Source organism: Giraffa tippelskirchi, chromosome Y (genome assembly GCF_054371585.1).
Source record: "Giraffa tippelskirchi isolate mGirTip1 chromosome Y, T2T-mGirTip1v1.2.pri, whole genome shotgun sequence".
Classification (NCBI taxonomy): Eukaryota; Metazoa; Chordata; class Mammalia; order Artiodactyla; family Giraffidae; genus Giraffa; species Giraffa tippelskirchi.
This window is the reverse complement of record NC_137290.1, coordinates 9,385,142-9,456,756: the sequence shown is the minus strand read 5'-3', so window position 1 is coordinate 9,456,756 and position 71,615 is coordinate 9,385,142. Positions and strand designations below refer to the sequence as shown.

Here is a 71,615-nt window from a genome sequence, read left to right as displayed (position 1 = left end):
TTCTTTCTTTTACCCTATTTTTATAGATCTTTAAACATATGACAATACTCCATTGAAGCGAAGGTGAAGTCACTCAATCATGTCTGACTCGTTCTGACCCCGTGGACTGTAGCCTACCAGGCTCCTCTGTCTGTGGGGGTTCTCCAGGCAAAAACAGTGGAGTGGATTGCTATTTCCTTCTCCAGGGGATCTTCCCAACCCAGGCAGACCTTTTACCCTCTGAGCCACCAGGGAAGCCCGATACTCTACTGATGTTGCATGCTTTTAAAGCACACCAGAAACAGGAAATTAAAAAGGAGTAGAAAAATATTGTTGCAATATCATTAAATATTTTTAAAAATTTTCTCTTCCAGTTTTGCTACCACTTATCAGAGGCTCGAAAATTTTACATCAGTTTTTTTTTTTTTTTTTTTTTTTTTTTTTTTATTTTATTTATTTATTTATTTTTTTATAAATTTATTTATTTTACTTGGGGGCTAATTACTTTACAATATTGTAATAGTTTTTGCCATACATTGACAAGAATCAGCCATGGGTTTACATGTGTTCCCCTTCCCGAACCCCCCACCCACCTCCCTCCCCCTCCCATCCCTCTGGATCATCCCTCTGCCCCGGCCCCGAGCCCTTGTCACATGCATCGAACATGGAATGGTGCTCTGTTTCACATATGACAATACAGTTTTTATTTTATATATTTATGATGCCTCTGTCATCATCTTTTATGTATTTGGAGTTATGAATTTTGTAAATGCTAAAATGAACATCTTAAAGATTTCAGTTAAACCATGGTTAAAAATGAAAAGGCAGTTTTATTTGAAAAAGTGGACCCCGGGTTTTATGACTCAGTGTAAATCAGAAAGTAAAACACAATTATATACTAAGAAAGAATCCAGTAATGAAATGTCTTTTAAGTAGATGTCTTTTTAATGATATCTTTGTAGTATCTAGATGGTTTGTAATGCTGACCACAGATTTCTTAGAAATGCTGTCCTCTCTCTAATGTTTTGCTCAGTTTTGCAATCTCTCTCTCAGCCAGAGATTCCTTGTGGCTAAATTAATACTGAGGAGGTACAGTTGACAGTTATTTTCTGTGGTAAGAATGTAAAATGAACCAGTTATGTAGTATGTTATTCGAGACCGGAAGGTTGTCACGGCTGAGCTGGGGTTGAAGGCAAGGGATCTAACCAAAGGGAAGACTTGAATACCAAGCCACACAGAGTTAAGCTTTTCCTTAGAAGGAAAAGAGAACAGGTTTCTGGAGCTGTGACTAAGCAGGTCAGTTGGGGAAAAGACTAAAGGCAACCGTAAGTGAAAGAGTTTGTCTTATATTGGAAATTTTGTTTAGGTTTATGTGTTTTATGTCAGAATCGCAGTTCTTGCCACAGTCAGATATCCTGGTGATTACTAGAGTGTCACGCCTGTGATCAGATTGAGTCACAAGCATTGGATTTAGTACCATCCTTCTCTCTTTGGGAGGCGAAAAGATTCTAACCTGCCATTAAGATGAGTGAGTTAATTTAAAACATTGAAAAAATAATAGCTTGCGTAACATGATGTTCTCATTGAGATCATAGAGATTCACTGAAAACACATAGGAATTGAGAAAACAATCTGGTTGTTGTTCTTAACTTTAGTTCAAAAGGAATAATTTTCTAAGTAGTGTAAGAAGATCCTTTAAGCATTATTACAAGAATTATTTTTTCTGTAGATCTGATGTTCTTTTCACTTACAGATCTGAATTGAATTCAGAAGTCTGAGGAACATGCTACAGTTTGAATTTTGGTCATCACCTGCCGAGAAGAATAAAATTCAGTATGAGTGTAGTTTAAAGCACACTGTGCCTTAAATAAACTATGGTTTATTTTCATTGTTTTATTTCTTTATTTTTTATTAAATTAGTTTCTTTATTATTTAACTTTACAATATTGTATTTGTTTTCCATACATTGACTTGAATCCACCGTGGGTGTACATGTGTTTTCCTTCCAGGACCCCCCTCTGACCTCCGTCCCCACCCCATCCCTCCGGGTCATCCTGGTGCACCAGTCCCGAGCACCCTGTATCATGCATCGAACCTGGACTGGTGATTCGTTTCACATATGATAATTTACATGCTTCAGTGTCATTCTCCCATATCATCCCACCCTCGCCCTCTCCCATAGAGTCCATAACACTGGTCTATACATCTGTTTCTCTTTTACTGTCTCTCATACAGGGTTATCTTTACCGATTTACTAAATTCCATATATATGTGTTAGTATACTGTATTGGTGTTTTTCTTTCTGGCTTACTTCATTCTGTATAATAGGCTCCAGTTTCATCCACCTCATTAGAACTGATTCGGATGTATTCTTTTTAATGGCTGAGTAATATTCCATTCTGTATACGTACTAGAGCTTCCTTATCCATTCGTCTGCTCAGGGGCATCTAGGTTGCTTCCATGTCCTGACTATTATAAACAGTGCTCCGATGAACATTGGGGTAGACGTGTCTCTTTCAATTCTGTGTATGCCCAGCAGTGGGCTTGCTGGGTCATATGGCAGTTCTATTTCCAGTGTTTTGAAGAATCTCCACACTGTTCTCCATAGTGGATGTACTAGTTTGCATTCCCACCAACAGTGTAAGAGGGTTCCCTTTTCTCCACACCCTCTCTAGCATTTATTGCTTGTAGACTTTGGAGAGCAGCCATTCTGATGGGTGTGAAGTGGTACCTCATTGTGGTTTTGATTTGCATTTCTCTGATACTGAGTGACGTTGAGCATCTTTCCATGTGTTTGTTAGCCATCTGTATGTCTTCTTTGGAGAAATGTCTGTTTAGTTCTTTGGCTCACTTTTTGACTGGGTCATTTATTTTTCTGGAATTGAGCTGCAGGAATTGCTTGGATATTTTTGAGATTAATTGTGTGTCCGTTGCTTCGTTTGCTATTCTTTTCTCCCATTCTGAAGGCTGTCTTTTCACCTTGCTTATAGTTTCCTTTGTGGTGCAAAAGCTTTTAATTTTAATTAGGCCCCACTTATTTTTGATTGTATTTCCAATATTCTGGGAGGTGGGTCATAGAGGATCCTACTGTGTTTTATGTGGGAGAGTGGTTTGCCTATATTTTCTTCTAGGAGTTTTAAGTTTCTGGTCTTATGTTTAGATCTTTAATCCACTTTGAGTTTATTTTTGTGTATGGTGTTAGAAAGTGTTCTAGTTTCATTCTTTTACAAGTGGCTGACCAGTTTTCCCAGCTCACTTGTTAAAGAGATTGTCTTTTCTCCATTGTATCTTCTTGCCTCCTTTGTCGAAGATAAGGTGTCCATAGGTGCGTGGATTTATCTCTGGGCTTTCTCTTTTGTTCCGTTGGTCTATGTTTCTGTCCTTTTGCCAGTACCATACTGTCTTGATGACTGTGGCTTTGTAGTAGAGCCTGAAGTCAGGCAGGTTGATTCCTCCATCTCCATTCTTCTTTCTCAACATTGCTTTGGCTATTCAAGGTTTTGGTATCATATTCCTTTTAAAAACAGATGAAGCTGAATTATTTTGAGTAAAATGTTAACACTTGCTTCTTTCAATGTAATGGAATTTTTAGGGGTAAAGACCTCAATATCTGCTGCCAAAACACTGGGGACAAAGAAAGAAGAGGAAAGATTCCTCTCCTGTTTTACCTCCAGTCAACGGATGTTTTGAATAAATTGCCTCACCATCATAAGCCCTCGTGTGAACTCATTTGTTTGCAGAGTCTTTCTATATATTCCACTTATCTAGAGGTTTTCTTGAGATTTTTGATAGAATATAAAGAAAGCAGAAGTATGCATTTGAAGTTAAGAAAAAGGGCTATTTTCTTACATATGATGCTCAAGTGTAGTTTTATTCTGTTTGGTAACATATACTCTTTTCATCATTTTGTGTTGCCACTGTATATAAAAAGGTCATTTCCAAAGTGAAGCCTTCAGAAGACAGGTTGGAGTCATAATGTTCAATTCATGTGATTAGAAGTTGCAGAAATTCTACACTAAGTAACACTCAATTTTATTAACATTGAATGTTTTGATCTGTTTGTGGAGAGTATTTTTACTCAGCATTTTAAATATTTCTCAAGTACAACCACCATTAAGAATAAAGTAAATAGATGAACCTTTACAGATAAAGTAGGTTATTTGTCCTTTCATTCTCAAAAGTCATATGCATTGTAACAATATAGTGCTGAATTTGCTGAGTAAAATAATCACATTGTATGCGTGAAAATCTCATTTCATAAGTAATTTCTATAAACTAATACTTTCATAAATTTGTCCCTTAGCTGTGATAAGGGAAAGGAAGGAACAGCCACTGAAAAATACAAGAAAGTGTTGCATTCAATATATTTTGGTCTTGCTTTGTGTCACTGGTGTATTTGTGTGTGTGTGTGGCGCATATTTTACTGCAAATTTAGACACTAATCTTGCTTTTTAACAGTGTGCTTTGAATGTATCCTCTGAATGAAATGAAATTCAGGGCTTGTTCAATGACCTCAATAAAATTTTACTCATGTGTAGTGAGAGACCATTCATCAAGTAATTTCTGAAACATATTCCTTTGGAGAATTTTTAGGGAATATACATTTAGCTGGTTTCTGTAATATAAAAAAGGGGAGTAAACATTTGGATGGTTTCATTTCACTTTGCTAGAGTTTTCTTTCCCAAGTTTGTACACTGAGTGTGTACATAGTTAAATCCGAGAAAAAAGTTCATGGATGTGTTTTTTGGTGCTTCATCTGTGGAGTTCCTGAGCACTTATATGCTGAACATATTTGAGATGGAGGACTAGTTTTAATAGTCTGAAGAAACAAACTTGAGAAGTTGACTTCATTGATAATCAAAACTTCCTGGTTATTTAGTCTTTTTACGTATCTTTCTTCAAGCCTTTGCCAAAAATACCAGAATCTGTGCACATGACATAGTGAAAAACTTCTCTGTGGATGTTCTCAAACAAACACGGGCTTGTCCAAAGATTTAATCTACACTTACATTGTGTTTGCTAGTTTTCATGGTCTGATTGTTTTACTCTTGTTTGTTTCTTGATTTCTGTTTTTATTTTCCTAAAAATTGTGTTCTGATACCCTAACCTCAGAAGATAATAGTATTTTGAAGCAGGCCCTCTAGGATGTCATTATGCCACTGCGGGGGAACCCTTAGGAAAGGAGTTTCTACCCTTATGAAGGAGACCTCAGAGGGTTTGCCCTGAGCAGAGGCAGCAAGAACTCAGCAGTTTGCAAATCAGAGGAGGCTTCACCAGAACCCTAACCCTACCAGCACACTGATCCTAGACTTCCCATGTCTGGAAGTGAAACTTTCTGTTGTTGAGAAGCCAGTTTGTAGTATTCTGATATAAGAACTTGAATGAAGGGAAACACTGGTGACAACACATTTTTTTCTCTCTGTTTAGTAACTGTGAGGCATAGTGTTTCATCTTGAGTTTCTTCTGTACAATTTTCCATGGAAGAATTATTTTGATACATCTCATGTAGAAATTGTATAGGTAAAATTTGTGGGGGGTGGTGCCTAGGAAATTTATTCAAAATTGGATGCCCCATGTTACTTGGTGCTTCAAAGAGCGTGATCTCTTTTGCTTCCTCTCCAGTCACTTGAAACATTCCGTAAGATGCCCCGGAAGGGAAAACAAAGTAATATTTTAATGGAAACTTGACAGGTCCATTTTGTAGGATTTTAGAGTGTGGGAACACAGTTCTTGGCAACATAATTTGACACTACCCTCCTTCAAATCAGACTTTGTTTCATAGGTTCAGAAGATATGCAGGACCATGAACTCCAACACTGCAATTTCAGAAAGCAAACTTTCATATTTTAAAATTATTTTAACTGTAAGATATTAAATTTACATCAACCAGAGTCAGTCACTGGTACACACATATTCCCGCGCCCTGAACCCTCCTCCCCAGCCTATTGCTCTGTGTTGTCCCAAGCACTGGCTGTGGGTGCCCTGCGTCATGCACTGGACTTGGAATGGCCATCTGATTTTGTACGGTAATGTACATGTTTCAATGCTGTTCTCTCAAATTGTCCCACCATTGCCCTCTCCCACAGAGTCCAAAAGTCTGTTCTTCCCATGTCTGTCTCTTTGGCTGCTCTGCATGAAGGATCCCCGTGACCATCTCTCTAAATTGCATACATATACATTACTATACAGCATTTGTATTTCTCTTTCTGACTTTACTTCACTCTGTAGAACAGGCTCCTGTTTCCACACATCATTAGAACTGACCCAAAGCATTCCTTTTCACAGCTGAGTAATGGTCCATTGTATATATATATACCACAACTTCCTTATCCATTCACCTGCAATGGATATCTAGCAATATTGCTTCCATGTCCTAGCTATCGTAAATAGTGCTGAGATGAATATTGGGGTGCACGTGTCTCTTTCAGTTCTACTTTCCTTGGGGTGTATGTAAGCAGTGGGATTGCTGGCTCATATGGCAGTTTTGTTTCCAGGTTTTTAAGAACTCATACGCTTTATTGTGGCTATACTTGTTTGCATTCCTACGAACAGTGTAAGACCCTTACCTTTTCACTCCCTCTCCAGAATTTCATGTTTGAGATGTTTGGGTGATGGTCATTGTGCCCAGTGTCAGATGCCACTTCATTGTGGTTTTGACTTTCATCTCTCTGAAAATGAGTGATGTTGAGCATCTTTTGTGTGTTCATTCAGTTCAGTTCAGTTCAGTCGCTCAGTCGTGTCCTACTTTTTGCAACCCCATGAATCACAGCACGTCAGGCCTCCCTGTTCATCACCAACTCCCGGAGTTTACCCAAACCCATGTCCATCGAGTCGGTGATGCCATCCAACCATCTCATCCTCTGTCATCCCTTTCTCCTCCTGCCCCCAATCCTTCCCAGCATCAGGGTCTTTTCCAATGAGTCAACTCTTCACATCAGGTGGCCAAAGTGTTGGAGTTTCAGCTTCAACATCAGTCCTTCCAATGAACACCCAGGACTGATCTCCTTTAGGATGGATTGATTGGATCTTCTTGCAGGCCAAGGGACTCTCAAGAGTCTTCTCCAACACCACAGTTCAGAAGCATCAATTCTTCAGCACTCAGGCTTCTTCCCCCTCCAACTCTCACATCCATATGTGACTACTGGAAAAACCATAGCCTTGACTAGATGGACATTTGCTGGCAAAATAATGTCTCTGCTTTTAAATATGCTGTCTCGGTTGGTCATAAATTTCCTTGCAAGGAGTAAGTGCCTTTTTTTTTTTATTAAGTATTTATTTATTTATTTATTTATTTTTTCTTATAAATTTATTTATTTTAGTTGGGGGCTAATTACTTTACAATATTGTAATAGTTTTTGCCATACATTGACATGAATCAGTCATGGGTTTACATGTAGTGCCTTTTAATTTCATGGCTGCAGGCACCATCTGCAGTGATTTTGGAACCCCAAAAAATAAAGTCTGACACTGTTTCCACTGTTTTCCCATCTATTTTCCATGAAGTGATGGGACCGGATGCCATGATCTTTGTTCTCTGAATGTTGAGCTTTAAGCCAACTTTTCCACTCTCCTCTTTCACTTTCATCAAGAAGCTCTTTAGTTCTTTTTCACATTCTGCCATAAGGGTGGTGTCATCTGCATATGTGAGGTTATTGATATTTCTCCCAGAAATCTGGATTCCAGCTTGTACTTCATCCAGTCTGGCATTTCTCAGGATGTACTCTTATTAGATCTTAGGGATACTAATTTTAAAGAGACAACATAATAAATTGTGCAAAGCATAAAATATACACATACAATAAGAGTTGTACACAGTACAATGGAATATTAGCCATTAAAAAGAATGAAATAATGCCATTTGCAGCAACATGAATGGACCTAGAGATTGTCATAGCGAGTGAAGTAAATCAGACAGAGAAGGAGAAATATCATATGGCATCCCTCATATGTGGAATCTAAAATGAAATCATATAAATGAAGTTACAACACAGGAAGACTCTCAGACTTACAGAGCAAACTTATGGTTTGTTCTTATGGATAAACTCACAGATAATGAACAAAGTCCTACTGTTAGCACAGGAAACGTTGCTCAGTGTTACCTGGCACCTTGGATGGGAGGGGAATTTGGGGGAGAATGGATAAATATATACATATGGCTGAGTCCCTTCACAGTTTACCTGAAAGTATCACAACATTTTTAACTGGCTATACCTCAATACAAACAAAAAGGTTTTTTTTTTTTTTTTTCAGTTGTATAAAGGTATGATGACTGAGTAAAATATTTGCATGGGAGCAAGAACCACGGAGGTAATGCCACGTTCAGGGGGATGATTTTCCTTTTTGTCTTAATAATATTTTCTTTCAGCAAACGAAAATCAAGATTCAAATGTGCATAAATTGCTTTTATATGATTACATATTGTGCCATCTTAATATGTATGAATATGTAATCCCTTTATCTACTCTTGCTGCTCTGATTTTAACATAAGGAGTTAGAAAACCATTTAAGACAATGTAACCTCCTACATATGCTCTCTTAAGAGGTGCTGCTAAGCACTGTTTACAATAGCCAGGACATGGAAGCAACCTAGATGTCCATCAGCAGATGAATGGATAAGGAAGCTGTGGTACATATACACAATGGAATATTACTCAGCCATTAAAAAAAATACATTTGAACCGGTTCTACTGAGATGGATGAAACTGGAGCCCATTATACAGAGTGAAGTAAGCCAGAAAGAAAAACAACAATACAGTATACTAATGCATATATATGGAATCTGAAAGATGGTAACGATAACCCTATATGCGGGACAGAATGAGAGACACAGATGCATGGAACAATTTTATGGACTCTGAGGGAGAAGGTGAGGGTGGGACGTTCTGGGAGAATGGCATTGAGACATGTGTATTGTCATATGTGAAACAGAGCACCATTCCATGTTCGATGCATGTGACAAGGGCTCGGGGCCGGGGCAGTGGGATGATCCAGAGGGATGGGAGGGGGAGGGAGGTGGGTGGGGGGTTCGGGAAGGGGAACACATGTAAACCCATGGCTGATTCTTGTCAATGTATGGCAAAAACTATTACAATATTGTAAAGTAATTAGCCCCCAAGTAAAATAAATAAATTTATAAAAAAAAAAAAAAGAGGTGCTGCTAATAAATCAAACATGAAGTTTTTAACTTTTTATTTTATATTGGAGTATAGCCAGTTAACAATGCCATGATAGTTTCAGGCGGACAACAAAGGGACTCAGCTACAGATACACGCATATCAATTCTTCCCCAAATTCCCCTCACATCCAGGCTGCCACTGAACACTGAGCAGAGTTCCCTGTGCTCCACAACAGGTCCTTGTTGGTTCTCCATTTTAAATACAGCCGTGTGTACATGTCTGTCCCATGCTCCCTAACCATCCCTTCCCTGCATCCTTCCCCTCAGCAACCATAAGCTGAACATACAGCTTTTTCACACTTGACTCTGTGTCACGCCCCTGGCAGGCACCCTGGACAAGACGCCCACACCTAAGAAAATATTTGTGAGTTACCTTCAGCCTAGAAAATATGAACAAGGGAGAAAAACAAGATCCAGAACAAGATATGAATTTCCAAGAAGTTGACGTGCACTTAAGGTATGTGTGTGACTTAGAGGTGGGAGTCTCCTGACCTCTGGATGTTTCATGTGGATTCTGAGAAAAATGTCTGCTTCTTTAATTAGATGGAAATGTACACAACAGAGAGCTTTGCATCAAGTCTGACATTTAGTGCATGACTCCCTGGGACCCTCCAAGCTGGGTTGTTGACCTATTTTTCCTCTGGACCCCAAGCTGTGTTAACTCCTCACTGACTTCTAATCCGGAATCAGCGATCCCTGTTGGGAACGTCCTTGTTGCTTCCCCCTTATCTCCATTCCTCCCTCAACCACTGTTATTTCTTACTTTTTGGGTACTGTTGTTGTTCGTCACCGAGTCACGTCCACTTCTTTGCTACCCCACGGATGCAGCACGCCAGGCTTCCCTCTCCTTCGCCATCTCCCAAAGTTTGCTCACACCCATGTCCATTGAGTCGGTGATGCCATCCAAACATCTCATCCTCTGCCACCTCCTTCTTCTCTTGCCGTCAGTCTTTCCCAGCCTCAGGTCTTTCCCAAGGAGTCCGCTCTTCACATCAGGTGGCCATAGTATTGGAGCTTCAGCTGCAATGTCAGTCCTTCCAATCAATATTCAGTGTTGATTTCCTTTAGGATTGACCGCTTTGATCTCCTTGCAGTCTAAGGGACTGTCAAGAGTCTTCTAACAAAATTGAAGCCAACAGATATAAACTGCCTGTATGGATCTCAGACACCACTTTAATCATTTGACATGTGATTGGGTTCAGGATACCTCACCCCAAAATATGGCACCTGGCATATTGAAGGTGAAGCAGTTTGAGAAAACAGCGGAAGGAAGAGGTTCACTCTCTTCCCCTTCCCCCTTCTTCCATGAAACAAGCCATAATCCCATCATGGGAGAGGTACCTTGCCTATAGCAGGAGGAAAGGAGCATTCTTATCTCCAAAGGGTGAGGAACACTTCCAAGAGGAAGCCTAACACACAGGCCTTGCTAAGTTTCTGCCAGCTTATTACACTCACCTCTTATTCCTTAACCGATCATATTCTTCCACAACTGTCCACACCTCATCAAACCTAGTTTGAAATACTCAGGTCTGTTTCTTTAGGTCTTCATTTCCTTAGGAAGGCTCCTGTGTCACTTAAAACATATTAAAATAAGTTGTAAGCTTGTCTCCAGTTAATGTGTCTTTGTTGATTCATTTTCAGACGCACCCAGCGACCCTCAGCACGTGGAAGAAAACATTATCCACCTCTACATATTTTAATCCTTACATTTAGTAACTTGCTGTCCTTTTAGTCTAGAAGGACAGACTGAGGCTCAGAGAGCTTGAATGACCTCCAAATTGCAGGTTTTCAGATACAATACATAGAAGGGCACTTCTGGGGAATCCCCCACACCAGGGGTTTGTGAGCTGCACGTGTATACCTAAAATGCCATCACCAAATCTCAGGTCATAGGTTTTCTCTTAAGTTCTCTTCCTGGAGTTTTCTAGTTTTGGTGTTGCATTTGGGTGTCTGATCCACTTTGAGTTAGTTTTTGTCACAGGTATAAGACCAGTGTCAAGAATATTAACCATTATGCCATCATCACCATAATCAACATCACAATGACTAAAATACTTGTTGCACCTTTCACTATACTTTCCCTACATATCTCGAGGCCCTGATAAATGTTCTTTAGTTAAACACAAATGGCTCCTCAACACAGGAAAACGTATTCTACCTTGCTCCTGAAAAATTTTTCGACCCTAGTTTTGGAAAAACTGAAAAAGCATCCTATAACACTGAGAATGCAGGTTTGCTCACACAGGCTGGTGTGGGTCTGATAGGCAAGCGTCTATGGAAGGCAGCTTTGAAATCTCTGTCAAAATGACACACACATGTGCACTGTGGCTCAACAATTCCACTGCAGGGGATTTTTCTTCCCAGAAGGTTTCACACAGCAGCAGAACTGCTGAAGCTCATAGTTTTGCACAGAATACTGGTAGCAAAGGGCTGAAAACAACTCAACCACCCAGTAGTCAGGGATGGGGTAAATAAATCAAGTCACAACAACAGTACAACAGAAGTCAAACAGCTGTTCAAAAACAGTAGGCAAATTCTCTTTGTACTGATATGAAAAGGTCTCTGAGATAGGAAAAAATGAAGGCATAGAACAATGGGTACAGTCTGCCACCTTTTGTATAAAAAAGGTAGGAAATGAGACTATGAGTATTTTTGCAAACTAAAAATGTTTCTACTCTATTTATACAAACATATAGTTACATATAATATGAATCTGTGTGACATCATGATATACTTGTTATAGTTGGTCAGTCGTGTCTGACTTTTTGAGACCCCATGGACTCGACAGTCCATGAAATTCTCCAGGTATGAATACTGGAGTGGATAGCTGTGCCCGTCTCCAAGGGGGCTTCCCTACCCAGGGATCGAACCCACGTCTGCCGGCGTTGAGGGTGGAATTTTCACCAGCTGAGCCACAAGGGAATCCCAAGAACATTGCAGTGGGTAGCCTATCCCTCCTGCAGTGGATCTTCCTGATCCAGGAATCCAACCAGACTCTCCGGCATCGCGGGCGGATTCTTTACCAACTGAGCTTCCAGGGAAGCCTTATATTGCTATCAAGGGAGTAATTATATTACTTAAGTACACATTTTAAGCTACAGTATGTACCACACTGTGTCACATTATAGGTTGTGTTACATCGTCACACTTCTTATTTAGAAAATATATTTTATATTTTAAACTATTTATATCTATTACAGGTAAATATCTACCGAATTTATAGTATAGATATGTATAATACGTATCAATGATAATGACATATATGTGTGTATAACGCACATATGTATATACGCATATATCTCTATTTTCATATATACAAAGACACTGTGGAAGGACACTGAAAACATGTTCACGCTTTCATAATTATTCACAGTTGCATAATTATTCAGTTTAATAATCATACGTATTCAAATAATTGCACCTGTCACCTGAGTGTTCCGTGGTTTTATAGCATGAGAATTTGGTCGGTGGCACACACAAAGTGAGAAGGCTTTTCACTGCATACTGTTTATTTTGAAACCGTTTTAAACCACGTGCTGACTACTGCCAAAACTCGTAAAGCATCTAAAGGAAGTAGTCCTCCGGCCTCTCCCAGCCCTCTCTAGGCCGCGTGGTCCTCGCTGGTCCCCCCAGCGGAACCGGCCAGAAGCGGCCTGCGTTTTCTGCGCGGCGCTTTCTGCACCGGCCGTCCCACAGGGCGCATGCGCAGACCGCTGGTAGCGCCTGCCTGGCGGGTTTGCGCTGCAAGAGCGAGGTGCAGAGGTTCCGTCAGGCGAGGGTGTCCGTCTGCGAGGTGAGCGCGCGGCGGCCAGGGCCCGAACGCGAGGGAGGGGCCCTGGGGGTGAGGGCCCGGCTCGCGGGCAAGGAGGCACGGGCGTCCTTTCAGGGACGCCGGGGCAGACGCTCCTCTTCGCGGGGAAGTCGACGGAAAGGGAGGCGCGAAGTAGCGGCCCTGAGAGGAAGGGGTGCGGGAGGCCGCGCGGGCCAAGTCAACTCTGAGGAGGACGCGGCGGCCTCCCTGTTGCTCACGCCCCGGCTTCCTGTCAATGCTTCCCCAGCCGGAAGGCCTTCCACCCGCCCTCCTCCTCCCCCGTCGCACCTTCCTCCCCGTCCCAGGACCCCACAGCCCCTCCTTTTTTAGGGCCTCTTCGCTCTCACCCCCAAGAACGCGTTCCTTGGTCCCTGAGGACACTCCCCGTCCTCCTCTCGGACCCCTGCCCTCCCCTTCGAGGACCCCCACGGGCCTTCTCCTTCAGACACACCTGTTGGCCTCCTCAAGGACTCCCGCCCTAGAAAACCCTCCTTCCCCCTCGAGGACCCCTCCCTTCCCTTAATCCCCCCCCCGTTTGGAGGGGCCCCCAGTTTACCCCTTCAGAGACCCCCTGCCTTCCCCTCAGAACAGCTTCCTTCCTCCATGAGGACCTCCACCCTCCCCTTCGACGATGCCCCTCAGCCCTCTTCTTCTAGGACCCCACTCTCGCTCTCCCCCACCAGAACCACCCTTCTTCGCCTTTGAAGACCCCCGTTCCTCTCCAGACCCCCTGGCCCCTCCCCCCAGCCTCCCCCACATTCAAACTCCCCTTTTTTCTTAGGACCCCTCCTCTCCCCTCAACACAGTGCCCTCAGCCTTGGCCCTGCCATTATCCCTCCCCTCTGTCCTGCTCCTGCCTCTCTCCGAGCTCCACCCCCTTTATGTCAGAGGCGCTCCTTCCTTCAGCTCCCCCTTTACCTCCTGTCCCACCTTCCTCTGTGTTTTCCCCCTGGCTCTGGCCCACCTCTCCTCTCCCAGCCCTTACCCTCCCTCAGCCTTCCTGTGGTCCCCCACTTCTGCCCTGGCCCTGGTCCCTCCTTCCTGCCCCTCTTGCCTCAGACCTCCTCCCTCCATCACACCTCTCCTCTCTATATCCTTTCGCTCAGTCCTGGCCCCCTTCCTCTCCTTAGTTCTGCCTCTCCTTTCTGCTCCTCTGCCTCAGTCCCACCCCTTCTCTCTGGGCGCCTACTCCCTGGACACCTCTCCTAGCCCAGACTGGTTCTTCCTCTTTACCTTGCCCCCCTCCTCCTCCTCTGGTCCAGCTCTGCATTCTGCCTGGCCTTGCTTTCCTCCTTTCCCCATTCCTCAGCACTTCTCTTTTGGTGGCTCCCTTCAGTCCCTGCTTCCTCCTCCCACAGCCTCAGCTCACCTGGAATCTCTTGGCCTCCACTCCCTTCTCCCAGCACTTATTCCCATTTCTCTGAACTTTCTTCCCTACTCTGAAATCAAGGAACCCACCACCACTCACGTTTTTTAGGGACTCTTTTGCTTTTTTCCCCCCAAGTGTTTAACATCAGCTGCTTTTATGCCTACTTTTCCCTCTCTGGGCGAGGAGAAGGGATTGTGACTCTTTGCTCTAGCTTGGGACCTGGCTAGCCTAGAGAAGCAGGTTGCCAGGATTTCACAGTCATTTCTGCTACTCCTTTGTCAGAATCTTATGCTGCAGCCTGTAGAGATGGAAATTCAGTGGGGGGTATCGTACATCCAAAAAAAGGAAGTAATAGCAAATTTTAAATTGATGGTAGGCGGATAAGTATTAAGAAAAAATCACAGTCTTCTCATACATTATCCCAGTCTAACTTCTAGCTAAAGAGTTAAAATGTTTAAATAAAAAATAAGAAAATAAATTTGCATTTTTAAGTGATCTCTGCCTTTTTGTTACAGGCTTGTTTGATTTCTTTATATTTTTTGCATAGGGATGCAGTCCTTTGTAGGATGAATGTATTGTAATGATCTTTCCTCATTTGTATTAACTCATTTTTAAAAGCATCTTCTTAGGTGGTTCATGAATTTGTTCAGTTCGTTGTGGTTTGGAGTTCAAGTCTCTTCCCTTCAGTGCCATTTCTGAGATTTTTCTAGCCCGTGTCTGTGCATCTTCTAGACCTGACGCTGTGACTGAGGCAAGAGCCGGTCTGTAGATATGCAAATCTGTGTGAATATTCATTTAGGCATTTGTGTGAAATGAGCTAACTTCCTTTGATTCGCATAACCTCTACTGTCCAGTTAAACTCTGCAAGCCATTTGTGAGTCTCTCTGTGTAGTTTCTGCAGATCCTAAGGTTTCTGACTCTCTTCTTCATCTGATAAAACTCAGCCCACCATCTTCCACAACAGTGTGCTTTGAAGCAGCCTGCCTTTTAGAGTATCTCCATCCTTTGAAGGGTCAAGCTGTAAAAATGCTCCATGTGAAAGAAGTTTTGGATATCTCGAGGAATACCCAGCTCGTTCATCTACGTGATCAAGAAGAAAATCGAGAAACCACCCCCATAAGAAACCCAGAGGCTCCAAGAGTTTCTCATCAAAACTTTAGGTCTTTTCAGCCCCTGTCGGTTACAGGACCTCACCAAGCTGTGAGCCAATTTCAGGAGCTCTGCTGGCGATGGCTGCAGCCAAAGAGCCGCACCACGGAGCAGATGATGGAGCAGCTGGTGCTGGAGCAGTTTCTGAACACGTTGCCAGGGGAGGTTCAGACATGAGCGAGGTCAAAGCAGCCCAAGAGCAGCAAGGAAGCAGGTGACCTGGTGGCAGAATTGATCCAAGCATGTGAGGAGGAAGGTGAGAGAGGGACTTTTTGAACTTTTGTTGTATGCCTGGCATGTAAGAGGGAGCTAAATAAAAACTTGTTCAATGAATGAATGAATGAATTTTGTAATCTCCAGTCTAATCTGCCTAATCCTATGTGAAATGAAAGAAACTTGAGATTTGGCTTTTGCTTTTCATGCTATTTTCGGAGAGTATGCCTTCTCTCTGCTCTGTTCCCCACCCTTCCACTTTTCATTTTGAGCCTAAACCTTAGTGTCAACACAAAACAATACACAGTCAAAAAAAAAAAAAAAAAGAGGGCATGCAGTGTGGGAGATAGGAGGCCCGAAATTTCAATTCTGTCAAAATTTGACTGGTGTCTTAGAAACTCAAAGTTACTCGATTGGAACTAAGGGCATCTCACTGGTGATAGAAGAACGCCATTCACTCCCGATAGCCCTTTGGATGATATTGATACTAAAACCAAAGCTTTGTTTGTGTGTGTGTATATATATATATACATATATACTTATATATGTGTGTGTATATATATATATATATATATATATATATATATATATATGTATATATAGACAAGGAGAGAAAGGCAAGGGAACAAGATGGGGATGTGGACCAGTGGGATGGGTTGATTACATTGAAAAATATAAAGAATTAAATTTGAAATAAACATGAGGGTCATGTATGGCTGAATGGTGATGTATCAAGGATTATGATTAGTCCAGTTTTGTGCACCTGCATTCATTAAAAGAATTTGGAAGAGGCTAAGAAAATTTGGAAATCCCAGCAGTGGCCACAGAACTGGAAGAGGTCAGTCTTTGTTCCAATCCCAAAGAAAGGCAATGCCAAAGAATGCTCAAACTAAGGCACAGTTGCACTCATCTCACATGCTAGTAAAGTAATGCTCAAGATTCTCCAAGCCAGGCTTCAGCAATACGTGAACCGTGAACTTCCAGATGTTCAAGTTGGTTTTAGAAAAAGCAGAGGAACCAGAGATCAAATTGCCAATATCCGCTGGATCATCAAAAAAGCAAGAGATTTCCATAAAAACCTCTATTTCTGCTTTATTGACTATGCCAAAGCTTTTGACTGTGTGGATCACAATAAAATGTGGAAAATTCTGAAAGAAATGGGAATACCAGACCATCTGACCTGTTTCTTGAGAAACCTGTATGCAGGTCAGGAAGCAACAGTTAGAACTGGACATGGAACTACAGACTGGTTTCCAAATAGGAAAAGGAGTACGTCAAGGCTGTATATTGTCACCCTGCTTATTTAACTTATATACAGAGTACATCATGAGAAACGCTGGGCTGGAAGAAACACAAGCTGGAATCAAGATTTCCGGGAGAAATATCAATAACCTCAGATATGCAGATGACACCACCCTTATGGCAGAAAGTGAAGAAGAATAAAGAGCCTCTTGATGAAGGTGAAAGGGGAGTGTGAAAAAGTTGGCTTAAAGCTCAACGTTCAGAAAAGCAGGATCATGGCATCTGGTCCCATCACTTCATGGGAAATAGATGGGGAAACAGTGGAAGCAGTGTCAGACTTTATTTTTTGGGCTCCGAAATCACTGCTGATGGTGACTGCAGCCATGAAATTAAAAGATGCTTACTCCTTGGAAGGAAGGTTATGGCCAACCTAGATAGCATATTTAAAAGCAGAGACATGACTTTGCCAACAAAAGTCCATCTAGTCAAGGCTATGGTTTTTCCAATGGTCATGTATGGATGTGAGAGTTGGACGGTGAAGAAAGCTGAGCGCCGAAGAATTGATGCTTTTGAACTGTGGTGTTGGAGAAGACTCCTGAGAGTCCCTTGGACTGCAAGGAGATCCAATCAATCCATCCTAAAAGAGATCAATCCTGGGTGTTCACTGGAAGGTCTGATGTTGAAGCTGAAACTCCAATACTTTGGCCACCACATGCGAAGGGTTGACTCATTGGAAAAGACCCTAATGTTGGGTAGGATTGGGGGCGGGAGGAGAAGGGGACGACAAAGGATGAGATGATTGGATGGCATCACCGACTCGACGGACATGGGTTTGGGTGGACTCCGGGAGTTGGTGATGGACAGAGAGGCCTGTTGTGCTGCGGTTCATGGGGTTGCAAAGAGCCGGACACGACTGAGTGACTGAACTGAATAGTAAACATGTTGGACACTTAAAATGTACTACATTGTAAATATTCTATAATAGTGTTTTACCTCTCTTAGTAGTTCTTGAGATAGGTATTACCCTCCTTCCACAGATGAGAAGACAGAGGCACAGGGAGATTGAATAACTTACCTGTGAACGTGTTCGTCGTTCAGTCGTGTCTGACTTTTTGACCCCATGGACTGTAGCCTGCCAGGCTCCTTGCCAGTGGAATTCTCCATGCAAAAAGACCGGAGTGGTTGTCATTTCTTTCTCCAAGGGATTACGTCTGAGCCACCAGGGAAGCCCAACTTGCCTGTGGTCCACAATTATTAAAATTAGTAATTGGCAGTAAGGATTCAGACCTCCGTCGCTGGCTCCAGAGTCTGTCATCTTATTAATCGTGGCTGTTAATACTGCCTCCATCGGACATAGGGCATATGGTCCCACAGAATTTTTAAACTTGGTCAAAGACACAGCCTTTGATGGAGCTGAAATTCAAGAGAGGGGAAAGAGCTTGCTAGGGTATGAGAAGAAACTATAGAATAGTGAAAGGTACTCTTGGAAAGAGACCACAAACAAGGAAGGACTTCAGGTTTCCTGAGGGAAGGTGGTGGTTGTCTTCTAGATCCCTGAGTGAAAAAGATGTAGTAATAAGAGTTGTCGTCTTTTTTTTTTTTTTTTTTTACTACCTGCTTTGTGCCCCACACACAGCAGGTGTTTAACCCTTATAGGTGCCTGTAGAATTAGAGAGATCTTTGTAATTTTCATGTTACAACTGAGAAACTGATGTTCTCTGGTGACTAAATAGATGGTGAAGCTAGGACCATTGATACAAATGTAGAGGGAAGGTTTACTTTATTTGGAAGGCACTGAAAATCCATGGAAGCATTTAGAGGTGGGAGGTAACCAAACCTCTTTTCTGGAATTGCCACAGTGAGCTGAGAAATGATTTTTTTGGTTTTTCTCTTGTCATAGGAAGTGCTGCTTCTGCCCATGGCAGGTGAGGGGTTGGCAGGCTACTCTCTGTGTCTGTGGGTGCTGCCAGACTGGACTCAACTCTGTGGTTATTCCTTCTCCCTTCTAGGTTTCTCTGCTCAGAACTGTGTCCTTGCAGAAGAGAGAAACACAAAACACCACCAAAAGAAGGACACAATGATGTCTGACAGGAAGCCATTTGTTAGATCTCAGGTGAGTCAGGTTTTCTTCTGACTTAGTTCTGCAGTGTGAGGAGCTCCCCTTTCTGATTTCTAGACCTCCTCTATCTAATTAAACATCCTCATTTCCTTAAAGTCTTTATGTAAACTTTACCTAACTGAGCCTTTCTTTCCCAGGCTTCTGTATCAGAATTTTCTTCTGACTCTTTGTATTTGATTTCCTGCTTTTTCTCACACTTATTGCCACCACCACATACCACATCTTTAATATTTTCTCTCTTTTCCTGTCTATTGAATTAATTTTTCATTGTTTATTGTTCCATTATCTCCCCACTTTTGACTTAGTCAAAGCAACCCTCATGTGATTTGTACTACTATTATGCTCCTTTTTATAGATGAAATAACTGTTGTGAATTTTTAAAAATTTGCTCCTTAATGTTCTTGTTAAATCATGTTTTGAAACCTAGAAGAAGCTAATGTGTTGCACTTGCTTTAGAAAAAAATTCATGGGTGAGGGGAAGGCGTTTGACAGTTAGGAAAAGAAAGTGTTTACAAATGCTCCTTGAGGAAGAGCTAAGGGGAAGAGGGGTGAGAAACATTGTTCCAGGTGATCTGTTCCTGAGAATAGCCCTCTTTCCCTACAGTGTCTGTGTCTAGGATCTCAAGTGAAGATGCCCTCAGAGATGACTGAGGTAATAAAAGAGAATTTGTAAGTGGGTGGATTGTGACAACATGGGGGGCATCTGCCCCATCTAAGGGGCAGCTATGTTTCAGCATCAGCTGATGGCGCCATGTGAGAATGTGGACCCTGATGCCTAGATCTTCTGATTTTTTAAAGTGAAGTCAAAAAATCCAGCTAATAATATGAATTATACTAATATTTTGGTGTTGGCAACTAACAAATTTTGAAGAAAGAATAAAGAACACATGTGAGCCAAATAAACCCCTTTATAAAAGCTGGGCAGTCAGTACATGCTCTCTAGTTCGTTGATCTGCATAATGTTTCCATGAAAACACAAAAGACGTATATTACTAAAATGGGTATCATGGTCTTCAGTAGTCTTCCAATACCTGCTTCTTACATTCACCTTTCTGTTACCAAGAATGTTGCATGTAATTGTAATTACTTAGTTTGTATTACTGGATTATTCTGAGGTTTGATTATGTGTGTGTTAGTCGCCCAGTGATCACGGCATCTGTTGCCATCACGTCATGGCAAATAGATGGGGAAAGAGTGGAAACCGTGGCTGACTTTATTTTTGGGGGCTCCCCAATCACTGCAGGTGGTGATTGCAGCCATGAAATTAAAAGACACTTACTCCTTGGAAGGAAGGTTATGACCAACCTAGACAGCGCATTGAAAAGCAGAGATGTTCCTTTGTCAACAAAGGTCCATCTAGTCAAGGCTATGGTTTTTCCAGGAGTCATGTATGATTGTGAGAGTTGATTGTAAAGAAAGCCAAGTGCCAAAGAATGGATGTTTTTGAACTGTGGTGTTGGAGAAGACTCGTGAGAGTCCCTTGGACTGCAGGGAGATCCTTCCAGTCCATCCTAAAGGAGATCAGTCCTGGGTGTTCACTGGGAGGACTGGTGTTGAGGCTGAAACCCCAGTCCTTTGGCCACCTGATGTAAAGAGGTGATGCACTGGAAAAGAACCTGTTTCTGGGAAAGATTGAGGGCAGGAGGAGAAGGGGATGACAGAGGATGAGATGGTTGGGTGGCACCACCAACTCCATGGACATGAGTTTGGGTAAACTCCGGGAGCTGGTGATGGACAGGGAGCCCTGGCGTGCTGCAGTTCATGGGGTCGTAAAGAGTCGGACACGACTGAGTGACTGATCTGAACTCCACTGAACTGAGTTGCTCAGTTGTGTCTGACTCATTGCAACCGCAGGGACTGTAGCCTGACAGTCTCCTATGTCCATGGAATTCTCTAGGTGAGTATACTAGAGTGGGTTGCCATTCCTTTTTCCATGGGATCTTCATGACTGAGGGATTGAACCTGGGTCTCCTGCATTGCAGGCAGATTCTTTACCATCTGAGCCACCAGGGGAGCCCCAATATCATCATACATTTATCTCTTCTACCATAAATGAGTGTTTGGGTCTTGTCTAGATTTTGGAGGTTATAAGACAGTACACATGAGCAGATACACCTAGGAAGAGGTATATTTCTGGACCCAAAAGTGGTTTACCAATTTACATTTCCCTGGTGGCTCAGACGATGAAGCATCTGCCTGCAACGCGGGAGACCTGGGTTCAATCCTTGGATCGAGAAGATCCCCTGGAGAAGGAAATGGCGACCCACTCCAGTACTCTTGTCTGGCAAATTCCATGGATGGGGGAGCCTGGTAGGCTGCAGTCCACGGGATCGCAAAGAGTCACACACAACTGAGCTCACACACAACTGAGCAACTTCACTTTTAGCATCTTTAAAGAGGTCTCAAAAGCCCACATTCTAAGATTTTCGTTGATGGCTCAGTCAGTAAACAATCTGCCTGCAGTGCAGGAGACGGAGGTTCAATCCTTGGTCAGAAAGATCCCCTGGAAAACAAATGGGAACCTGCTGTGTAGTATTCCTGCCTTGGAAATCCCATGGACAAAAGAGCTTGGCCACAGTGGATGGGTCTCAAAATTTTGAGTCAGGCACGACGGAGCAACTACACCACCACCACCACCAAGAGTCCCCCTTCTCGACAGTATTTGGTATTGTCCAACGTCTTAATTTTTGTCAGCTGAATGAGTATAAAGTCATACTTTGTCATTTTGAAATGCATTTTCTTATTATAAGATTGGCCATCTCTGCATATTTATGAGCTGTTTGTGTTTTGTGGATGAGTCACTGAGGCTTAACCTATCCACACTCACAGAGCTTGTAAGAGAGAACCAGAACGTAAACCCAACTGTCTCTTTTTCCTGGGATTGGGGTATACTGCTCAGCTTTTATTTGCATTTTTCTCTCTTTATTAAGGAACTTAAAAGGATCTTTCTCCTCCCACACAGATCTCTAGAAATTCGCAGCAGGAGCTGGCTTTGAAATATTCCCACTTCTCTCAAACTTCAAGACAAAAGAAAGATATGCTTATTTTTTCTCATTCTTTTCTATGTTTTAAATTATGAAACTATGATAACACATTTACAGGAGGCTTGGAGAGTTCAGAACAAAGTTACATATAGTTCCACTATGTGGTGGTTGGTGGTTTAGTCGCTAAGTCATGTTGAGTTCTTGTGACTGCATGGACTGTAGCCTGCAAGGTTCCTCTGTCCATGGGATTCTCCAGGCAAGTATACTGTAGTGGGTTGCCATTTCCTTCTCCAGGGGTCTTCCCGACCCAGGAATCAAACCCAAGTCCCCTGCATTGTAGCGAGATTCTTTACCAGCTGAGATATGAGGGAGCTATGGGGGAAGTTCTACTATAAATTACAATTATGTTTTAGTAGATAAATTACAATTTTCAGGTGGACTTTCAATATCAAACTCAAAAAATTAATGGAATGAATAAAGGTAGAAGTCTATAGTAGATCTGAAAAGCAGTATGAACCAATTGAACATAACTTCAGATTTATATAGTTTTCACACAACAAGAGAGGCCAAATTGTGTTCAAGTTCCCATGGACTATAAACTAGGAGACCCTGGAACATATCCTGGGACATAAAGTGCAAAAGTTTCATGGCCTGAAGGTATTGAAATCATATACAGTCTGTTCTCGTATCACTGTGGAATTATGTTAGAAGTTAATACCAAAAGATGTTGGAAAATAAGCCACATATTTTCAAGTGCAGTGTGACGTTTCCCAAGAGAGATCTTTGACTTAGCCATCGAAAGCCTCTATAAAGTTAGAAGACTGAAAGAAACAAGAGGGTGATTGCAGAGAAGAAAACATTTTAATGAGAAAGACTTAAAGGAAAGAAAGCCTAGTAGGTCCCTGAAACCTTTGGATTAGAGTCTTTCTGCTTGTCTGAATGTGTGCTTCATGGTCAGTCCCCTCTTATCAGATACCTTTCCCCCTCTTTGGGATAATTCCGGATTTCAATCATTTAGGAGTATATCTGGTATTTCAGGAATTGGTGACTTTCGAGGATGTGACTCTGGACTTCAGTCCAGAGGAATTACCCTACCTCAGTGCTTCTCAGAGGAAGCTCTACCGGGAGGTGATGCTGGAAAATTACAGGAACCTGGTCTCCCTCGGTAAGCTGTGATGACCAAAATTGTTTCCAGACACTGGCATATGTCCCTAGTGGCAGAATCTTTGGAAACAGGCTTTATTTTTCTTGTGTGTAAATTTGCACTTGCCTGTTATCTCAGAGCCTTTAGAAACAAGGCTGGGAGTTCCTGAGGGTACAGGACAGAATCCCCAAGTTATAAGTCTCCTTCTTCAACAGGGTACCAGTTCCCTAAACCTGACATTATCTCACAGCTGGAAGAGGAGTCACACGCTAGGGAGGAAGACGGGAGCGCAGTGACATGTCCCGGTGAGAACGGGATCCTGGAGAGAAAACCCTGCTCAGTGAGCAGGGGCTGGGAGCTGGTCCTCAGAGCCCACTCAGCTTAGGGAGAGGGCCGGTAGGTGCTTTCACCTTAGGGGCTCGTGTGGCCACGCCACATCATGCTCACTCAGTACTTCTTTTGTCTCCTCTCTGAAGCTCATCTCTTCCTCTCCTGCTCAGCTCCAGGGAGGCCAGTTTTCCTATCCTCTAATGTTCAAGCCCCTGCATTCATTTGTGCCTTTCCCCTGACAGCTAGAAATCAGAGGTCTTTCCACTGAGACAAGCGAAAACCTTGGTGTGATACCACTGCTCTTTCCAGCCCTCAGGGAGTTGACTTTATAAAGCACACATCAGGTTCTTACCACTCCCAAAAGAAAATCCAGACCTCTAGCAAAACATTTAAATCCGTCCCAGTCTGGCCCAAAAGTCACATCCACCTTCATCTCTCATAGATATTCCTAGTAGAACCCTATATTGTTGCTCCCCAGGACTGTGTAGTTTCATAGTCAGTGTCTGCTCAGAATAAGCTTGCCACCCATTTCACTGCTTGCTGAGCCCTAATGCCTTCCCCTGCCTGATCTTTTTCTGTTCCCAAATGAAATTCCCCAAACTCTCCTTTTGTACATTTATAGCCTGATTAGAGTCTCTATACAGACTTATGAACATCCAGGTGGATAACGCTTTGCTCAGAATCAGCATTTAGTAAATGTTGAATTGAATGGGTAAAACGAGAGATTGGGAGCCAAGAAAAGAGTTGAAATTCTCTTGCTTTGTTCTGAGTGAGAAGGTGTTGACCAGGGTACTCCAGTGTTTCCCCAATAGTCCTACAGAATTATAATAGGGGTTCTTTACCAGGAAAAAAAAAAAAAAAGGTGTTGCCTAACAAGATCATTCCGAGAAATGCTACGTCTTACATCTCCCCTCTTTGAGATCTGAGATGCTGGTTAAGGGATCTGAAGAGGCCTACAAGAGTGAAAGCTGACTTGCATCGTACGGTATCTCCCGGATTGACCTGACAATAGAATCCCTTTATGGCCACAGTTATATTAGTTCCTCCAAACCGCAGTGATGTACCAAGCATGGTCTGGAAGTTGCAGCCAAACCCCAGTCCCCCCTCTTTCTCTGGTTTCCTTCTCATTCTCTTGTCGGTGCCTCTGGCATCTTTGTCAATGTTCAGTCCTCCTAGATGGTCTTTTCTATCAAGCATGGTCTGGAACTTGCAGCCAAAACCCAGTCCCCCCTCTTTCTCTGTCCATAAGTGCATGGATTTATCCCTGGGATTGCTATTCCGTTCCATGGATCTATGTGTCTCTCTCTGTGCCAGTCCCATACTGTCTTGATGACTGTTGCTTTGTAGTATAGCCTGAAGTCAGGCAGGTTGATTCCTCCTATTCCATTCTTCTTTCTCAAGATTGGCTCTTCGAGGATTTTTGTATTTCCATCCAAATTGTGAAATTATTTGTTCTAGTTGTCTGAAAAATACTGCTGGTAGCTTGATAGGAATTGCATTGAATCTATAGCATCCTTAGGGTAATGTGCTCGTTTTCACTATATTGATTGTTCTGATCCATGATCACGGTATATTTGTCCATCTATTTGTGTGTTTGAATTCTTTCATCAGTGCTTTATAGATTTCTATATGTAGGTCTTTTGTCTCTTTAGGTAGATTGAGTATTGTTTTTTGTTTTTGTTTTTTATTTTATTTTATTTATTTATTTATTTTTTTTTTTTTTTTTTTTTTTTTAGCTTTGAAGGTTTTTTGTTAAGGTTCCATTTATATTTAGTTTTTTTTGTTTTTTTTTTAAATAAATTTATTTATTTTAGTTGGGGGCTAATTACTTTACAATATTGTAATAGTTTTTGCCATACATTGACATGAATCAGCCATGGGTTTACATGCGTTTATTTTTTAAATTTATCTATTTTAGTTGGGGGCTAATTACTTTACAGTATTGTAGTAGTTTTTGCCATACATTGACATGAATCAGCCATGGGTCTCCATGTGTTCCCCATCCTGAACCCCCCTCCCACCTCCCTCCCCATCCCATCCCTCTGGGTCATCCCGTTGCCCCAGTCCTGAGCATTTGTCTCATGCATCGAACATGGAATGGTGTTCTCTTTCACATATGATAATATACATGTTTCAATGCTATTCTCTCAGAACGTCCCACCCTCACCTTCTCCCTGGTTTAACAGGGAGTCCTTAGAGATCATAAATGGACTACTTTCATAAATTCAATATCTTTCAAGATTTTGAAATATCACCCATTGATGATGATTTGAGAGTATTGCAAAAAATAGTGGAAAAGCGCAGGCACCTGGGAATCATGTTTCATATGGGTCTATCTGAGCTCCACCTAGCTGTGTGACATAGGTGCACAACCTCACCTCTGTGCTTTATAGCCCTCATCTGTAAAATAAGGGTAATAATGATTCCTATCTCATTAGACTATTGTGAACATTTTTCAAACAATCCATTAAAACACAGAAGTGAGTAATACATGATAAATACTTGATTAATAGTAGTTATTATTACTGTTAATACTAAACAGGTAGATTGAGGTTTTTAAAGGCGTAAGCCACACTTCTTGCATGGCTCTGCAATAAAACATACTCTGCTTTAAACTCTAGTGTTTCGATATTGCTTGGCCCAAGGTTGTTGGGTACAGGGGTATTAGGTTACAGTAACACCTTATCTCTCAAGTCTATGGAGGTTAACAGACTCTCTTCAGAGAATGATTTCAAAACCACATACACTCATAAAAGTATGAGCAGTTTTTTCTTCTGTGTAAAGCAAGTTAACAGACACTGAGAGCTCTCCCAGTTACCAGGTGAATTTAGGACAAAGTGTGACAAAGGCTGTCATCAGGTCTTACTTGAGGACTACTTATTATTTTGGAAACTTTGTCATGAACTGATTTGCTAGGATATATAGACAGAGTATATCTTTTATCTTTTCCATCGTTTAGTAGTTTGCTTCTCATGTGTGTCACATTATGGTTTAATATGTGCATACATTTTCATATTATAAAATATAGGGAATTCCATTCTTGATTTGGAAAGTTTGTGGTGAGATATTCACAAGTGAAATGCAGAAAATTCCGTATTTCATTCAGGAAATCTACATGCGTGTATTCAGATGTGAAATACCGAGTTCCATGCTTCACGTAGAACACTTTTGCCCTCATGTCAAAATGTGATACAGACATGGAATTCTCTCTGTAGAGAGAGATTTATACGGAGATGCTAAGGCCAGCATCCTGCCAAGGGCCACGGCTCTCCATTGCCAGAGGAATTGAAGTCTGCCCATATATTGTACAGAGGCCCTTTCAAAGTGATTCTGTTCTCCAGTTTCTGGAGCCCATTATACAGAGTGAAGTAAGCCAGAAAGAAAAACACCAATACAGTATACTAGTGCATATATATGCAATTTGAAAGATTGTAATGATAACCCTATATGTGAGACAGAATAAGAGACACAGATGCATAGAACAGTCTTATGGACTCTGAGGGAGAAGGTGAGGGTGGGACGTTCTGGGACAATAGCATTGAAACATGTATATTATCATATGTGAAACAGAACACCATTCCATGTTCGATGCATGAGACAAATGCTCGGGGCTGGGGCAATGGGATGACCCAGAGGGATGGGATGGGGAGGGAGGTGGGAGGGGGGTTCAGGATGGTGAACACATGGAAACCCATGGCTGATTCATGTCAATGTATGGCAAAAACTACTACAATACTGTAAAGTAATTAGCCCCCAACTAAAATAAATAAATTTATTAAAAAAAAAAAAGAACCAGAAAAAAAGAAAAGCTTTAGAATAAAGTTCAGGGATATTTTAAGGACCCATTATTTACAAATGCTTCCCAGTTTTAAAGATTTCATAATTTTATTAGGAGGATGGTTGCAACTCAAATCTGCTATGTTAATAGGAATGTTTAGAGATGAGAATTTAGTTTTAGATGGCCTAACCTCATTTTATGCATTTAGTCTGCTCTGGCAATTGTTGAAGAACTTGGTGTAAGGATTTCTTTGTTAATATCCTTATCTCCTCTTAGAAAATGGAAGACAAATAATTTCTTATCGTGAGCGAGACTGAGATGATGTACCCAACTGGTTAAAACATTAAATCGTGCACTGTCTATTCAAGCAAGTGCAGCTGCATCTGCCACATATAGTCTCTTTCTGAAGAGCTATGGTTAAAATTCAAGTGCTAAGTGCAGCTTGTCCCCTCCATCTGAGACTTCCATGAAAAAAACAAAAAGATTTTCCTAACCAGGCCTCCACAGAAACATGAACAGCCATGAAGGAGGCAAGGAAATCTATCTATTAAATCTATGAATGTATCAGAAAGCAGGAGCAGTGAATAACTTACATTTTCTACTGCAGAAGCATCAAACAAATACATCTTTAAAGTGTAGATTTCTCAAGAAAGTGAAATTTAGAAAAATCTGGCATTATTCAACAAGGGAAGCTCTTTTTATAACTTAGAAAAATTATTTTTTATAAACACAAAACACTGATTTGAACTATCGAGAATCTGGGTGGAACACATACTCAAATTACCTCTGCCACTCTGCTGTTACTTCTGTGTGTTGCCCTTCTGTGGTCAGGGATTAACTAAGATCTTCACTTGGCTGAGTCCTGCATTGTTTAGTCTGAGGACTTTGTTTTTAAAAAATGAATACTATTTTTATAGCTTTTTCTTGAATTGTTTCTCAGGAAAGCCAAGAGACCCAGTGAAACACTGTATGTACGGTGACTGAAGGAGCCACATTTCATCAACACTCTTCTGTGTCCTGTGTTTTATTTACAGCTAACAGTTCAGCTAGTGAATACACAGAATACTGTCCAAATATTACTCAGCTTCATTCACTATCGGTGGTAAAGTGATCTACAGAAAACAAAGACCACGTCTCTTTTCTATAGAGAGAAACAGAATCTCTCTCCCATTCTTGTTTTCTTATACATCTCTCCACAGAATCATACTCTATAATCATAATCTATTATTAAGAACAGCAGCCTAGCAAGGTCAACTTCGTTAAAATAAAGTTTAAAAACTTACGAGTCACTGGGGAAAAAAAAAAAGTAAAAGTGGTTCTGTTCTCATCCAGCCTCCAGGTGAGAACACACCCCAGCCTACCCCATCAGCCCAGGCCTGTGGGACTGGGAAGGGCGAGAGGATCAACCCAAGACACCCTTTTAAGGAGTGATGTTTCAAACTGGCATACGCTGGATGTAGCAGGTGCTTATGCTACAGTGCCATCAGTCTCCCAAACCTTACAGAAAAGGGCAAGCTGTGCTCATGTGCCTGGTCATGTTGAGGATAGAATGGTTCTGCACTTGAGAGAGACAGAAAACCCTTTGTAGCTGGGTGTCCTAGGGGCTGTGCATAGCCCCTCTTCTGTGCCTGGGGATCTGGCCCACTCTTATTTCTCTGCTCCTTCGCATCCTCCCTGACTGCCCCCAGGTGCTTTTTTCCTGCCTCTCCTTTCTGCTGAGGGATCCACGTTTACACTTACAAGCCTGTTTACACTTCCAGCTTGCTCTGTCGCTGAGATCCCTGGGCTTTTTTCCATGGCGTCAGTGCTTCTGCTGCCCTGTGATCTTTATACCTTACACAAGCTCTTTCACGTTTTCAGTGTCCATTCTTCCACCCCCCAGCCAGACCAGTTCAGACAGCTCACACACACATTTGTGTCAGCGCATATGTGTGTGCATGCACACCCCCCCCCACACACACAAACAGTCCTGAAAAGAAACTTCACACATGCACAACTATTTGTTTACTTGTCCAGTATAATGGACTTTGCTAAGCACCCCTCTTTTTTTGGCCCGGTTATTTTTTTTTTCCACTCACTAGTTGATCAACTCAGCGTCCTCTTCTACTTCTATGATACATCCTAGAAGGTGAATGGGATTTGCTCATGAGGGGGACTGACATGCAAAGAGGTTGGCAGGGTTGGAAGTCCTCACTGTGGACGGTTGAGTGACGTGTGCCTGTGTTCTCTACTCCCATCGCATCGGACTAGTTCACAGCACCAATCACGTTGGCAAGATACCATTCCCTGGGCTTTCCTTCCAGAAACAACAAAGAAATAGCAAGGGGCTTTGAACTTGAAATTGATCATGCACCCCCTTTCCCCGGGCTATAGAAGGTCACTGAGGACAAGAATTCTTTAACAACTTCCTATTCACAGAAAGGCAAGCCCCAACTCCTACTGCCTGGGTGATGCTTCACTTAAAATCATGAAGAAATACTGCATGGGTAATGTCAGTTTAACGATCAAAGCAAGAAGTGGTAAAAGTCAACGTCCTTCATTTCTGCAGCAGCGTTTATAGAACACTTAACAAGTCAACCCCAAATCTTTTCTGACAGATGAAAAATTTTCTGACAGATGCATTCCTGCAACATCTTTGCCCTTTGTGATCCTAATTAATATTCTCACTTCAACGAGTGATAATCTTGCCCCACGGGCATTTCTGTAAGTGTGTGGGTATTGTTGTTTCCAAACGTGGGTCACTGTTAAGTATTCCTGCGGTAAAGCATTTCTTGCTGTTCACAAATATCGCGTAACTCTTTTAAAAAGTCACTATTCAAGGTGTTGGAAGCATTTGATCCAGGAATGAAAGAAAGGGTCGAATTCACACACAGTCTAACAAAGACACACAAATTTAAAACAAAAAAAGGGAATACAAGCAACACAATTCATGTATGTTGAATAGGGCCATGCAAGAACTGACACAGCTACGGCAGCAGAGCTGTGCATAATGGCACAGGCATGGGTGCCACATCAAAAAGACAGGAGGCATAGGCAGACCCACAGGAAGAAACATCAGCTCACCTTCATGGGCAAACACAACGGAGACACCCAATCTTCATTCTAAACAGAGGAAAACATGAACACATCCAGGGAACAGGAAACAAATGCAGCTCAGGGTGATTGAGCCAGAATGCTCTGGAAATCATCAGTAATCCGCCAAGTTTCCCATGCATTGATATTCAGTGGAAGAAAACCTTACACAACACGTCCAAGTGCGCAGTCAAATCTAATAGCACCTAGACCTTAGGGCCCAAGTGAAAGCCCGAAAGACACTGGGACACAAGTCATGGCAAGTTTCCAGAGAATGACCATCAAGTCAACCACACACAGTTCAGTTTCACTAACCGATCCATGACTATCTCTGCAGTCTTCACTCCAGGACAGGTTAGAGCTAAAGCCATCCCTGGTACTGAAGCACTGGTACTGAAGGCAGGAAGTATTAGGCATTGGGGGACCCTGTCCTTAACTTGTCTTGTCTTTAAGTTCTTTGCAATGCCTTACTAAAACTTCTGAATGTGGATAAATACCACGCAGCCCCTAGAATGAGGCCAGTCTAAGGTCCCCCAAACCATGCACCAATATGCCATCCCACACCCACTGCAGAGTTATTACAGCGTAATTTCTCCTTTGCTTTGTTTTGAACTGGCGCTGAGAAACACAGGTACCAGCCTGCCAGAGCCCCAAGGGTTCTTTGAAGTTTACAGAATAAGAAAGTAAGAAGACATGTTTCCAGTGTTTGCTGGGCTGCTTGTACAGAAAGCACCCAGAGAAGGCCAAGCCTTGCCTTCTGGAACTGTAGATGCTCCTCTGCAGAAGGGGCAAAGCGAGGGTGCAGATATTCAAATGCAAAAGTTGGCCCTGAGCAGGAGATCTCGTTCAGTGCACCTTGAAGGGGACATCCATAAACCCATGAACATTGATGTTCATCCTTTACCCTTTGCCCTCAAAAGAGATGCTGCTGTAGGGAGACAAGCTGTGGAGTGAGAACTCCATGTGGGACAGATCCATCACCCTCAGGCATGCCCACGTTGGAGCCATTGTATCTGGGGCAAGAGGACAACACGGGAGGACAAACGCTGAACTCTCCCTACTCCCTCTGTGCCAGTCTGTCCTTTGCCCGATCCAGAGGTGGACGTGATTCCGGAAAGCAGCCATCTACTTGGAAAGGGCCACCCTAAGTGCTGACCAGTCCCTCGGTGAGCTCCGTATGCCCCAGGTGTTCCCATTGGCCCTTGGCCCACAGAGTAGCGACAAAGCCCCAGAAGAAGGTCCCTTGTGGTTGAAAACAGTCTATGCTGAGCCATTCAGCAAGGAAGGGACACTATTACCAGAGGGTTCATGAGAAAACGTTTATTTGTACACCTAGGCCTGATAGAGAGCCTTGGGCACAGAGCTTAAGCCTTCCTGAGAAAAGGGATATTAACCACCGAGCCATCATGGGACACAGAGCGCATGGCTGGGTAGGCTGGACCTTGCCTGTTTAACATCCCCACTCCCCTGACTTCTGCCCCTGCAGACTTTGTACCTAAACTGAGTTCCTGGGAAAAAAAGAACAGAGTTCACATGAGCTCAAACAGATATGATGGGATCTATTTTTGTTTGTCTCTCTGTTTCCTGGCAATTGATCTTTTCCCCTGGTCACTTTTGCCAGAAACTAATATCCTTACTGCCTTCTCACCCCCTCCCTTTCTCCCTAGGCCACAGCCCCTCCATATACGTTACGCCCCCATCCCCTAAGATGTTACCTGGAACCCTAGCTCTGGGAAGCTGACTTTGAGCAAAGCTGAACTGTGCAGTCATACACACAAGGAGGCTATGTGGTTCATAGTGAGCTGAATGTTAAGGCTTTTTCCTTGTCCTGTACTCTTCAAGTATCTGATGATATCCAACAGGGACGATACCTGGGGCACCACCTTCCAACAAAATTGTGTCCCACTATTTTGATCTCTGGCCCTTGTTCACCAGACCCTTTCCATGAACATCCACATCTCCCTTGAAAAATTGACAGACCCACAGTTAATGGCCCCTCCGCTTCCTCCCCAACCCCCACCACACAGGAAGAACTGGGTCCCCTGACACAACCCCAACATATGACTTAACCCCCTCTACAACTCTCCATGGTCTGGTAATTCCCATGCGGTAAACTGAGAATCCTACACGGAGCTGAAGTATTTATCCTGAGGACCTGTCCAAACAATGCACAGACACATACAGTTGATGCTTTTTATTTATCCTTCGGAATTATTTCAGGTTTACTTGTGTCTCCCTCTCGATCCGTTTCACCACCAGACCGCTCTGCATTACTTTCCTGTCCGAGAGAACTAGCTGGCCATTGATCTTCATGTGAAGCACCTTCATAGGTTTCCTATTTTAGGTAAAGGGGGGCACTCCTTCATAAGTTTCTCAAGATCGGGGGGGTCCTTTCAAAACAGACACAGACACAGATATGTAAACCTATCCTCTCTGAACTACACTAAAGACAGCTTTAATCTTTCAAGTCAGTTCCCAGGAGGGAGAGTCTGTGAACTTTTACATTTCCTCTCTAAGCACATACTAAAAACCACGTACCCCAGTCTTCACCGTAGAACTATTTACAAGAGCTAGGACATGGAAGCAACCTGTATGTCCATCGGCAGATGAAGGGATAAGGAAGTTGGGGTACATATACACAATGGGATGTTACTCAGCCCTAAAAAGGAATACATCGAACTCAATTCTTATGAGTTGGAATGAACATGGAGCCTATTATACAGAGTGAAGTTAAGTCAGAAAGAGAAAAAACAAATACTGCATGTTAACACAAATATACAGAGTTTAGGACCATGTAGGTGGTACTGAACATCCAACATGCAGGACAGCAAATAAGACACAGACATATAAAGAACAGACTTTGGGCTCAGTGGTAGAACGTGAGGCTGGGTTAATTTGAGAAAATAGCCCTGAAACCTTTACATTACCTTATGCAAAATAGATGACCAGCACAAATTTGATGCATGAAGCAAGGCAAACAAAGTCATGTTGTGGGACAACCAAGAAAGACGGGTAGGGGAGGGCGGTGGGTGGTGGGTTCAGCATTTGGGGGGACACGTGTACACACGTGTATACGGGTGATTCGTGTTGGCCAATGTATGGCGGAAACCGCCATGGTTTTGTAAAGTAATCATCCTCCAGTTGAAATAAGTAAGTTAAAAGACTATTCTCCAGAATCCTGCACAGTGGTCAGTATTCTCAGAATGAGGGTGGCAGGTGAAAAAGATGCAGAAGAAAATAAAAACAAGTGTGATGATCAAAATGGAATCAAATGATGGTCAGTGGGGAACAGCCTAGCAGAAAGGAGACTCACAGACCTTTGTGGAAAGGGGACTTCAATAGTAGGTGGGCCCCAACTTAAGAGAAGCCTGAGGGTACACTTGTTGGCCATGGAATGGCAGTTCAGAGATGTGCAGCTGAGTCAGATATAAATTGGAGTGAGTTTGCCCTGACCAGCCCACTTCATCTACCTCAAGCTTCTCTACTTAGAACCCATTTTTCACTACAGTTCTCTACTCCTGCTGTCTCTTGCTGATTCCCTCATTCCCTGGTGGTACTCTGCATTCCACGGAGTCTCACTTTCTCCACAAGTGAAATAAATGACCCACGTTTCTGGAAAACATTTAATGCCAGTGCCCAGCCCCTGGGCTCCTCACCTCTCGTCCTCCCAGTACCTCTCGTGGGGGAGCCTTCCTCCTCATATAGTACCACACGGGATTGGGCCACAGATCCTTTATGATGATCTGCCAGGGCAATGAGCAAGGTCAGCACAGGGCTGGCCAGACCCTGAGCCCTCCCGTGCACCGCCAAGAACTCCAACATACATCACCAATTCTGGCCCAGTGGCCACGTGGGACCCTACCTCAGCAATCCGGTCAGATCCTGTGAAATTGTGGTCAAAGAACCAGTTGAAGAAGTTAACGCTGCTGTTGTGGTGCCTGCGGCTGTATGCCTTACGTTCAAATCCCTGGTTCCAGTGAATTGGGGTGGAATGAGATGTGCGGTATCCTGCAGGAAAAGGGAGTATGGGAGAAAGACCTAAGTCATTTTCCAATTCAACCTACACTTTTCTGCCCCCCACCCCATCCAAGGAGCTGCCTCTTACCGGTGACATTAATGAGATATTCCTTAACAATCACTTCATTCTGGAAATACCTATTCTTCCGGAAGAACAATGTGATCTTGCAGTGATGAGTGGGACGCCTGAGTTCCTCCACCTGCCAGGACAAAGTGTGGGGAGTGGGGTAGGGGTGGGTGGGTGTGAAACCTCTTTACAGAAGAGCTGTCCTTTCCTGTTTTCAGGGGTAAATCATGTCCTCTCCCCTCCCCAGTCACCATTCCTCCACAATTATCAGTGTCCCCTGCCTGACCTTCAAGTTGGTCATGAAGTGAAGCATGTCTTCATCTTGGTCAGCCATCATAGCTGACATCTGGGGATGGTTCATAAACTGCTGTAGGTCAAGGAGCCTCCAGATGCTAGAGGAAAAAAGTGCTGGAAGGACAAATCTAGCCTAAAGAGTAGAATGGCACTGCCTGACTTCAACTTGCTACGAGTTAACTCGTCACATTTCTGTTGACGCAGACTGTATGAAGGCATGACAAGCCCCAAGGCTGTGCCTATGAACGCACTACCATAAGAGGGTCTGTTCCTAACAGGAAAGGCCCTAAGCTCCATCTCAGCCTCCTAAAAGTTAGCTTACTTCTGGAAAACAAGCACTCCGAGGTACAAGCAGCATGAGCATTTGCACACCCCAACCTCATCCCCAAATTCACTCAGCTTTTCAGAGAAGACCTGGATCCCAGACAAGCCTTTTCTCTGAGGAGTCCCTGGTGCTAATGACAATTCTGATTGGGACCTCTGCAAGTAAAGCCCAAGTAGCAATTTGTGCTAACCAGAACAGCAAGGACAGCCCACCTAATATCAGCAACAGATACATAGAACGGTAACCAATATCCACGATCTGTAAACCGCTTCTGCAATAGCCCAGGTTTAAAAAAAAAAAAATCCACAAGCACCACACCAAGGATACAACTTTGACCCAGAAGCCACAAATTCCCTGGATGATGGCACTTCTGTGCTCTAGATGCAGCTTCCGCCTCTGGCAGTTCTTGTGTTTCAGGCGAGCGTGGGCCCTTTGGGCTTGCTTATTCACGGGTTCCAGCTCGGCTTGCAGGGCCTTGAGCGCCTCCAGTGCGGGCCGGTCACTCGGGGCTCCGGGGCTTATATATTCCTGGCCCTGCTTCTCCGAGGACACCTGCTCTTGCTCCTCGTAGGCCACCAGCTCCACCTCCTCCATGACGTCTAACGCCAGCAGCTGGAACTCCTGCCCGATTCCCGCCACCTCGCCCTCCTCCAGGGCCGCACCTTCCTCCGCCGCCTCCACCCAGAAGAGTGCGGCCTCCTCGCCTGCGGCCTGCATCGCCTCTGCCGCCCCCACCGGGCTGGTAGGCCCCAGGGTCCCTCCCTCCTGAAGACCCGGACTCACAACTAAGGCCCCGGATCCCGGGGTGCTGCCGCCTTCCTCTGGCCCCGTCTCACTCTCCATGGTGTTCTGGCCGTAGCCCAGAGCCGCGAAGAAGCTGCACGTGAGGGCACAGCGGGCGGCCGGCACAGCCCGCCCACCAGCCGCAGTCTACGTGGCACAACCAACTGGCTACTTGCCCACAGCCAATGAGCAGGGAAAGGGAGACAGTCATGCGCAGAGCTGTGTGCCACCACGCACGCACAATATGGCGGCGGGAAGGGGCTGAACTCTACCCCCTGACCTCTAGACCTCATCACAGAACCAATCAAATGGAGTCGAAAGGGCTTGGCTCACGGGACACGCCCCTTGGAATTCTGGGCACTCTCTCAGCACGTGACCCAGGGGCCCAACTTGGCTCAGCGCACAGTGCGCCGGTCCAGGCAAGCCGTTTGCCTGACCAACAGTGCACATGTGCCAGCCCAGCGACTGGGCGAGCCAGGCCAGCTGGAGGCGAAGGCAAGGAACTTGAACCTGACGCTGCAACCATCCTCAAGCTTGAAATTGCCTCTGGGGCAGCGGGCGACTCCGTGTGCTCAGGGATCCACACAGGTGAGACGGGGTTCCTGGGTACCTCAGGGACACAGGTGCTCACCTTAGATCTGAACTGCAAGCCACGGGCAGGGTGTGGGAGGCGGGCTTACCGCTGACCTCACCGAAGTTCACCGCCTGCAGAGTCCATCCCTAAACTTGTGCCTTAGGCTTGAGCAGTGTCAGGAATGCAGTCATCCTCTCCTCAGAGGATGAAGCAGCGCACTTTCCTCAGCTCGCTGTTCGGGCCCCACAACGCAGCCCCAAGCCAAACCACCCTGGAGCCCCTGGCTTGTGGTCTGTCAGCTCTTGGCCTTTCCCCCGGCCCACGGCTTAGAGCAGGCACCCCGGTGGCTAAGGATGTGCTCCTGCGGATGCACTTCCCAGAGCAGCAGAGCTCCTCCTAGAAGTGTTTCAAGGGGACCAAAGTGCTCCTCCTGACCATTGCTTACTCCCTTCCTCTCGGCTGCATAGCTAACATGGGCACACTCACGTTAAGTGCCTGGATAGATGCAACACTCACACTCTGCCTCCTAGGATGTCTGGTGTTTCACACTGAGCACCTGTCTTAGGCCACACACACACACACACACAAACAGGTGCCAAAAGCACACACGTGTACACACACACGTTTGATGCACAGGGACACAAATGCAAACAGGTGTTTCAGAGACTGAAGAACCAGTGGTTCACATGAAATGCAGAGATTTCCTTATTTCTCATAGGAAAATGTTCGTTCTGATCATCAGATGTGAAATATAGAGAAGCCCAACTTTCATGAAGGAGAATTAATGCCTAGATTTTGGTGCAGGTAATATAGAGAACTCCATATTCCATGGTGGACAGTCATTGTTTTATATATGAGAAATACAAGGAATGAAGTATTTCACGAAGAAACAGTGGTGCCCAGAATTTCATTTATGAAATAGAGAGAATTCCAATTCCATGTTGGTTCCCCATATCTTAATTACATACTTCATGTCAGTAAAATTTCATTGAGATTTTCACATAGGAAATGTGTACAATTTCAGAGTTCTGATGCAAGAAAGGATGTGCTCAACTTTTCATATCTGAAATATGTAGAATTCCCCATTCATGTAGGAAAAATGCACAGATATCCATAGGTAAAACAGACAAGATTCCAAATATGATGAAGAAACTTATACAAATAGATTTTCAAACATGAAGTACATATCTCCTATTTCACATAGAAAAATGTGCCCCCATGTTCTCACGTGTGAGATAGAGAAAATTACATATTTTATACAGAAAAATCATCTTTCAGGTTTTCATCTTCACGAAGCAGGGCATGCAAAGCAAGTGCTCTGGAAGAACCCAGAAAAATAGCGTAGGAAGGGATGGGAGAGGCTCCAGGATGGGCGGGACGTCTATATACTTATGGCTTATTAATGTTGACCCATGGAAGAAGCCATCACGATATTGTATGGTAATTAACCCCCAGTTAAAATTTAAGAAAAAGTTACAGTTTGAGAAAAGTGAAAGTACAAGGGGACTCGACTCGGCTCTGTAGTGACCTAACTGTGAAGGAAATCCAAAAATGACGGGATATATGTACAGCTAAAATGGATTCACTTGGACATACGTACAGCAGAAACTAAAGCAACATTGTAATGCGACTATAGCCCAATAATAATTGTTTCAATCATATTCATGTCAAGTATAATTCTAGCAGTGAATAAATAAATGGTAGCCTCATTTGCAATGTATGTCCAAGGGGACATTATTCTAAGTTAAATATTTCAGTTAGAGGAAGACGAAACCTTTTTCATCACATGACATTGTGAAGTTGAAATCCCTGCATTATAGAAACAGAGTAGACTGTGGTCCTCGGGCTACTGGAAATGGCCCGTGATGGTCCAGGTTATCAACTTTTAGTCACAGGTTGAATAAGCTCATCAAGGAAGATACTGTAATAGAGGCAGGATGGAAAACTGAGCTGCAGGCCTCAGCCCAAGACCTTTAGTGCAGTTAGAAACCCCAACACCACCAACAAAAAGCCTCTCAGCAGAGGGTAGTGAGAGATATATTACAGCCTTCCCACAGAGCCCTCTAGGCCCTCGGGCCTTGGGCTGGGGAATGAACTGTGGAGCTTGGGGACAGGCTGTGTCTTGTAGAGTCCCAGAGCCCTTGCTGGAGCCACTGACTGGCCTGGCCCAGGTTTCAAAGCAATGGCCAACGTGTTCCATCCCCACCTCCATGACCGAATGGTTGTGGCAATCTCCATGGGTCACAGTCTACAGGACCCAGCTTTCCATCTGGGTAGACTGAGGAGGCTGAGGGCCAGCTACATGCTGGGTACCTGGCTCGCTCATTGAAGGTGGCTGGGCAGTGTATGGGGGCCTTGGTAAGAGGAAGGCACAGAGAACTGAGAAATGCCTCTTCCGGCTGGGACTGAGCACTGCTGGAGGTAACAAGAGTGGGTGCTAGACGAATGCTCCACAACTAGGATAACCGGCCTGCACAGGGACCCCTCCCCCTCCCAACCAGGACCGTGGAGGGTGAAAGTCAAGCTTGGGACCTTTCCTTTCGGGAAACAGGGAATAGGGAATAATATTTGCTTCCCTCGAGGATTACAGGAACACAGTTAGCTGACCACCACCTCGCTTCAAGAGCACACGATCTGACAGCAAGAAGTTTGCAACAGCTAATCACACCCCTCCCTCACCTTTCTTATACGTAGCCTTTGCTGAACACTTTGAGGGAGTGTTTTTTTTTTTTTTTCTTTTTTCCATTGGCTTAGGCTTTTATTCTTTTTTCATGCAAGCATTTAAATTTATGAGCACTTCTAGACATGCATCTCATGAATTCTGATATGCTGTGTTTTTATTATCACTCTCTTAAAATATTTTCGAAGCTTTCTTTTTATTTTTTACCTCTTTTTAAAAATGGATGTCAATTGGAGGCTAATTACTTGACAGTATTGTGGTGGCTTTTGCCATATATTCACATGAAAGAGCCCTGGGTGTACATGCGTTTCACATCCTGACCCTCCCGCGTCCCTCCCCATCCCATCCCTCAGGGTCATTCATTCCAGTGCTCCAGCCCTGAGCACCCTGTCTCATGCATCGCACCTGGACTGGCGATCTATTTCACATACTATACATGTTTCCATGCTATTCTCTCAAATCATCCCACCCTCGCCTTTTTCCACAGAGTCCAGCAGTCTGTTGTTTACATCTGTGTCTCTTTTGCTGTCTCGCATATAGGGCCATCGTTATCATCTTTCTAAATTCCATATATGTGTGTTAATATCATGTATCGGTGTTTTATCTTTCTGGCTTACGTCGCTCTGTATAATAGACTCCAGTTTCATCCACCTCATTAGAGCTGATTCCAATGCATTCTTTTTAATGGCTGAGTAAAATTCCGTTGTGTGTATGGATCAGAGCTTTCTTCTCCATTCGTCTGCCGATGGACATCTAGGTTGCTTCCATGTGCTAGCTATTGTAAACACTGCTGCGATGAACACTGGGGTACACGAGTCTCTTTCGGCTCTGGTTTCCCCGGTGTATATGTCCAGCAGCAGGATTGCTGAGTCGTATGGCCGTTCTAGACCCAGTTTTTTAAGAAATCTTCAGGTTTCTTTGTCACTGGATGCTCTGGACCTTCGGGTGAGAAAGAAGCTGTAGTTGGGAGTCACCCAGGCTGTGTAACCAAAGCACTCCTGGCTGGTTCGCCCATTTGGCTAGGACATTGAGTGACGTGGATGAACTATGCAGTCCATATCCCTGTTGGGTTCTTCCAGGCAGCTGGTCTAGCTCCTCGATTTGTTATTTTCAATAAGGATTTACGGAGGACTTCCTATGGCCCCTGCACTGTGCATAGATTGCCCTGGAAGGTTGATACTGTTATCAAACCCATTGTCCGGAGGAAGAAACGGAGGCTCAGAGAGGTAGTCCACTCGTTCACAGTCACACAACTAATAGAAGCAGAGGAGCAGGATCTGAATTCACCTCCTTTGGGCTCCAGTATCCAAGCAAGTGTGGTCATGCTTGTCGTTCTTGTGTCCAACCTTTAGTTCCCAATTGCACCAGCCCTGAGATCCAGAAATTAAACCACACTTGGTTTTTAGGTTCTTTCCATTTGAGCCCTGGAGGAGGTGGATATAGTTCACTCCTGATCCTGCTGGGATGTTTGTGGCTCTTGGCCTTTTAAGATTTTCTCTTCCATGATCCCACTCATGGTAAGCATTGCTCTAGAATGAAGACAATACAGAGTCGATGGGGATTTCCTCTTTTCAAAATTGTAGGGTAACAGATTATTTACGTTCAGATGGATGATGCTCACTTCTGGGAGCAGGAAACATAAATAGGTTAAATGAAATTATTGTTAGAAATAGACTTTTGCCCATTTTTGCTTGTATATGTAGGAAACTCCTGCTGTTTTATCGTTTTTCCTTTTGCTTGAGACATGGAAATGTGTGCCTTTCCTCTGGACTCAGTTACAAGTAGAAAAACAGTAGAAGCACAATGGTGGTTGACTCTGCTTCAGGGCAGGAAGCCAGATGGGGGCTGGGCAGCTGGGTCACCTGGAGACAGTGCTCCCCCAACCGAAATGGGCCAGAAGTTCTCAGCCCCAGCCAGCCTTGCAGGCCTGTGACCCAGAATGGCCAGGTCTCCCGCCTTTTCCGGCAAGCCTAACATCTTAATTTCTGTGTGAAACTTCGGGATTTCTGAGTTGGCCAGCGTATTCTAAGTTAAAAGCAACAAATAACGAAAGATTGGAAAGCATTGGGTCAAACCATTGCTTCCTTAATAACACGTTTGCTCGCCCCATGTGGCTTGTGGGCTGTGAGTTTGCATCCGCTGCTTTAAGGCTTGGCTTACTTCTTTGAGTCCTGGACACAAAGAGTAAAAGACTTAATGCTTTGGGAATTTGTGGGAAGAGTCCTAGCGGTGACTCAAGAGCCCATGTCTCTGGTCTCGCCTCTCTGTCTTGGTTTTCTATGTGTCCCAGGACAAGGGATTTCTCAGGCCCTCTTTTTTTTTCCTAATCTGTAAAATGGAAGCAGAAGCTGGAATCAAGATTGCCGGGAGAAATATGAATAACTTCAGATATCCAGAACTAAAAAGCCTCTTGGTGAAAGTGAAAGAGGAGAGTGAAAATGCTGGCTTAAAGCTCAGCATTCAGAAAACTAAGTTCATGGCATCCGGTCACGTCACTTCATGGCAAATAGATGGGGAAACAGTGGCTGACTTTATTTTTCTGGGCTCCAAGGTCACTGGAGATGCTGATTGCAGCCATGTAATTAAAAGACGCTTACTCCTTGAAAGGAAAGTTATGACCAAGCTAGACAGCATATTAAAAAGCAGAGACATTACTTTGTCAACAAAGGTCCATCTAGTTGAGGCTACGGCTTTTCCAGTTGTCATGTGTGGATGTGAGAGTTGGACTGTACAGAAAGCTGAGCGCTGAAGAATTGATGGTTTTGAACTGTGGTGTTGGAGGAGACTCTTGAGAGTCCCTTGGGCTGTAAGGAGATCCAGCCAGTCCATCCTAAAGGAGATCAGTCCTGTGTGTTCATTGGAAGGACTGATGTTGTAGCTGAAACCCCAATCCTTTGGCCACCTGATGCGAAGAGCTGACTCATTAGAAAAGACCGTGATGTTGGGAGAGATTGAGGGCGGGAGGAGAAGGGGACAACAGAGGATGAGATGGTTGGATGGCATCACTGACTCAACAGAGATGAGTTTGAGTGGACTCCGGGAGATGGTGGTGGACAGGGAGGCCTGGCGTGCTGTCGTTCATGTGGTCACAAAGAGTTGGACACGACTGAGTGACTGAACTCAACTGAAATGAACTGAACTGAAAATGGATCAGTTTTAACAAATCCTGTGTAGCGTTCCCTTCCATCCCTCCCATTCTATGTGTCCCAGTTAGTTACCCATGCTGACAAGATTAGGCTCTGGATAAATTAGAAGTTCACATGGTTTGGTCCCATGTCATCTTTGAATGTCAGTAACTGAAACCCTCTCCAGGCAAGTTCCATTTATCACCTGTAGTCAGCTGCAACTTAAGTCTACTGCTAATCCCACCAGGCCAGTGTGATGCAACGTGGTTTTTTTTTTTTTATTTTAGCATTGAGCGTGTTAAATATTTGCGGTTTTCTGGTCCTGCTCTTTTTTTCTGTGAGTATGCGACATCTTGTTGTTGTTGTTGTTGTTGTTGTTTTAATTTAGGCATAAATGAAATCTCAGAAGATGTTTATATCGGGCCTGGCGATTCAAGGCATTCTGAGAAGTCAGATAGTAGTGGAAGTAACTCTATCGGTGATGAGGAGCAGAGGTCCAAGAATGAGCCAGAAGATGCTGAAGACAAAGAGGTGGCTCAGATGGTCAAAGAGCCATCTGCTATCAAAAAAAAAAAAAATGCCCAAAGTGCCAAATCCCGTGGAGATGGAAGAGGAGCTGAAAGCAGGTCACCAGTCTGTGAAAAAGTGGACTCAAGATCAGTCAAGGAGAAGATGAGCCCCAGCTTGAGAAGGACTTTTCAGACAAAGCAAAAAACCCTTTCCTCCTCCCACAAAGGATAAGCTGAAGGGAAAAGGTGAGACTGACTCCCCAAGAGTGCATTTGGGCCTGGATTCTGATTCAGAGAGCGGACTTGTCATAGATTTAGAAGAAGACCTTTCTCCGCTGGAGGGTCGAAACACTAGGAAGGAACCCAAAGAACCATCTCCCAAGCAGGAGGGTAAGTGACTGTACCAGTTTCTGGTTTCTTGATTTGGTTTTAGGATGTCACCTTGCCATTTGTAGTATCACACGTCATGTCGCCCTCAGACGTCATGAAGTGTGGCACAACCAAGCTCGGATTAGCTCCAAGTCCCCTAGCTAGTTACTGAGCAGGACAAGGACTTGAGCTGGCCCTGCCTACCATTTACCTCCTTGATACCCAATGTGGTTGATTTTGAGCACAGGAGAAGAAGTCTCTTAGAAAGTAATAGCTGCTTCTAGCAGTCAGGTCATTGTGAACCTAAGCAGTTTTGTTTCCAATATGTTCACTTACATGCCTCACATGGTTATCAATGTTAAAACATTGTACAGGGCTGATATTGATAAAAGCGTTCAGTTAAAGACCTTGATGAGTTTCTTCTCCCTTACCTCCCCTCACACTGCCCAGGCATTTCAAAATACATTTTCTCACTCGAGTATAAGACTTCCCGAGTGGGTGGCACCAGACTGCTGAGTTCTTCTTTAGGCCTGTAGAAGTTCAAGGGGCATTGTAGGATGCACACCTGAGCCCGTATTCTGCCATATTTGCATTTACCTGACATGGGCCCGAGGCTTCTCAACCTTGGCGCTATTAGCTTTTTATGCTGGATAATTCTTTGTCCTGTGTATTGAGGCATGTTTAGCAGTATCCCTGGTCTTTACCAACTGGATGTCAGTAGCATCTACCCAGCGGTGGCCTTCAAAAGTGTCTTGACAAAGCTAAATCTCCCCTAGTTGTGAACTGCTGCCTGAGTCTTAGCAGTTCCCCCGTTGCTGTTGTTAGGGACTAAACCAGCAGAGGCTTCTCTCAAACCTGCCACACGCCAGGCGTGTTGGCAGACACCACAGTGGAACATAGGAATGATTTGAAAGATATTCGGTCCATTGGCGAAGCAGTCAGCAAATTTCTCAGCTGGCTTGGCAGGTGTGTGTTGATATGCCCAAGAAAGATAAGAATTAATTAAGGCCCAGGAGAAACATGGCCTAAGGACAAATTGGATATTGTAGCCATAAAACCTCTTGTACTTTGTGAGTTACATACACGGATAGCCAGGCTTAATCATGTAGCTCAGTGGTCAAGAATCTGCCTGCCAATGCAGGGGTCGCAAATTTGATGCTCGTATCGGGAAGATCTCCTGGAGAAGGAAATGGAAACCTACTCCAGTAGTCTTGCCTGGAGACTTCATGGACAGAGGAATCTGGTGGGCTGTATAATCCATGGGGTCACAAAAGAGCTGTACGCGGCTTAGTGACAAAACAGACAACACACAGCTTCTGACAGGACCCATCTACAAGTTGTGTGTCCCCTGGGGTTTTCTTAGTCTTGCTGCTTAAAGCAGGAGGGGGGATGAGTTTTGAGCTTTTTTCCTCCGTGTTTGTATCATTGGGAACTGTTCCAGAACCTCAGTTCCTGCAGTTCATTGAAAGAGGATGGAATATCTCTCCGTGATACAGGGCAGGAAGAGAGAGAGCAGTTGGGTTAGTCAGGAAGGGTGGATCACCACCCCATTCCTTAAAATTCTGAATGGCATCTGAAACATCCAATTCTGTGTGGATTGGGGTTTGAGGGACCACTTCTGATGCTGTAGAAAGCAACAGGAGTAGCATTTATTCCATGAAGTTTGTGGAATTCTTGGGTCCCAGATGGCAGTGTTCCTATGAATGATACATTTATACTATTCTTCTCTTTCTGAAGTAGATTGTACATTTGGTTGTGGGTTTTTTCACTGCTTCCGGAAAGGATTTCAGATATACTGACAAAATGGATATCAAGACAGTGAGAAAGATGAAAATGTCAATGTATGGCAAAAACTACTACAATATTGTAAAGTAATTAGCCCCCAACTAAAATAAATAACTTTATTTGAAAAAAAAAGAAAGATGAAAATAGAATAGTGAGAGATCTGGAGAAACTTTGCATACAGAAATAACTATTTCGGCCTTCAGAATTAGCAAAGTCAGTCTTCCATTTTGGCCCCGAGCTTGCTGGCAGTCAGAGGGAAAAGGGAAAAACATATGAGTGCTTTCAAAGAGCTCATGTTTCCCCCATAAATAGAAAACACTCCAGTTGATCAAATGAAGCTGAGCTTTTCCTCTGACTGGTGTCTGAAGGAAGTTTCTCTAGGATCCTCTGAGTGTGGTGGGACGTTTATGCAAAGGGTGATTCTGAAACAGTAAGTCAGTTAGAGGAACTTCACAGAGGCTGAAATCCAGAGCCACCTGAGGATGATTTCGGTCTTGAAGAATCGACTTCATGTCAGACTCTGCAGTTGAGCATCTTTTCAAAGGTGTGCTTTCACTTACGAGTTTATTAAGTGACGGGTGTTTTGGAGAGTGCTTGGTGACCTCCAAGTGATCTTTAGTTAGGAGTGCAGCTTATACACAGAATCTGAATCCTCAGATCGAAAGGTGGCTTTTCTAGCTAGAGATCCCAGAGCAGAGGCTAAGGGAGCTCGCTTCAGGACCGTGACTCCACTTACCTGTGTCATATAAGTCATTTCCAGCCTTCTCTTCAAAAGTCCTGTTTTAATGTACAAGACAGCGACCTAAGTCTGATGTAAGTGGGCTAGTTGGGTGGGGTCACTTTTGCAATGTTGACCTTTAAGAAATTCACTTCTTTTTGAGGCTACAGGTGAGTATATACTCCCAAATTTTAGGACAAATGGAATTCTCCATGGCCTTTCCTCTCCCTCCCCACTGCCCCAGTAAACCATCCATATCCTTTAGAAATTAAAACGTTTTAGTTTCTAAGTGAAACCCCCCCAAGAGTGCGTCAAGCCCGGAAAGTTTTCGGATTGCATACTCCTGTTTTTTTTTTGTTGTTTGTTTGTTTGTTTTTTAATTTGGAGAAGAGTTCCAATGGGACTCTTTCAGGGCAGTAACCACTCTACAAAGCCAGCTGCTTGCTTTTGCAAGATGAGAGAGAGAAAGGACTTTTTTGTGGTTGCCCTTTGCCCAAAGAGGTATCAGACTAGCTAATCAACAAGGACAGGGTATTTTTTAATCACATGGCAGAAAAGAGAGGCGCTGAAGTTCCTTTTGCAGGTTAGAAGCCTTGCCTGTGGGATCTCTGCCTTTTAGAAGGGCCAAGCTCAAAGCCGTTTCTGCCCATGGAAGTGGAAGGGGCAGTGGCTGTGACCGATATCTGAAAGGTTGTCCTGGGCAAGGATGGGGTTTCCTCACTCTAGGTAGAGATCTTCTCCCAGCCCCACCCTGTGTTCTGACCCAGGACTTTGGCTGAATTCTTCCCCAGAGGAGCAAGAGGGCCACTCAGTTTTGTAACCACGAAGACACTCCCACCCCCAGGCAGAAAGGTCAGCCTGTCAGCACTGTTCTCCTTTCACACTCCTTGGTTTTCCCAGAGCCACAGTTAACTGAAAATTTCCCCTAAAATAATCAAGAACTCATGTCTTTTCTGGGTAACAGAAATCTAAAATGACAGGCATGGAGTTATGCAGCGGAAGCATGCTGAGCCCCTAAAAAAGGTGTTGTCATTAAGGGCTTCCTTGGTGGCTCAGATAGTAAAGAGTCTGCGTGCAATCTTGGAGGCCCAGGTTTCTTTCCCTGGGTCGGGAAGATCCCCTGGGGAAGGAAATGGCAACCCACTGCAGTATTCTTGCCTGGGAAATCCCATGGACAGAGTGGCCTGGTGGGCTACAGTCCATGAGGTAGCAGAAGAGTTGGACATGACTGAGCGACCTCACTTTGAGTCCTTATTTAACAGAGTCTGATGTCCAGGCACATCGTTTGAGATCAAGGATGCTGACTTGCATCCGTGTTTTTTGTGTGAACCCGAGGGAATCCTCTCTGGGGGTGCGTGTTCATCTCCCCAGTGCCTGGGGCCCCTGCAGTCGTAACGGACCCCGTCCCCTTACCTTTCCTTTCAGGAAATAGGGAATCGGGAATAATATTTGCTTCCCTCGAGGATTACAGGAACACAGTTAGCTGACCACCACCTTACCTCAAGAACACAAGATGGGACAGCAAGAAGTTTGCAACAGCTAATCACAACCCTTCCTCACCTTTCCTAAATGTAGTCTGTGCTGAAAGCTTTGAGGGAGTTCTGTTTTTGTTTTTGTTTTTTTCCATTGGTTTAGGCTTTTATTCTTTTTTAATACAAGCATTTAAAATTATGAGCACTTGTAGACATGCATCTCATGAATTCTGATATACTGTGTTTTTATTATCACTCTGTTAAAATATTTTCTAAGCTTGCTTTTTTACCTCTTTTTAAAAATTTGTATTAATTGGAGGCTAATTACTTTACAATATTGTGGTGGCTTTTGCCATATATTCACATGAAACAGCCCTGGGTGTACATGCATTCCCCATCCTGACCCTCCATCCCACCTCCCTCCCCTTCCCATCCCTCAGGGTCATTCATCCCAGTGCACCATCCTTGAGCACCCTGTCTCATGCATCGAACCTGGTCTGGCGATCTATTTCACATTATATACGTGTTTCAATGCTATTCTCTCAAATCATCCCACCTTCGCCTTTTTCTGCAGAGTCCAGCAGTCTGTTCTTTGCATCTGTGCCTCTTCTGCTGTCTCGCATATAGGGTCGTCGTTATCATCTTTCTAAAGTCCATATATATGCGTTAATGTGATGTATTTGTGTTTTATCTTTCTGGCTTGCTTTGCTCTGTGTAATAGGCTCCAGTTTCATCCACCTCATTAGAACTGATTCTAAGGCATTCTTTTTAATGGCTGAGTAATATTCCATTGGGTGTATGGATCACAGCTTTCTTCTCTGTTCATCTGCCGATGGACATCTAGGTTGCTTCCATGTGCTAGCTATTGTAAACAGTGCTGCGGTGAACATTGGGGTACACGAGTCCCTTTCAGTTATGGTTTCCTCAGTGTGTATGTCCAGCAGTGGGATTGCCGGGTCGTATGGCAGTTCTATTTCCAGTTTTTTAAGAAATCTTCACGTTGTTCAAGGAGAGATAAGAAAGCCTTCCTCAGCGATCAGTGCAAAGAAATAGAGGAAAACAACAGAATGGAAAAGACTAGAGATCTCTTCAAGAAAATTATAGGTACCAAGGGAACATTTCATGCAGAGACGGGCCCGATCAAGGACAGAAATGGTGTGGACCTAACAGAAGCAGAAGATAGTAAGAAGAGGTGGCAAGAATACACAGAAGAACTGTACAAAACAGATCTTCACGACCCAGATAATCACGATGGTGTGATCACTCACCCAGAGCCAGACATCCTGGAATGTGAAGTCAAGTGGGCCTTAGAAAGCATCACTACGAACAAAGCTAGTGGAGGTGATGGAATTCCAGTGGAGCTATTTCAAATCCTGAAAGATGATGCTGTGAAAGTGCTGCACTCGATATGCCAGCAAATCTGGAAAACTCAGCAGTGTCCACAGGACTGGAAAAGGTCAGTTTTCGTTCCAATGCCAAAGAAAGGCAATGCCAAAAAATGCTCAGACTACTGCACAGTTGCACTCATCTCACACGCTAGTAAAGTAATGCTCAAAATTCTCCAAGCCAGGCTTCAGCAATACGTGAACCGTGAACTTCCAGATGTTGAAGCTGGATTTAGAAAAGGCAGAGGAACTAGAGCTCAAATTGCCAACATCTGCTGGGTCATCGAAAAAGCAAGAGAGTTCGAGAAAAACACCTATCTGCTTTATTGAGTATGCCAAAGCCTTTGACTCTGTGGATTACAATAAACTGTGGAAAATTCTGAAAGAGATGGGAATACCAGACCATCTGACCTGTCTCTTGAGAAATTTGTATGCAGGTCAGGAAGCAACAGTTAGAACTGGACATGGTACCACAGACTGTTTCCAAATAGGAAAAGGAGTATGTCAAGGCTCTATATTGCCACCCTGCTTATTTAACTTACATGCAGCGTACATCATGAGAAATGCTGGGCTGGAAGAAATGCAAGCTGAAATCAAGATTGCCGGGAGAAATATCAATCACCTCAGATATGCAGATGGCACCACCCTTATGGCAGAAAGTGAAGAACTAAAGAGCCTCTTGATGAAAGTGAAAGAGGAGAGTGGAAAAGTTGGCTGAAATCTCAACGTTCATAAAACTAAGATCATGGCATCTGGTCCCATCACTTCATGGGAAATGGATGGGGCAACTGTGGAAACAGCATCAGACTGTATTTTTCTGGGCTCCAAAATCACTGCTGATGGTGCCTGCAGCCATGAAATTAAAAGACGCTTACTCCTTGGAAGGAAGGTTATGACCAACCTAGATAGCATATTTAAAAGCAGAGATAGAACAGTCTTATGGACTCTGAGGGAGAAGGTGAGGTTGGGACGTTCTGGGAGAATAGCATTGAGACATGTATATTATCATATGTGAAACAGAACACCATTCCAGGTTCAACGCATGAGGCAAATGCTCGAGGCTGGGGCAATGGGATGACCCAGAGGGGTGGGATGGGGAGGGAGGTGGGAGGGGGGTTCAGGATGGGGAACACGTGTAAACCCATGGCTGATTCATGTCAATGTATGGCAAACACCATTACAATATTGTAAAGTAATTAGCCCCCAAGTAAAATAAATAAATGTATTTAAAAAAAAAAAGCAGAGATACTACTTTGCCAACAAAGGTCCATCTAGACAAGGCTATGGTTTTTCCAGTGGTCATGTATGGATGTGAGAGTTGGACGGTGAAGAAAGCTGAGCACCGAAGAATTGATGCTTTTGAACTGTGGTGTTGGAGAAGACTCTCGAGAGTCCCTTGGACTGCAAGGAGATCCAACCAGTCCATCCTAAAGGAGATCAGTCCTGGGTGTTCATTGGAAGGACTGATGTTGAAGCTGAAACTTCAATACTTTGGCCACCTCATGCGAAGGGTTGATTCATTTGCAAAGACCCTGGTGCTGGGAAGGATTGGGGACAGGATGAGAAGGGGACAACAGAGGATGAAATGGTTGGATGGCATCACCGACTCGATGGACATGGGTTTGGGTAAACTCCGGGAGTTGGTGATGGACAGGGAAGCCTGGAGTGCTGCGATTCATGGGGTCGCAAAGAGACGGACACGACTGAGTGACTGAACTGAACTGAACTCCCGTTGTTCTCCATAGTGACTGTACAAGTTTGCATTCCCAACGACAGTGTAAGAGGGTTCGTTTTTCTCCGTACCCTCGCCAGCGTGTATTGTTTGTAGACTTTTGTATAGCAGCCATTCTGACCGGTGTGAGATCGTACCTGATTGTGGTTTTCATTTGCATTTCTCCAATAATGAGTGATGTTGAGCATCTTTCATGTGTTTGTTAGCCATCTGTATGTCTTCTTTGGAGAAATGTCTGCTTAGTTCTTTGGCCCATTTTTTGATCGGCTCGCTTATTTTTCTGGAATTGAGCTGCAGGCGTTGCTTGTGTATTTTTGAGATTAATTCTTTGTCAGTTGCTTTGCTTGCTATTAGTTTCTGCCATTCTGAAGGCAGGCTTTTCCCCTTGGTTCTAGTCCCCTTCGTTGTGCAAAAGCTTTTAAGTTTAATTAGGTCCCATTTGTTTACTCTGGGAGGGGGGTCATAGAGGATCGTGCTGTGATTTGTGTCAGAGAGTGTTTTGCCTATGTTTTTCTGTAGGAGTTTTATAGTTTGTGGTCTTACGTTTAGATCTTTAATCCATTTTGAGTTTTGTGTGTGTGTGTGTGTACCGTGTTAGAAAGTGTTCTAGTTTCATTCTTTTACAAGTGGTTGACCAGTTTTCCCAGCACCACTTCTGAAAGAGATTGTCTGGTCTTCATTGTATATTCTTGCCTCCTCTGTCAAAGATAAAGTGTCCATAGGTGCGTGGACTTATCTCTGTGCCAGTACCATACTGTCTTGATGACTGTTGCTTTGTAGAACAGCCTGGAGTCAGACAGGTTGATTCCTCCAGGTCCATTCTTCTTTCTCAAGATTGCTTTGGCTATTCGAGGTTTGTTTTTTTGTTTTTTGTTTTTTGTATTTCCATACAAATTGTGAACTTATTTGTTCTAGTTCTCTGAAAAATACCACTGGTAGCTTGATAGGTATTGCGTTGAATCTATAGATTGCTTTGGGTGGTATACTCCTTTTCACCATATTGATTCTTCTGATCCATGAACACAGTATATTTCGCCATCTATTTGTGTCCTGTTTGATTTCTTTCATCAGTGCTTTATACTTTTCCATATGTCGGTCTTTTGTTTCTGTAGGTAGATTGAGGTTTTTAAAGGCATATGCCACCCATCTCCATGCACGGCTCTGCAACAAAACATATCTCGGCTTTAAATTCTAATGTTTCGGTATTGCTTGGGCCAAGGATGTTGGGTACAGGGGTGTTAGGTTACAGTAACACCTTATCTCTCAAGTCTATGGAGGTTAACAGACTCTCTTGAGAGAATGCCTCATTTCAAAACCACATGCAGTCATAAAAATATGAGCAGTTTTTTCTTCTGTGTAAGGCACGTTAGCAGACATTGAGAGCTCCCGCAGTTACCGGGTGAATTTAGGACAAAGTGTGACAAAGTTTGTCATCTGGTCTTCCTTGAGGACTCCTTATTATTTTGAAAACGTTGTCATGAACTGATTTGCTAGGATACATATATAGAGTATATCTTTTATCTTTTCCATCGTTCAGCAATTTGCTTCTTATGTGTGTGTCATATTATGGTTTAATACTTACTCAAAAATAGAATGTTTTCCTTCCCTTGTGTCTTTGAGGAGAGGATTTCTAGATTGGTTATAAATTCTGAATTTTGTCTTCATCTGTATTACCCCTGGACAATCCGTTTTTCTTAACCAGTTGTTTTCTGTGTTGTGGAGACCTACTTCGTAGGTTGAACTCTGGGAGACAGATACGGCAGTACCAAGTGGAAAGAACAAAAATCCATATCATGGAATAAACTGTATTCTCTCAAAGTGTGTAAGTTGAAGCTCTAACTCTCTGTATTTTATATGTAGTCGTACTGCATAAATTATAATTTCTTTCTGACCCTTTCTGGAAATAGGGCCTCTATATAGGTGGTTGGGTTAATACGACTGGTACTGTATAAGAAAAGGAGATCAGTCACAAACAACACAGAGACATTACTATGTGAAGACAAAGGCAAACAATGGCCAGTCTCAATCCAAAAGAGACGCCGGAAGAAGACAAATCTGCTGACCCTTTGATTACTGACTCGATCCCCAGGAGTTTGAGAAAACATTTATTGAAGCTGCCTGGTGTGGGGCACTTTGTTATGGCAACCCTAGCAAACCAGTACCTGCACTTTCTCTTGAAAAGAAGTCAGTTCCAGAAGAGGTGTCCTTTTCTTACATGTGTTTTCAGGGAATGGAAAATGGCTAAGAACTCTCTTTCCCATCAACTGAAAATCCTTAAAGATTCCTAATGCTCCCTAAGAGCTTTCAGTGCCTCTTTAGAGACTCAGCTGGGCTAGAACGTATTCTTATTTCATGGGTCAAGTTGGCCTATGAAATATCAGAATGAGCATAATCCACAGGAGGTGGTAGAAGAAGATACGCACATCAGGAAGGCAGTCTGTCCTCGTGAAAAAGATACAGTCCTCTCCTTTTATCCTTCCCATACATCTCTTTCTAAATCCTAGGTGGCAAATGGTAGTGCCCAAGGCATTGTTGCCTGTCGCTTTAGTGAAATCACATTGTTGTGATGTCATGGTCACCATGCCTCCTTAAACCTCCCCTCACCAAGACAGTAGGCTTCAGCAGCCATGAGGCAGCCTAGAGGATCACTACTGCTACTGCTGCTAAGTCGCTTCAGTCGTGTCCGACTCTGTGTGACCCCATAGACCGCAGCCCACCAAACTCCGCCATCCCTGGGATTCCCCAGGCAAGAATACTGGAGTGGGTTGCCATTTCCTTCTCCAGTGCATGAAGGGGAAAAGTGAAAGTGAAGTTGCTCAGTCGTGTCCGACTCTCAGCGACCCCGTGGACTGTAGCCTACCAGGCTCCTCCGTCCGTGGGATTTTCCAGGCAAGAGTACTGGCACAAGGCCACCCAAACTGTTGGAGCCGCCTGGGCCTGTCCCCCACACAGTTGGCCAGGTGGGCTTGCTGGTGTCATCTTCTCCATGGCAGAGTCTATTGTCTGTGGCCGCCACTCTTCTCTCCAGTCCTCTGGATTCCTGGGACCCCCAAAGAGGTCACCATTCTAGCTTCCAAACTACATATCTGGAAAAAAAAAAAAAAAGCAAAAACAAAACAGGAATACAATCTAGTCCAGACTGAAGGGCCCCAACCCATGGAGAGGTGCATGGTCCTCAACCCCAACAAGGGCCTCTATGAGCAGCAAAACCACAGCTCCACACAAGCTCACCATTAACACCTGCAGCCATGCCAGGGGCATGTCCCCAGTATTGACAAAGAGTATAGACTTCAAGCCCTCTACCAGCTCGAGAAACTCTGCTAGCAAGACCTCTCCACCGTCCACCTTAGCCACGCCCGAAAGACTCTCTACTGCAGCACATCAGGCCCAAGGCATACTCAACTGAGAATAATTGGAGGTCACACTACAGGTAGAGTAGGCCTTGGAGAAGACGGACACTCAAAGTGAAGCCATATAGAAGCCTTTAGTGCCAGTTTTGGAGAGAAAATGCTGATCTCCCAGATGATCAGGTCAATAGGATTCAAATCACTACTAACACTCAGCCTAGCTAAAATGAAGTGCAGGTTCCCTCTATGGAACTTAATAAATTTCACTGCAGGCCTGTCTGCAACCTCTAATTTCCATTCCTCAAAGGTTTTCGGTCAGTCAGCAGGCAGCCCAAAATGTGGACGGTAAATGGGGACTCGTGGAAGACAGTGAGGACTGCAAGAACAGAGAATCTTTCCCAGGCCGAGGACAGAGAATGCTACAGGTTGGTGATATGATGGAGGGAGTTGGAAAGGAGAACGAAGGGGAGATCTGTGAGCTACAAGCTGGCTTTTTGAGGTGGTGGGAGCTGCTTCAGACATGCCTGCAGGCCTTGGGGACGTATTTCCAAATTTAATAAAGAAATGTGGTCGCTGGCCTCAGTGAGCTTTTACAATCTTAATGCCTCAGCATACTGCTGCTGCTAAGTCGCTTCAGTCGTGTCTGACTCTGTGCGACCCCACAGACGGCAGCCGACCAGGCTCCCCAGTCCCTGAGTCTCCAGGCAAGAGCACCGGAGTGGGTTGCCATTACCTTCTCCGATGAATGAAAGTGAAAAGTGAAAGGGAAGTCGCTCAGTCGTGCCCAACTCTTGGCGACCCCCACCATGCTCCGTCCATGGGATTTTCCAGGCAAGAGTACTGGAGTGGGTTGCCGTTGCCTACGCACTAGACTAGACTACATGCAGTGTCACCACTTAGAAATTCAGCAGATATTTGGGGGGTTGTGTGGAACTTGCTGGAGACTTGCTATATCAGACTTGTTCCAACACTTAGAATACTTAATAGAGCTGGAGCCAGGACTCAGCTATAGTGGACTGTTCTCGTAAGCATTATTCAGTTCAGTTCGGTTGAGTCACTCAGTCGTGTCCGACTCCTTGTGACCCCGTGGACACCAAGCTTCCTTATTCATCACCAGCTCCCCCCGGCTTGCTCAGACTCATGTGCGTTGAGTCAGTGATGCCATCCAACCATGTTATCCTCTCTCATCCCCTTCTCCTCCTGCCTTCAGGCTTTCCCAGGGTTAGCGTCTTTTCCAGTGAGCCAGTTCTTCGCATCAGGTAGCCAACAGTTGGAGCTTCAGCATCAGTCTTCCAATGAACATTCAGGACTGATTTTCTTTAGGACTGCCTGGCTGATCTTGCATTCCTGGGGACTCTCAAGAGTCTTCTCCAACACCACAGTTCAGAAACATCAATTCTTTGGCACTCAGCTTTCTTTATGGTCCGGTTCTCACGTCCGTCCATGACTATGTGAAAAGCCATAGCTTTGACTGGATGGGCCTTTGTCAGTAGTTTAATGTCTCTGTTTTTTAATATGCTGTCTAGCTGTGTTATAGGTTTTCTTCCAAGGAGCAAGGGTGTTTGAATCCCATGGCTGCATTCAGCATCTGGAGTGATGTTGGAGTTGAGGAAAGTAAAACGTGTCCGTGTTTCCACTGTTTACCTTTCTATTCACCCTGAAGTGATGAGACCGGTTGCCATGATCTTAGTGTTTTGAATGTTGAGTTCTAAGCCAGATTTTTCACTGCCCACTGTCACTCTCGTCAGGCCAGACTCTTCAGTTCCACCTCGCTTTCTGCCAAAGGGTAGTGTCATCTGCATATCTGAGGTTAGCGATATTTCTCCCGGCCATCTTGATTCCAGGTTGTGCTTCATCGAATCCGGCCTTTTGTATGATGTACTGTGCATATAACTTAAAAAATCAAAGTGGCACTATACAGACTTGACGTACTCCTTTCCCCCTATTCGGAACCAGTCCATTGTTCCACGCCCTATTCTAACTGTTGCTTCCTGAGCTGCATACAGATCTCTCAGGCGGCAGGTAAGGTGTTCTGGTATTAGCGTTTCCTTAAGAATTTTCCACAGCTTGGTGTGATTCACACAGGCCAAGGCTCTAGCGTACTCAGTGAAGCAGAAGTACGTGTTTTTCTGGAATTCTCGTGCTTTTTTGTGATCCATCGGATGTTGGCAATTTGCTCTCTGGTTCCTCTGCCTTTTCGAAGTCCCGCTTGAGCATCTGGAGGTTCTCGTTTCACTTACTGTTGAAGACTTGGAGACTTTGAGCCTTCCTTTGCCTGATGTGTGAGATGAGTGCAACTGTTGGTAGTCTGAACATTCTTTGACGTGGTGTTTCTTTGGGATAGGAATGAAAACTGGCCTTTTCCAGTACTGTGGCCACTGCTGAGTTTTCCAAATTTGCTGGCATATGGAGTACAGCACTCTCACAGCCTCATCATTTAGGATTTGAAATAGTTCAGCCGAAATTCCATCACCTGCACTAGCTTTGTTCATACTGGTGCTTCCTAAGGCCCAGTTGACTTGTCAGTCCAGGAAGTCTGGCTCCAGGTGAGTGAGCACACCATCGTGGTTATCTCGGTCATTGTCAGTAGTTCTTCTATGTATTCTTGCCACCTCTTCTTAGTATCTTCTGCTTCCGTTAGGTCCATACCATTTTTGTCCATGATTGTGCCCCTCTTTGCATGAAATATTCCCTTGGTATGTCTAATTTTCTTGAAGAGACCTCTAGTCTTCCTCAGTGTATTGTTTTCCTGTATTTCTTTGCACTGAATGCTTAAGAAGGCTATCTGCTGTCTCCTTGCCATGCTTTGGAACTCTGCATTCGGGTGGATACATCTTTCCTTTTCTCCAGTGCTTCTCACTTCCCTTCTTTGTTCAGCTATTTGAAAGGCCTTCTCAGACAACCTTTTGCCTCTTTGCAGTTCTTCTTGTGGATGGTTGTCATCACTGCCTCCTGGACAGCGTTACGAACTTAGTGACCTGGGGAGTTCATCTTCCAGCGTCCTATCTTTTGCCTTTTCATACTATTCATGAGGAGCCGGGAAAGGTCAGTTTTCATTCCAGTCCCAGAGAAAGGCAAGGCCAAAGAATGCTCAGACTACTGCACAATTGCACTCATCTCACACGCTAGAAGAGTAATGCTCAAAATTCTCCAAGTCAGGCTTCAGCAATAAGTGAACCGTGAACTTGCAGATGTTGAAGCTGGTTTTAGAAAAGTCAGAGGAGCCAGAGATCAAATTGCCAACATGCGTTGGATCATCGATAAAACAAGAGAGTTCGAGAAAAACACCTGTCTGCTTTGTTGAGTATGCCAAAGCCTTGGACTATGTGGATCACAAAGAACTGTGGAAAATTCTGAAAGAGATGGGTGTACCAGACCAGCCGACCTGCCTCTTGAGAAACCTGTATGCAGGTCAGGAAGCAGCTGTTAGAACTTGTCATGGAAAAACAGTCAAAGGCTTTGGCATAGTCAAGAAAGCAGAAATAGATGTTTTTCTTGACCTGTCTTGCTGTTTGGATGATACAACGGATGTTGGCAATTTGATCTCTGGTTCCTCTGCCTTTTCTAAAACCAGCTTCAACATCTGGAAGTTCATGGTTCACGTATTGCTGAAGCCTGGCTTGGAGAATTTTGAGCATTACTTTACTAGCGTGTGAGATGAGTGCAATTGTGCAGTAGTTTGAACTTTCTTTGGCATTGCCTTTCTTTGGGATTGGCGTGAAAACTGACTTTTTCCAGTCCTGTGGCCACTGCAGAGTTTTTCCGAATTTGCTGGCATATTGAGTGCAGCACTTTCACAGCATCATCTCCCAAGATTTGAAATAGCTCCACTGGAATTCCATCACCTCCACTACCTTTGTTCGTAGTGATGCTTCCTAAGGCCCACTTATTCCACCTTCCAGGATGTCTGGCTCTAGGTGAGTGATCACACCATTGTGATTATCTGGGTCGTGAAGATCTTTTTTGTACAGTTCTTCTGTGTATTCTTGCCACCTCTTCTTACTATCTTCTGCTTCTGTTAGGTCCCTACCATTTCTGTCCTTTATGGAGCCCATCTTTGCATGAAATGTTCCCTTGGTATCTCTAATTTTCTTGAAGAGGTCTCTAGCCTTTCCCATTCTGTTGTTTTCCTCCATGTCTTTGCATTGATCACTGAGGAAAGCTTTCTTATCTCTCCTTGCTATTCTTTGGAGCTCTGCATTCACATGGGTATATCTTTCCTTTTCTCCTTTGCTTTTGACTTCCCTTCTTTTCGCAGCTGTTTTTAAGGCCTCCTCAGACAGCCATTTTGTTGTTTTGCATTTCTTTCCATGGGGATGGTCTTCATCGCTGTCTCCTGTACAATGTCACGAACCTCCGTCCATAGTTCATCAGGCAGTCTGTCTGTCAGATCTAGTCCCTTAAATCTATTTCTCACTTCCACTGTATAGTTATAAGGGATTTGATTTAGGTCATACCTGAATGATTTCTCGTTTTCTCCATTGTCTTCAATTTCAGTCTGAATTTGGCAATAAGGAGTTCATGATCTGAGCCACAGTCAGCTCCCAGTCTGTGGATTAGATGAGCAATTGGATCAGATTAGCAGTTGCCAAACTCTAAGCTTTAACCTTTTCTGCCTCAGAGGATAGTGTATGCAATAGATAACGATTTCAGCTGTTGGAGCTGAATTATGGAATGAATGTGGGCCTGCAAGGTCTGTCTTCCATTTTTTTTTTCCTTTTCCTGCAAGCTTCGTAATCAAGACATCTCCCTGGAACCTCTCAACTCTTTCATATATAGATATTTTCAATACCAACCACTTGGCTATTTTGCTCCTTAGAAGCCTTCTTATTCGTACGTATCTAATTCTGTGCACATCACTTTGTAATAGGGCATGCAGTTTAGAGGTTGACCTTACTGCCCGGATTGGGCTTCTCTGGTAGCTCAGTTGGTACAGAATCCGCCTGCAATGCAGGAGACCCCGGTTCAATTCCTGGATGAGGAAGATCCGCTGGAGAAGGGATAGGTTACCCACACCAGTATTCCGGCCTAAAGGATTCCATGGGCGGCTGAGTCCGTGGAGTCGCAAAGACTCAGACACACCTGAGCAGCTTTCACTTTGACTTTAGAACCTGGATTACTAGTAGCAGCCATTAAAGGAACCATTCGATAGGATAATTGGACCCCGGACCTTGGACTTTGAGTATGGCGGCTAGTCAGTGGAATACATGCATGGTATTCTCATTGTACTTGATGTGCACGGCTCAGACAGTAAGATACCTGCCTGCAACGTGGGAGACCCAGGTTCAGTGCCTTTGTCAAGATCCGCTGACAAAGGAACTGTCTACCCATTCCGGTATTCTTGGCTGGAAAATTTCACGGACGGAGGAGCCTGGTGGGGTCCAGTCCATGGGGTCGCCAAGATCGGACACCATTGAGCAACTGACACTTTCCAACTCCTATAATATATGGGTGTGGGTTGCTTCATGGCAAATTTTAGTGGCCCAAGGGTCAGAGGTAACCTCGGATACAGGCATACAATAAGTAGGAAGACCAGTGGTAAAAACGAGAGGCAGTGTGGTCTGCTGGGAAGACCGCACCAGACTATACCTATTATAGTGCACCACTCAGGTCCCTTTCACTAGGCACCCCTCAACTCCATAAATCCTGGCCACTAATCTTTGTGAAAGGTTCCCTGTTCTGGAAAATTGCCTTTGGTCACATGAAAGCCTCCTCATCCAAGAGGTGAAAATCCCACATCTATGGGTGAAATTTTGACTGAGTGACATGGAAGCAAATGCCTTAATACAAAGTGAGATAAAGCCTGGTGCAACTTGGTCTCTGCTTGACCTTAGATTTTGTTTTCCCTCTGCTATATCTTGCTTCCCTCATTCCATTTCTCCTGGAAAACCCTCACCATTGAGTCCTGTGAGTAGCAAACATGGGCTCTGCTTTTAGGGAATCTGATGGAAAACATTCCCACCACAGAATAGCAACTACCACTCGCCAAGAAAAGGAAAGGGAAAAATATTCATACTCTAGCCTCAGTTTCTCTTAAGGTAAAATGCCACTCTCTGCTGCTATTTGCTATCCTTTGTGCAGACCTCTGAGATTACATTGTTTGCTGTTTCGTTTTGTTTTTTTTTTCTTTTTTTTTTCCTTTTTGATGTTCCTTGGCCACATAAGTCATGGAAAGGTATGCTTTTCTTAGAAGCTGATGATGTTTTTTTTAGCTGATCTTTGGATGGACACCCAAAGTTGGTGGTTTTAACTTGTAAACAATATACTTCATGTTTTCAAGGGCTAGGATCTTAATAATCTGTCTTCAAGTCCAGAGTTTATTAAGATTTGTAAGTTTAAACATGTTTCTTATTGATTCCATTATTTAGGTTGAATGTTTCAAATACAGACCTCTACCCCAGAAGAGAATCAAATAAAATCACAAGTGAAATAGACTTGGGAGATGATCGTCTATTCCAGTTAGAGAAGACAATCTATCAAAGTGCATTGAGCAGGTCAATCTAAAATAGTAATCTAATAACAATCTGTAAAGTCAGAAAACTCTGCACGAGGAACTTAAAATAAGATTTCGTAGGCATGAGGTGGCCAAAGTATTGGAGTTTCAGCTTCAACATCAGTCCTACACCACCACCACCAAGAGTCCCCCTTCTCGACAGTATTTGGTATTGTCCAACGTCTTAATTTTTGACAGTTGAATGAGTATAAAGTCATACTTTGTCATTTTGAAATGCATTTTCTTATTATAAGATTGGCCATCTCTGCATATTTATGAGCTGTTTGTGTTTTGTGGATGAGTCACTGAGGCTTAACCTATCCACACTCACAGAGCTTGTAAGAGAGAACCAGAACGTAAACCCAACTGTCTCTTTTTCCTGGGATTGGGGTATACTGCTCAGCTTTTATTTGCATTTTTCTCTCTTTATTAAGGAACTTAAAAGGATCTTTCTCCTCCCACACAGATCTCTAGAAATTCGCAGCAGGAGCTGTCTTAGAAATATTCCCACTTCTCTCAGACTTCAAGACAAAAGAAAGGTATACTTATTTATTCTCTTTCTTTTTTATGTTTTAAATTATGAAACTATGATAACACATTTACAGGAGGCTTGGAGAGTTCAGAACAAAGTTACATATAGTTCCACTATGTGGTGGTTGGTGGTTTAGTCGCTAAGTCAAGTCCAGTTCTTGTGACTGCATGGACTGTAGCCTGCCAGGCTCCTCTATCCATGGGATTCTCCAGGCAAGAATACTGGAGTGGGTTGCCATTTCCTTCTCCAGGGGTCTTCCCGACCCAGGAATCAAACCCAAGTCCCCTGCATTGCAGGGAGATTCTTTACCAACTGAGCTATGAGGGAGCTATGGGGGAAGTTCTACTATAAATTAGAATTATTTTTAAGTAGATAAATTACAATTTTTAGGTGGACTTCCAATATCAAACTCAAAAAATTAATGGAATGAATAAAGGTAGAAGTCTATAGTAGATCTGAAAAGCAGTATGAACCAATTGGACATAACTTCAGATTTATATAGTTTTCACACAACAAGAGAATCCAAATTGTGTTCAAGTTCCCATAGACTATAAACTAGGAGACCCTGGAACATATCCAGGAACATAAAGTGCAAAAGTTTCATGGCCTGAAGGTATTGAAATCATATACACTCTGTTCTCCTATCACTGTGGAATTATGATAGAAGTTAATAGCAAAAGATATTGGAAAATAACCCACATATTTTCAAGTGCAGTGTGACGTTTCCCAAGAGAGATCTTTGACTTAGCCATTGAAAGCCTCTATAAAGTTAGAAGACTGAAAGAAACAAGAGGGTGATTGCAGAGAAGAAAACATTTTAATGAGAAGGACTTAAAGGAAAGAAACCCTTGTAGGTCCCTGAAACCTTTGGATTAGAGTCTTTCTGCTTGTCTGAAGGTGTGCTTCATGGTCAGTCCCCTCTTATCAGATACCTTTCCCCCTCTTTGGGATAATTCCGGATTTCAATCATTTAGGAGTATATCTGGTATTTCAGGAATTGGTGACTTTCGAGGATGTGGCTGTGGACTTCAGTCCAGAGGAATTACCCTAACCTCAGTGCTTCTCAGAGGAAGCTCTACCGGAAGGTGATGCTGGAAAATTACAGGAACCTGGTCTCCCTCGGTAAGCCATGATGACCAAAATTGTTTCCAGACATTGGCATATGTCCCTAGTGGCAGAATCTTTGGAAACAGGCTTTATTTTTCTTGTGTGTAAATTTGCACTTGCCTGTTATCTCAGAGCCTTTAGAAACCAGGCTGGGAGTTCCTGAGGGTACAGGACAGAACCCCCAAGTTATAAGTCTCCTTCTTCAACAGGGTACCAGTTCCCTAAACCTGACATTATCTCACAGCTGGAAGAGGAGGGGTCACATGCTAGGGAGGAAGACGGGAGTGCAGTGACATGTCAAGGTGAGCCGTGAGACCGGGATCTTGGGGAGACAACCCTGGTCAGTGAGCAGGGGCTGGGAGCTGGTCCTCAGAGCCCACTCAGCTTAGGCAGAGGGCCGGTAGGTGCTTTCACCTTAGGGGCTCGTGTGGTCACGCCACATCATGCTCACTCAGTACTTCTTTTATCTCCTCTCTGAAGCTCATCTCTTCCTCTCCTGCTCAGCTCCAGGGAGGCCAGTTTCCGTATCCTCTAATGTTCAAGCCCCTGCATTCATTTGTGCCTTTCCCCTGACAGCTAGAAATCAGAGGTCTTTCCTCTGTCACTGAGACAAGCAAAAACCTTGGTGTGATACCACTGCTCTTTCCAGCCCTCAGGGAGTTGACGTTACAAAGCACACATCAGGTTCTTACCACTCCCAAAAGAAAATCCAGACTTCTAGCAAAACATTTAAATCTGTCCCAGTCTGGTCCAAAAGTCACATCCAGCTTCATCTCTCATAGATACTCCTAGTAGAACCCTATATTGCTGCTCCCCAGGACTGTGTACTTCCATAGTCAGTGTCTGCTCAGAATAAGATTGCCGCCCATTTCACTGCTTGCTGAGCCCTAATGCCTTCCCCTGCCTGATCTTTTTCTGTTCCCAGATGAAATTCCCCAAACTCTCCTTTTGTACATTTATAGCCTGATTATAGAGTCTCTATACAGAGAGACTGTTCAGTCCAATGAACACCCAGGACTGATGTCCTTTAGGATGGAGTGGTTGGATCTTCTTGCAGGCCAAGGGACTCTCAAGAGTCTTTTCCAACAGCACAGTTCAGAAGCATCAATTCTTCAGCACTCAGGTTTCTTCCCCCTGCAACTCTCGCATCCATATGTGACTACTGGAAAAACCATAGCCTTGACTAGATGGACCTTTGCTGGCAAAATAATGTCTCTGCTTTTAAATATGCTGTCTCGGTTGGTCGTAAATTTCCTTGCAAGGAGTAAGTGCCTTTTAATTTCATGGTTGCAGGCACCATCTGCAGTGATTTTGGAACCCCCCAAAATAACGTCTGACACTGTTTCCACTGTTTCCCCATCTATTTCCCATGAAGTGATGGGACTGGATGCCATGATCTTTGTTTTCTGAATGTTGAGCTTTAAGCCAACTTTTCCACTCTCCTCTTTCACTTTCATCAAGAAGCTCTTTAGTTCTTTTTCACATTCTGCCATAAGGGTGGTGTCATCTGCATATGTGAGGTTATTGATATTTCTCCCAGAAATCTGGATTCCAGCTTGTATTTCATCCAGCCCGGCATTTCTCAGGATGTACTCTTATTAGATCTTAGGGATACTAATTTAAAAGAGAAAACATAATAAATTGTGCAAAGCATAAAATATACACATACAATAAGAGTTGTACACAGTACAATGGAATATTAGCCATTAAAAAGAATGAAATAATGCCATTTGCAGCAACATGGATGGACCTAGAGATTGTCATAACGAGTGAAGTAAATCAGACAGAGAAGGAGAAATATCATATGGCATCCCTCATATGTGGAATCTAAAATGAAATATAAATGAAGTTACACCACAGAAAGTCTCTCAGACTTAGAGAACAAACTTATGGTTTGTTCTTATGGATAAACTTATGGATAACCAACAAAGTCCTACTGTATAGCACAGGAAACGTTGCTCAATGTTCCCTGGCAGCCTGGATGGGAGGGGAATTTGGGGGAGAATGGATAAATATATACATATGGCTGAGTCCCTTCACTGTTTACCTGAAACTATCACAACATTGTTAACTGGCTATACCTCAATACAAACAAAAAGTTGTTTGTTTTTTTTTTAAGTTGTATAAAGGTATGATGACTGAGTAAAATATTTGCATGGGAGCAAGAACCACGGGGGTAATACCATGTTCAGGGGGATGATTTTCCTTTTTATCTTAATAATATTTTCTTTCAGCAAACGAAAATCAAGATTCAAATGTGCATAAATTGCTTTTATATGATTACATATTGTGACATCTTAATATGTATGAATATATAATCCCTTTATCTACTCTCGCTGCTCGGATTTTAACATAAGGAGATAGAAAACCACTTAAGACAATGTAACCTCCTACTTATGATCTCTTAAGAGGTGCTGCTAATAAATTGAACATGAAGTTTTTAACTTTTTATTTTCTATAGCCAGTTAACAATGCCGTGATAGTTTCAGGCAGACAGCAAAGGGACTCAGCCACAGATACACACGTGTCCGTTCTCCCCCAAACTCCCCTCACATCCAGGCTGCCACTGAACACTGAGCAGAGTTCCCTGTGCTCCACAACAGGTCCTTGTTGGTTCTCTGTTTTAAATACAGCCATGTGTACATGTCTGTCCCACGCTCCCTAACCATCCCTTCCCTGCATCCTTCCCCTCAACAACCATATGTTGAACATACAGCTTTTACACACTTGACTTCGTGTGGTGCCCCTGGCAGGCACCCTGGACAAGACACCCACACATAAGAAAATATTCGTGAGTAACCTTCAGCCTAGAAAATAAGAACAAGGGAGAAAAACAAGATCCAGAAAAAGATATGAATTTCCAAGAAGTTGACGTGCACTTAAGGTATGTGTGTGACTTAGAGGTGGGAGTCTCCTGACCTCTGGATGTTTCATGTGGATTCTGAGAAAAATGTCTGCTTCTTTAATTAGATGGAAATGTACACAACAGAGAGCTTTGCATCAAGTCTGACATTTAGTGCATGACTCCCTGGGACCCTCCAAGCTGGGTTGTTGACCTATTTTTCCTCTGGACCCCAAGCTGTGTTAACTCCTCACTGACTTCTAATCCGGAATCAGCGATCCCTGTTGGGAACGTCCTTGTTGCTTCCCCCTTATCTCCATTCCTCCCTCAACCACTGTTATTTCTTACTTTTTGGGTTGCTGTTGTTGTTCGTCACCGAGTCACGTCCACTTCTTTGCTATCCCACGGATGCAGCACGCCAGGCTTCCCTCTCCTTCGCCATCTCCCAAAGTTTGCTCACACCCACGTCCATTGAGTCGGTGATGCCATCCAAACATCTCATCCTCTGCCACCTCCTTCTTCTCTTGCCTTCAGTCTTTCCCAGCCTCAGGTCTTTCCCAAGGAGTCCGCTCTTCACATCAGGTGGCCATAGTATTGGAGCTTCAGCTGGAATGTCAGTCCTTCCAATCAATATTCAGAGTTGATTTCCTTTAGGATTGACTGCTTTGATCTCCTTGCAGTCTAAGGGACTGTCAAGAGTCGTCTAATAAAATTGAAGCCAACAGATATAAACTGCCTGTATGGATCTCAGACACCACTTTAATCATTTGACATGTGATTGGGTTCAGGATACCTCACCCCAAAATATGGCACCTGGCATATTGAAGGTGAAGCAGTTTGAGAAAACAGTGGAAGGAAGAGGTTCACTCTCTTCCCCTTCCCCCTTCTTCCATGAAACAAGCCATAATCCCATCATGGGAGAGGTACCCTGCCTATAGCAGGAGGAAAGGAGCATTCTTATCTCCAAAGGGTGAGGAACACTTCCAAGAGGAAGCCTAACACACAGGCCTTGCTAAGTTTCTGCCAGCTTATTACACTCACCTCTTATTCCTTAACCGATCATATTCTTCCACAACTGTCCCCACCTCATCAAACCTAGTTTGAAATACTCAGGTCTGTTTCTTTAGGTCTTCATTTCCTTAGGAAGGCTCCTGCGTCACTTAAAACATATTAAAATAAGTTGTAAGCTTGTCTCCAGTTAATGTGTCTTTGTTGATTCATTTTCAGACGCACCCAGCGACCCTCAGCACGTGGAAGAAAACATTATCCACCTCTACATATTTTAATCCTTACATTTAGTAACTTGCTGTCCTTTTAGTCTAGAAGGACAGACTGAGGCTCAGAGAGCTTGAATGACCTCCAAATTGCAGGTTTTCAGATACAATACATAGAAGGGCACTTCTGGGGAATCCCCCACACCAGGGGTTTGTGAGCTGCACGTGTATACCTAAAATGCCATCACCAAATCTCAGGTCATAGGTTTTCTCTTAAGTTCTCTTCCTGGAGTTTTCTAGTTTTGGTGTTGCATTTGGGTGTCTGATCCACTTTGAGTTAGTTTTTGTCACAGGTATAAGACCAGTGTCAAGAATATTAACCATTATGCCATCATCACCATAATCAACATCACAATGACTAAAATACTTATTGCACCTTTCACTATACTTTCCCTACGTATCTCGAGGCCCTGATAAATGTTCTTTAGTTAAATACAAATGGCTCCTCAACACAGGAAAACATATTCTACCTTGCTCCTGAAAAATTTCTCGACCCTAGTTTTGGAAAACCTGAAAAAGCATCCTATAACACTGAGAATGCAGGTTTGCTCACACAGGCTGGTGGGGGTCTGATAGGCAAGCGTCTATGGAAGGCAGCTTAGAAATCTCTGTCAAAATGACACACACATGTGCACTGTGGCTCAACAATTCCACTGCAGGGGATTTATCTTCCCAGAAGGTTTACACAGCAGCAGAACTGCTGAAGCTCATAGTTTTGCACAGAATACTGGTAGCAAAGGGCTGAAAACAACTCAGCCACCCAGTAGTCAGGGATGGGGTAAATAAATCAAGTCACAACAACAGTACAACAGAATTCAAACAGCTGTTCAGAAACAGTAGGCAAATTCTCTTTGTACTGATATGAAAAGGTCTCTGAGATAGGAAAAAATGAAGGCATAGAACAATGGGTACAGTCTGCCACCTTTTGTATAAAAAAGGTAGGAAACGAGACTATGAGTATTTTTGCAAACTAAAAATGTTTCTACTCTATTTGTACAGACATATAGTTACATATAATATGAATCTGCGTGGCATCATGATATACTTGTTATAGTTGGTCAGTCGTGTCTGACTCTTTGAGACCCCATGGACTCGACAGTCCATGAAATTCTCCAGGTATGAATACTGGAGTGGATAGGTGTTCCCGTCTCCAGGGGAGCTTCCCTACCCAGGGATCGAACCCAGGTCTGCCTGCGTTGAGGGTGGATTTTTCACCAGCTGAGTCACAAGGGAATCCCAAGAACATTGCAGTGGGTAGCCTATCCCTCCTGCAGCGGATCTTCCTGACCCAGGAATCGAACCAGACTCTCCGGCATCGCAGGCGGATTCTTTACCAACTGAGCTTCCGGGGAAGCCTTATATTGCTATCAAGGAAGTACTTATATTAGTTAAGTACACATTTTAAGCTACAGTATGTACTACACTGTGTCACATTATAGGTTGTGTTACATCGTCACAGTTCTTATTTAGAAAATATATTTTATATTTTAAACTATTTATATCTATTACAGGTAAATATCTACCGAATTTATAGTATAGATATGTACAATACGTATCAATGATAACGACATATGTGTGTATAACGCACATATGTATATACGCATGTATCTCTATTTTCATATACACAAAGACACTGTGGAAGGACACTGAAAACATGTTCACGCTTTCATAATTATTCACAGTTGCATAATTATTCAGTTTAATAATCATACGTATTCAAATAATTGCACCGGTCACCTGAGTGTTCCGTGGTTTTATAGCATGAGAATTTGGTCGGTGGCACACACAAAGTGAGAAGGCTTTTCACTGCATACTGTTTATTTTGAAACCGGTTTAAACCACGTGCTAACCACTGCCAAAACTCGTAAAGCATCTAAAGGAAGTAGTCCTCCAGCCCCTCCCAGCCCTCTCTAGGCCAGGTGGTCCTCGCGGGCCCGCCCAGCGGAGCCGGCCAGAAGCGGCCTGCGTTTTCTGCGCGGCGCTTTCTGCACCGGCCGTCCCACAGGGCGCATGCGCAGACCGCTGGTAGCGCCTGCCTGGCGGGTTTGCGCTGCAAGACCGAGGTGCAGAGGTTCGGTCAGGCGAGGGTGTCCGTCTGCGAGGTGAGCGCGCGGCGGCCAGGGCCCGGACGCGAGGGAGAGGCCCTGGGGGTGAGGGCCCGGCTCGCGGGCAGGGAGGTGCGGGCGTCCCCTCAGGGCCGCCGGGGCAGACGCTCCTCTTCGCGGGGAAGTCGACGGAAAGGGAGGCGCGAAGTAGCGGCCCTGAGGGGAAGGGGTGCGGGAGGCCGCGCGGGCCAAGTCAGCTCTGAGGAGGACGCGGGGCCTCCCTGTTGCTCACGCCCCGGCTTCCTGCCAATGCTTCCCCGGCCGGAAGGCCTTCCACCCGCCCTCCTCCTCCCGCGTCGCACCTTCCTCCCCGCCCCAGGACCCCACAGACCCTCCCTTTTTATGGCCTCTCTGCTCTCACCCCCAAGAACGCGTTCCTTGGTCCCTGAGGACCCTCCCCGTCCTCTCGGACCGCTGCCCTCCCCTTCGAGGACCCCACGGGCCTTCCCTTTCAGACACACCTTTGGCCTCCTCAAGGACTCCCGCCCTAGAAAACCCTCCTTCCCCCTCGAGGACCCCTCCCTTCCCTTCCCGTCCCCCCTCTCCCCGTTTGGAGGATAAGTCTCTATACAGACTTATGAACATCCAGGTGGATAACGCTTTGCTCAGAATCAGCGTTTAATAAATGTTGAATTGAATGAGTAAAATGAGAGATTGGGAGCCAAGAAAAGAGTTGGAGTACTCTTGCTTTATTCTGAGTGAGAAGGTGTTGACCGGGGTACTCCAGTGTTTCCCCAATAGTCCTACAGAATTATGATAATAGGGGTTCTTTACAAAAAAAAACACAAAAAAACAAAAAGTGTTGCCTAACAAGATCAGTTCAAGAAATGCTACCTCTTACATTTCCCCTCTTTGAGATCTGAGATGCTGGTTAAGGGATCTGAAGAGTCCTACAAGAGTGAAAGCTGACTTGCATCGTATGGTATCTCCTGGATTGACCTGATAATAGAATCCATTTATGGCCACAGTTATACTAGTTCCTACAAACAGCAATGATGTACCAAGCATGGTGTGAAAGTTGCAGCCAAACCCCAGTCCCCCGTCTTTCTCTGGTTTCCTTCTCATTCTCTTGTCAGTGCCTCTGGCATCTTTGTCAATGTTCAGTCCTCCTAGATGGTCTTTTCTGCCTCACCTTCACCTATCCTTGGTTGCTGTCTTCTGCATCCTTCTCCCACTCTCTCCTTACATCCCCAGACAACTCTCAAACCTCTGTACTAATTAATGTGTTTGTGATGTTCGGTCTCTTTCTTCTATTTCTACTATAATGATGTTTTTCTCTGAGTAAAAAATAGTAGAGGACCTTTTACATTTCTTTTAGGTTGTGAGGACCAATCTGAAACCAAAGATCTAACTCCAGAGCAAAGCCTGCCTGTAGAGACATCATCCTCGGGGGCAGGAATAAAGGATTTGGAGGCAGGTGACTCCTTGTGTGCCCACACGAGAGAGTCTTGTGCTGATGATCCACTGGAGTCACACCAGGTCAAGCCGGCACAAGTTTTGAGTCCCATAAAAATGAGTGACCCCAAGACCCTCGCTCAGGAAGGAAGCCACGAGGGTGATCAACTAGAGAAAAGCTCAGAACGTAAGAAAGCATCGGAGAGTCTGCTAGGAAAGGGTCCCCGGGAGCACAGTACTCTTGGAGTCTGCACCAGGTCCTGCCTGGCCCACAACTCGTTTTTCCTCCAAGAGAACAAACACTACAGATGTGAATTTTGTGGGAGAGACTTCAGTACCCGAGGAGGCCGGGAGAAGCACCAGCAAATCCACACGGGGAAGATGCCCTTTGTATGTAAACGGTGTGGAGAGGCCTTCTACCTCATGCCGCGCCTCAGCAGGCATCAGAAGACTCACTGGGATGGGAAGTCCTTGACCCAGCGTGCAGATGTCTACGGCCGCGTGAGCGTTCAGAGGCAGGACTGCCGTGAGCGTCTCGAATGCGGCAAAGCTTTCATCCAGGCTGTGCATCGTCTCCAGCATCTCAAAGCCCACGAAGCAGCAAGAGCCCTGCCATGTGAGTTACCCCGAGACAAGATGTATTTGATTGGATATAAGCGGCAGCACGACTACGTTGGAAAAAGAGCCCGTCAGTGTTGCGACTGTGGCAGAAGGTTGCGTCAAAGGTCGCACCTCATCCAGCACTACAGGATTCACGCTCAGGAGAGGCCTTACCAGTGCCAGCTGTGTGGGAAGTGTTTCAGCTGACCCTCCTGCCTCACTCAACATTACCAACTCCATTCTCAAGAGAAGCCCCTGGAGTGCCATTACTGTTGAAACACGTCCAGTCAGAATATTCTCAACCTCTTAGGCTTTCTCCTGGAGAGAGACCCTTGGAGTGCTCTGAATGAAAGAAGGTCTTGCACCAGCCCTCCCACCTTGTTAACAACTCGAAAACATGTCATGCTGTAGTCAGAAAACAGCAAGCGGTTGCAAGGGGATAGAACAGTCTTTTTGCAGACGGACAGTCAGCACGTGTGCCAGTCACTGAGGCAAAAAACCTCACAGAGTATTTTTGGGAAAGAAGCCGATAGATTTTGTCCTTCTCTGGTGGTGTCCATAGAATAGAGAACCTCGATTTTGACATCCCGACAAAAAATGTGTGACTGGCAGGTGTGCTCCAGACAGGAACTCTGTTGCCTGAATTTTTACAGAAGTTTTGACATACAATATCTTTACCACATGGGATGCATCAGCAAAGGGCATCGTAAAAAAGTGTGTGAGGTGTACCTATGGTGATAATCCACAAAGCTTAAGTAATTGGCAATGTGCTTACATAGACGTTCATAATTTTGAAAACATTGCCATGTGTTTTATTTGATCTGTTAAGGAATGCTGCACTGCACCTGTGTTGAGGATATTTATTTCATATGTACAGATAGAGCAAACTTGAAACTCCAGGTTGTCATTTGATTTGACCTGGGTTGTAAGTGATGAGGCAAAAACTGAACCCCAGCTTGGTTTGGTTCGCTTGTTTGGTTTTTGAGAGTCCCTGAGATACTTATTTTAAATCTTGATGCTCAACCCAGGTTTGTTTTGTTCCTGCCACATTCTCTCTGAAGAAAAGTAACATCTGTACTGACCGAAGCCACCTTTCTTTTTAGTAATTTCAGTGTTATTTCATGTTAAATCAGATGGGACACTGGTGGAATTAGGGGGTCAAAGAGATTGTTAAAGTGAAGTTCTCATAGCCATTTCTCTTACAATTTAGGATTAGATGAATTTTGGGGACACTGATCAGGGAAGAATATTTTTGCTAAACACTTTCTTATAATTGGTCTTGTAGTTCGTAAATCTGCTGCTGATCAAGTAGAATTTTTAGTAGTTTTATATTTGAGGGCTTGGGGGTTTGTATTTTTGAAAAAAGAAGGAGTATTTGAAAACGGTTTCTGTTGTTGGACTCTGGCATCATCAGCACAGCCAGCTTCACCTAAAGTCCTATTTCTGTGCTGAGCAGACCTCACTCAAAAGTATGAGCCACGAATTGCACTAAAAATCTCTTTCATGCCATAGTGTTCTAATGTAAAGGTTTTGCATCACTGACTGGAATGATGGTCAGATGCAAACACACCTGGGAACCAGGTGACCTAGTGTCTCAGAATCTGACTCCTGGCCTGGCAGGGTGGGTTGTGTCTGTCGTTATTCACTGCCGTGCTTTTTCTCATCCTGCCGTTTCTGACCTATGATGTGTGGCTCCAAAGTCATGAACTTAAAAACCAAC

General features: G+C 44.0%; 2 protein-coding genes and 1 pseudogene across 4 annotated transcripts in view; 2 read left to right on the top strand and 1 right to left on the bottom strand.

The window, feature by feature from the left end:
• LOC145537509 (eukaryotic translation initiation factor 1A, X-chromosomal-like) overlaps positions 1-1,867 on the top strand; it is a 17,821-nt gene extending 15,954 nt beyond the window's left edge. Inside the window, exon 7 of the mRNA XM_081568182.1 lies at positions 1,733-1,867. Coding sequence (XP_081424308.1) covers positions 1,733-1,757 — 25 coding nt within the window. The 3' untranslated portion in view covers positions 1,758-1,867. The remainder of the gene's footprint in view (positions 1-1,732) is intronic.
• A 13,493-nt stretch (positions 1,868-15,360) lies between these two features.
• Positions 15,361-70,171, top strand: LOC145537677 (zinc finger imprinted 2-like; annotated as a pseudogene). The gene is made up of 6 exons (XR_014076410.1): positions 15,361-15,739; positions 18,948-19,051; positions 19,662-19,709; positions 23,080-23,206; positions 61,889-61,981; positions 69,219-70,171. The product of XR_014076410.1 is annotated as a zinc finger imprinted 2-like (transcript).
• Positions 32,545-36,090, bottom strand: LOC145537508 (testis-specific Y-encoded protein 3-like). 2 transcript variants are annotated; one of them, XM_081568181.1, is made up of 6 exons: positions 35,396-36,090; positions 34,736-34,813; positions 34,471-34,582; positions 34,228-34,373; positions 34,022-34,108; positions 32,545-32,755 (listed from the first exon to the last, which is right to left on the bottom strand). In XM_081568181.1, the coding sequence occupies exons 1-6, from the start codon at positions 35,909-35,911 to the stop codon at positions 32,690-32,692; spliced, it is 1,005 nt and encodes a 334-aa protein (XP_081424307.1). In that variant the 5' UTR covers positions 35,912-36,090; the 3' UTR covers positions 32,545-32,689. The 2 variants fall into 2 exon arrangements, with proteins under 2 accessions (XP_081424307.1, XP_081424306.1); XM_081568180.1 differs by having other exon boundaries at positions 32,545-32,700.
• Positions 70,172-71,615: the final 1,444 nt, after the last annotated feature.

What these genes read in the sequence shown, in the direction of transcription:
- LOC145537508 (XM_081568180.1), bottom strand. Translation starts at nt 35,911, where the DNA reads ATGGAGAGTGAGACGGGGCCAGAGGAAGGCGGCAGCACCCCGGGATCC. An exon ending in ATATCTCATTAATGTCACCG is followed by an intron (nt 34,374 to 34,470) that starts GTAAGAGGCAGC and finishes CTTTTCCTGCAG; the next exon opens with GATACCGCACATCTCATTCC. An exon ending in AGGTACTGGGAGGACGAGAG is followed by an intron (nt 32,701 to 34,021) that starts GTGAGGAGCCCA and finishes TACCTAAAATAG; the next exon opens with GAAACCTATGAAGGTGCTTC.